Consider the following 71,608-nt stretch of genomic DNA (forward strand, 5'->3'; position numbering starts at 1 on the left):
AACCTCCTAGAAGATACAAAGTATAATCTATTCAATTTTACAGATACGGAAATGAAAAAGACTACACAACAATATAATTGGAATGACTCTCTAAAAGTATTTTAACCTCCTTGTCCGAAATAGCCGGAAGGATGTAGGTGGGACGAAGAAAGTTATGACAACATATATTATCTGTTTTTTATATGGTGTCGGATAAGTATTGTTAAATGTCGGTTTTATGAAAGCATCTCTGGTACCTCCTGGTCCACTCTTTCCTAACGTAATAATATAATAATGTATATAGCTGGGGTCTCATTTATAAAACAATGCGTAGGATCCACTCTATATGTTTGCCACACAAATATTCAGATTTATAAAACATTGCGTATGCCTGCCTCCGTACAATCTATTTTTATAAATCCCTAATAAACCTGTAAAAGGCGTTCAATTTAGGGAGGATTGGAGGATTGGGATTGGTCCTCTGTCTGCACAAGATTAGAAAAAGGTGGTGTGCACGTGTGTTCATGTGATGGCACGAGCCAGACTCCGCCCAAGTGTTTTGGTTCAGCTGTCACGTGGCATTATTTTTAGCAATAATAAGTCCTCATATTCATAACAAAACATCTATTTTGCTCGCGCTCTGTCTCATACATGAGTATGATTTATTACAATAGTATTTCGTCCCTACCTAAATTACCTATGAAACAGTGCATATTATTTTGAAAGTACAATGCGGAAATTGTTTTTTCAGTTGCCCTCCCACTCCAACAGAGTGTGACTGCAGCCGCGGCGGGGCACTCCTGCAGAGCATGAAGCCGTCTCCCTCCTCTACGGACGGCAATTAAAGATGGAATTGTCCGGTCAGGCAGTCGATGTCGAGCAGGATGCTCCACCGACCCTCGTGGATGTGGACACCGCGGTGCTGCTGCTGGGAGCGGGAGTAACCGCCTTCACGCATCCGCTGCTGTATGTGAAGCTGCTAATACAGGTAAGTTAGCTGCTGTTAGCTAGCTAACCGCAACTCTTATGACTGTGTTGTGTCAACGCGTCGACTGCTGTGTCGTTTATGGAGTCCTCCAAATGTCCCCCACGTCCCCATGCACATTTTTTTAATCAATGTATCGGCCAACGACAACCGGCTTGTTGCTCGTTATATCCACGGTCGTTAAACTGGCAGAAGAGTCCCGCTGCGTTGCGCTGTTCTTCCGGTAAGAGGAGATGCTGTACGGCAGATATGAAGGTATACTTGTGACTGTATTACGCAAACAAAAATAATGTTTTGAGAGTAAATATATCACACTGAAATCAAAAATCAAGTTTGTAAGTAAAAATATATAAACTGAGAATAAACTATTTGTTAGTTTTGCTTATGAAACTATCATTTTTGGCTGCAAATCAAAAACCTTTGCTGTCAAAACATGTTTTGTTAAAGACACAAATATACCTTCATAGCAGAGAACCGCCTCTCTGTGGAGCTCCAGTGGGGTTTGAAAGCCACAGTTTTGCCCTTATTTATAATTTGTCAGACATGAATGCACATTTTCTTCACATAAGTCTACATAATTGTTCTCATGTCAAATATTTCCTCAGTTTTGACTGAGAATCCCAATGTGTGCTCTGAACCCTCGTCCCGTTGGAAAAGAAGCTGCATTTAACCATGTTTGAATAAAAAAACAGTGTCACAGAGAAATAGTGCATGAGATACTACAACATGTCTAATTGTAATGGCTGGCTCCATAGCTGCTCCTTTTGCATGTGGATAGACTTTGACACAATGTAGCTAATGTATATGCCCACATCAGCCCAATGAGGACAGATGTGGGCCGTCGGGCACTACACCTGATCCTGTGTGGTGTGTCATAGTGGAAGACAACTGTTGCTGCATCGCAGCATCCTGATAAACACTAAGGTGCCAGAATTTCTCGCTGACCAATTGGAGCACAGAGCACTCTAGTGCAAGACCCTGCAGCTGTCAGTGGGAGCCGGCCCCCGAAAACCTCCCTGATCGTTTCTGTGCTTCACACAAGTTGTGAAAGACGGGCGAGCTATTGATTTGTCAGGGTCAAATGTATAGTCGGTCATGTCTCTCAGCCAATTCACAGCGAGATAGTATGAGCGTATGTTCATCCAATAGGAAGAGGACAACATGGTGTACTCTGGTACCGGCACACATCTTTTTTTTTTTTAGTTAGCAAACTTGTGAAATTGTCCCTCCTGGAGTCTGTTAACCATCATTTCCAAGCTGCTAGGCTGCCCTGATTAATATCATGACTTTATGATCACAACGTCATCTGACAGAAATCCTGCAGGCTGGTGTGATACCTGTGCTGTGTGATCAGCATCTAAAATGATTGATTAGAGGACAGACGGTTGTTGACAGGCAGGATACGGATTTGGGAAAACCCTGTTTTTGTTTGAGAAAAAGCCCGACCTCATCACAGATTAAGATAGAATATGATCATCCTTTATTAGTCCCACAGTGGGGACATTCTGCAGGAATACAGCAGCAACGTGGACAGTGCAACAAGAGACATCAGCCGGAAACGATACAACAAAAGTACAATACATAATCAAACAGTAAAGGTATAATAAATAAGTAAATCATAAAAAATAAAAAAAAGCTAAAATTACAATATTATCAGATACACATTATTGCACATATGAGGTAGGAAATATTGCTCATACATACATTATTGATACTGATATTGCACATGAATGAGTTTTTTTAACTTTTAAATAGAACCGGCTTAATGACGGGCCGTGGTGTTTTGGGTCAGCGTCACCCTTGTGGCTTGTGTTTAATCTCCGGCTCTGTTGTTTCAGGTGGGACATGAACCGCTCCCCTCAACGGTGGGCACCACTATGTTCGGACGAAGAGTCCTGTACCTGCCCGGCTTCTTCTCCTACGGTGAGCGAGTGATGCCGGAGTAGTCGATGTCGTATCGCTCGCCGTCAGACAAGTTGACAGCAGCTGACGGTAAATGTAAATTGTGCTTCCAGCGCAGCACATCGTGACGGTGGACGGAAAGAGAGGGCTCTTCCGCGGCCTGTCGCCTCGCATCGTGTCCAGCGCCATCTCCACTGTGGTCAGGAGCAAAGTTAAACAGGTACACTGTCTGACATGAAGGCTGCTGTGCTTTTGAAAAGATAAAATTCTGATTGGATTGTACTGTATCTATCTATATATCTATATATATCTATCTATAAAAAAAAAAAATAAACTTGCTCAGCAAAATATTTATGTTGAACAGTTTTTTTTCATGTGTACTTGACTCACACAGAACGCAAATATTACTCAAATGTCTGTGAGGTTCCACAACGGCACAGAGCAGCTGTCATCACACACAGCTGGATATCATGACCTCATCACCTTTAATCATCATCTGCATGATACAGTCTCTCCATCATTTGGTAAAACTATAGTTCAAATGTCTCCACAGTGCTTCTCAATACAATGAGAGGATAATCAGCACAGATCAGTTCATACAAACACAGTCCTGGTTCTAGCGTCTACACTCCGTATCTGAGTCTTCTTACTGTGAAGTTCCCCCTTTCTGTTAGCGTTCTTCCATCACAGGTCAAAAGCACCGCTGGAGAAAAAAGGAGGGAATGTTATAACAAAAAGGATTGTTATTTACTTTATTGAACAGTGTCATGTTACAGTTTTATTTCATATTTATTTAACGTCAGAACCATTCAGAATCAAGGTATTTGTTTCTGAAGTCAAACAACTCTCTCAAGACCGAATGGGCTCATATGAGTGGATCTTGAATTGGGTCCATTACGTCGGTCATAAGAGAGATGTCTTTGGGTAAAAAGGTTGTTTGAAAGCATTTAAAGATGTGGATATTGTCGAGTGATGTCACTTCTTTCTTCAGCAGGTGGAGATTCTTTCCAAGAGAGAGGACCTGCAGACTTCCCTCAGGAAAGTGGTCAAAGAGGTGAGAGGTCAGCTACTCCTGAGTAACATCCCGACTTATTTAAATCAGAGTCTAACTCAAGTGCCTCGTACTTTCTGTTGGAGATCTTGGTATGTCGCGGTAGTGTTTCCCAGCACCAGATTCTCTTTAAGAAAACTTGTTTTACTGCAGCAGGGTCTGCTCCTCTCAGTCCTGGTTCTGGTTCTCCCATGCCTCAGCTCAGCCTCCCTCCAGCCGTATTGCTGGAGGGAGGCTGAGCTGTTTCTGGTGAACCTGTGTGGCAAAAATCGCGTCGTCATATGTCGCGGTAAATCGTCAGACATTAAGAATAACTATGTAGATACAAGTGATGATCCTTGTTTACTCCTGCAGCTCATTGTTAAACAGGCTGTTTCATAGCCAGCTAACAGCTGCTTGCAGTGACTTTCACTGTTCCGTTATGAGATGCATCTATTTGAGGAGCTCTCCAACATGTAACGCATCACGGTTCAAGACAGACAGAGTCTGGAAAAGTGCAGCGGCAGAAGTTGACTTTAGTTGATCACGTGTTCTATTTTGTCATTCTTTGAGCCGACGGTTGGGGAAGCTGACATTAGACGGTCACAGCTTATTAATCTTTATTAACGTTCACAATTTAAGTTCTTTGGCTTCTGTTTTCAAATGAAAAATAGTTTTGTTGAAAACAATGTTTTTAATCAATGTACCAAAAAAACGTATATATTATTATATCACCGTCTCTTCAAACTGTCTCCTCTCTCCAGACCTCGCATGAGATGATCATCCAGTGCCTGTCCAGAGTAGCCACTCATCCTCTTCATGGTACGTCCTCATTAAGGCTGTCTGCAGCAAACACATCCACTTTAACAGTAACACATTGCAGAAGGTTCTGCTTCTTCTCTTTATCGTTCTGAAATGATTTGACCATCCGTCCATTTTAAGCGGCCTTCAGTAAATGCCATGTTGTCAGTCCCCTTACAGCTGATGTCGCATACTGGCTGAATGGAATGGAACCAAGTAGGAAATGGCTTGTTGGGCTCATCATCTGTTCTGCTTTCCTTTGGCAGTGATGTCAGTGCGGTGTATGGCCCAGTTTGTTGGCAGAGAGGTCAAGTACGGGTAAGACTTCATACAATGCTGCAGATATGCCTCAATGCTTTATTTTAATCAATTCTCATGACTAAGTAAGCAACCATGAGGTTATTCATGAAATATATGATCCTTGAATATTCAGTGACCTCGTAGAGTAACCTCTGATAAATACAAGTCCCTCCGTGTAATGTGCATTAACAGGAAGTAACCCAGCTCTGATATGCAGTGAGCGTGTCGTTACATCATAAACATGTGGCTTTAAACTGGATAAAAAGCAGCTTCTCTCAGACAAAACATGTAACCGTTTAAAAAAAAAAAGAGAGAGTTTTCAGAGCTTGTGAAACGTTGAACATGAGCTTCTTGCTTGTAGGAGTTTACACTGCAGACATTCTGTTAATGGACTTTGTGTCACATTTGCAGTGGGATGTTCAGTTGCATGGTCAAGATTTTTCAGGAGGAAGGAGTGGCTGGATTCTATGTGTGAGTCATAACGTCGCTGTTCATCACTAAAATGTGTTCTACACTTTGACCTGCACCGGGCTGAGCCGTGTTGTGTGTTGGCAGTGGTGTCGTTCCCCACGTGGTGGGAGAGCTGCTCTTCCTGTGGTGCTGTAACCTCCTGGCTCACTTCATCAACACCTACGCTGTGGACGAGAGTGTAAGTCCATCACCTTCTCTGATGCTGCAAGAAAACAAGCTGCTGCTATGTGTTTACTCTCTCATTCTTACTGATACAAATGAGTGTATAAAGAAGCTGATATAGTTTTTAACCTTTTACAACCATAGGGTTAGAAGATATGGGCTGAACCTCTGTGGTCCCAGTCAGCAGACGAGATGTACTCGTGTCCCATCCGACCCGTTTGCAGTTCATATATAACGCATATACAACTGTTGCTTTAACTTACTCCTCTTTCACCGCAGTGAAAATGTTGTAAAGTTGTTACTCAGCTCTACAACTATTATAGATGTATCTTTTTATTTCATGCATGCAAACTAAAGGAAGTGCTGTTTCACCTCTCTGCTTGTACTTCTGTTGCAGTTCAGTCAGGTCTCAGCCATAAGGAGCTACACTAAGTTTGTGATGGGCGTAAGTTCAACATTCAAACTGTTTGAAATGTTTCTCATATGCAACGTTTCTTCATGTTCATGGAGCGTGTTCTCCTCTAGATTGCAGTGAGTGTTCTAACATATCCGTTCATGCTGGTGGCTGATCTCATGGCAGTCAACAACTGTGGGTGAGTCATTCTTTCAAACATTGCATTCACACATTCATACTCGGGGACCAGATGGACCTTTCACTACGGAAGTCCTGAAAGCATCCCTGAGTCTGATCTGAGTGACTTTCTTCTCCTGTGTCTTAAGAACAGGTCAAATAAATGTTTTCTCAGGATCATCTATTTTTTAATTAAACGTGTTTCTAAGTGAATATTTCTCTGTCACGATCAACTGTTTGTTGTCATATTTATTGTGAAAGTAAGATTAGCGCTGATTAAAATACATTTTTAGCCAAAAGAAAGACATGACAGTAATGGTACATATGTTGTTAACACACAATATATAAATGTGTATAAACTCCCCTGTATGAAAGCCTTTAGTCCTATTTAGAACATGGGGTAGTGGTGCACTTTAGCCTCAACGCTTCATGCTGACAATAAAAAAAAATTAAAAAAACATCTGCAAAAACTTTTCTTTACCTGTTTCGCAGATTCATTTTTAACTTAAAAAGATTATCCTTGCAAAACCATATTTCACCTGTTCTTAAGTCATAAACAGGAGAGAAAACGAGTGCGATCAATTGGCCCTCAGGGCTTCCGTATCTTACTCTCCAGCATGCAGTCAGTTCATTTCGTCTGTTAGCTCATACCTGAGAAAAACAGGTGGAGTAGTGAAGTAAAGGCGGTTCATGTTCTGCAAATAAACAAGTTGATACAAGTATATTGAGAGTGAATCTCCTTCAGTTTGACCGCGTCTCAGGCTTTGTACTCGTACTGTATCTGTCTGACTGCTTGTGCTTTGTGTTGTCAGCCTGGTGGCAGGTCTTCCTCCTCGCTCCCCCATCTTCATGTCCTGGCTACACTGCTGGAATCACCTGAGCAACAAAGTACAGTCTAGCAAATGCAGTGACATCACAATGACACAAACAGATCCTCGTAGCTGTAGTTTATTTATCCCAAGGGAGGTGGTTGTGTACAGGAAGGAGTGCAAAGATTTCATATCAAATATCAATACGGTGCAAATCCCAAATATACTCCGTTAAGTTATGTATCTATTATGTGTTTTCATAATGAGTCATTGAAATGTAGCATTCACACACAGAGGTACATCTTTAAATCCTTTTAGATCCTGTTCGAATATGTTCAGTGTTTTTACAGTAAAGTTCAGGGCTGTGCTTCGTTTAAACATCTGAAACAAAAAGGTTTAGAATAGAGGTCGGCCGATTGGTAAAGGCCGATATAATATTGATAGTTTGGATCAGGAAACCACTGTCGTAAATAATAAATAGCTAAATAAATAGCCTATATGAATCTGGACCTGAACATTAAAATAACCATGAAAATAACAGTTATTTTTTAGAAGTGAATTTATCTCTGGGACGTCAGTCTGTTTATGACGTGAGGCTACTTTTGCATTCGGCATTTTTAATAATCCAGTTTTGTCACTCTGAATTTAAATCCTTCGTAAGAGAATCTCCTGAAGTGTGATTTGATTGGAATATGTTCTATTTATTTACAGCGGGCGATGCACTGGTCCAGTGGTGGCTGCCTAGGATTGTGTCCAACTCGTGTGATCCAAACATTTCCAATAACTCCAGAGCTTGTAAAGTCTAAAAGTCAAAATGTATTGAAAAAATATCGAGGTAATCATTTCCAAAATTCACACGTTCGAACAAAATCGATTACTTCAATCCATATTTGTTGGCGCCTAGCTCTTAAAAGCATTTTCAATGCGGTGAAAGAAAAGGTGTTTGCACTCCGGCTTGCTGCACACAAAGGTAGGAGTGAGTTAAAGTTACATGTGAAGGATTAGCTTTGTCTTGTATCGGGGACAAAAAGCTGATAGTGTTGCTTTATATATTCAAGAGACAACTTTTCTGGGGAGAATTAAGACTGAACAGCGGTCAGATATGACATGAATACTCCTGCCGAGGTCCTGTCTGCACCGGTTATTTGGCTAAATGGGTTGACCTCTAGCTCAGAACCTCTACATCCACACACAGCCTTTAGTCTGAGCAGGTCTTTTAAAGGCTGATACTCTTATTGTGTACTGAAGATGTCAGTAGTAGGTAATCCAAAGCATTTACAGCCGGTATGTGTCCCCTCCTGTCAGGGTCACCTCTTCAGAGGATCCAGCTTCTTCTTCCGCCGGGTTCCTGTGACCTCGCTGCCCGACATCGAGGACTGACGTCGTCATCGTCATCTGCTCACAAACATGTTCCTCCAGATGTAGCAGGAGCAGCAGAGATACAGTTCAAGGAGTGCCAATGAACTTTTCCAGTTAAAATGAAGCTTCTTAAAGCTACACCATCAGGAGTGTGAGGGGAGCAATATTTCTATCTGTTTCATCTCCAATGACAGATAACACGACATGAATGCTTTAATGGAGTCGAGTAGCTCTCTGTCCGTGTCCTCTTGAACTGAGCTTTTGGGCGCTCCTCTGAAATGGTTTGTAACACTTATCAGCTGAAACATTCAAATGGATTTATATATATTTACATACATATATAACTTACTTAAACGGTGCTCTGGTGGTTCTGTGCCGCTGGCAACAAATATAACCAATTGATTCCAGTGATGACACCAATGCTGTGACACAATATATTACATGTTTGTCTCTGTCTGGTATCAGAACTTCTGACGGTGATTCTGCTGCTTCCTCTTCATAAAGTAAAGCTATCAGAGCTTGTAGTCGGGCCTCCTAATGCAGACCAGTGGATTCTACATGTCGGCGGATGTTTTCACTGGGATCAAAGTTTGCTCTTTGCTTTAATATTCATACACTACTGCTTGTTGTGGAGGGAAAAGTGTTTGCAGATCAATAGAAGTTTACAGCAGTGATTCCCAAAGACTGGGTCGGGAACCATAGCTGGGTCGCAGGAGGCAGCTGGGTTATTTAGAGGAAAGATTGTGAGGAATCATCTCATGATTATGGAATGATGTTATTATGAGGGAAGATATGAGGAAAGATCTCGTTATTAAGAGGAAAGATCTGAGGAATGATGTTATTAAGAGGAAAGATGATGTCATGAGGAAAAGGACCTACAAAGTGCAACGCTGAAAGACAGTACAAACATATTCAATAACGTCATTGTCATGCAGTGTAGTGTGACCAAATCAATTCATATATCAACGGGGACAGAAATGGCTGTTTAGGTCCACGAACACAAGGTAAGACTCATTCATAAACCTTGTTTTCAACAATAATACAAAATAAAACCATGAACAGGAAACAAGAATCAATGAATACATAAATATCGAATAATAACTTATAACATATACATTGTAAGCTGACAATAGAACGTATGATGAAATTAAAATATGGAATCAGAATCAAAAAACTTACTCAATTTGATCACAGAAAAATCATGAGATCATACTGACAATCAGAGATTATAGAAAAGTGTTAATGTCAGTAATATGAAATACTGAAGTTACCCAGTGAGCACTAACCCGGATTTCAACGTTGATTTCTGGTTGAAAACACGTTGAAATGAGGTCTGAACGTCTTAGACCTATTTTCACCGTCTTTTCAACCGGCTAAATTACGGTTACAATATCAACTTGTCACAAAACACCAATTTCTTTTAAAATATTGATGGTTTGTTAAGTTGTAGGTTGAAAGAGACGCGAGTTTGATTACTTTAAACGTATTTCTCCAAAATCATATTACGCTGGCTGGTGATATGTGGTCTACATGACGCGATTTCAACGCATTTAATGTTTCATATAAAACGTAAATATGGAACTATAGACTGTGTGCTGCCAACAAGAAGCTCCCAGGACATCATGAGAGCGCTCTCATGATGTCCTGGGGGCGTGTTCCAGCAGTAAACAGAGACTCTTATTGTTTAGTGCTCACTGGTAGTGTGAAGATAACACTGATTTAATAAAAAAGGTTGTGGTACGCAGATAGCACAGTATTGATCTAGATCCAGGAGGTGGCAGCAATGCCACGTAATTGATGCCATAAAACCCCAAAGACGAAGAAGAAGAAGTGTTCTTGCTCCCCCTGAAGAAGACACGTGTGGAAACGTAAATAAATAGAGATTGATGAAGTGAACAGGTGTGTGTGTGTCTCCTTCAGCCACAGAAGAGTTCCAGCAGCAGCACAAGTTTGATGAGATTGAGTTGTTTCTTTGTTTGAAATTCATAAGGCTTCATAAAACTCTTCTTAAGGTTATAAAGAATAAAACATTGTGGAAATGTTTTATAAGTTCAGCGTTCATGACGCATGTCAAAGTGACAACGGTGTGTGTGTGTGTCTGTGTGTTTCTTTCCTTCTGCTTATCAATGCCTTGTCAACAAATTATGCATATAATGGTTTATGGGCAGATGGGAGTTTGTCAGTGTTGGGGAAGTTGTAGATGATTGTTTACAAGTTTTTGATGACGATAATCGCAATAATATTGTTAATATTCGTAGTAATAATGAGAACACATCAAAAAGAATAATATGAGTCCTGTGTTACACAGCACATTATAACTACCATAACTTTATTCAGTTATTCAGACACATAGAGAACTGCTCCAACGTGTCAGAACAGATTATCATTTCTGTTTCTGAAATGCAATAATGTGTTACAAACATCAATAACACCTTATAGCATAACTTTATGAGTTTTAAGTAAAGTGACAGCACTGTAAGTTATTAGCTATTGTATGAAAGCTACTATAACACTCTTATAAGAACTTATGAACAGTATTTGATGGCTGTGAGTGAAGTGTGAGACCAAATACAAATTCACAATGATGATCAGAGACATGTCAAGTCTTTATTTTCCAATAGTTGTAAATATGAATAAGCTGTGTATAAATTGATTCAACATTCATCTTTCTGGTGAAGTAAAGACACAGCTGATGGAATATTAACCATTTCAAATTGCAGAAACTCTGTTTTGGTCAGATTCATTATTAATGAAGGAATCCATGAGAAACTAGGTGTGATTTGAGACCTCATGTTTCAGGAGTTCTCAGCCAAAACAGGAAGTGTTTTATAAAAGTCCTCATGGTGGCGCTCTCCCATCAAAAAACATTTGTTCTCTTGTTAAACCTCCACCTACAGCCTCTGCCAGCAACCTGCACGTGCCGCCTCCGCCTGCAGATTCTGGTCGACAGCTGTGGTCAAACCTCCACCTCCAGCCTCTGCCAGCAACCTGCACGTATCGCCTCCGCCTTCAGATTCTGGTCGACAGCTGTGGTCAAACATCCACCTACAGCGGCAGAGGCGCCATGTGCAGGTTGCTGGCAGAGAATGAAGCTGGATGTTTGACCTAAGTTGTCGGCCGGAATCTGCAGGTCAAACCTCCACCTTCAGCTTCTGCCAGCAAACTGCACGTGCCGCCTCCGCCTGAAGATTCCGGCCGACAACTCCTGCTCTTCTCAAAGCTGAATAAAGTCCATCAATCTCTTCCGTCATCAGATCAGATCATTTGAGTCCACAACAATTAGCATCAAACTGATTCCTTCATATTTGAGATCTGTGATTTGTGGGATTTCTAACACAATTATGTCATCAGACACTTTTCTCATTTTAATTATTTGTTTTGCAGTTTGCCAGCAGCTTTCTGTTATTCTTAGTTTAAATGGGGAATGCTAAAGGTTTAACATTGATAAAGATCACAACTTGTTCAAACTTAGAAATATCAATTATCATCATTCAAAGTAAAACCTTCAGTTGTAGCAACAAACCAAGCCAGTCCTCATTCTTCACCGACAGCGAGCGTTCCTAATATAAAACGTCTCGTTTTGATTCAGTACAAAGTGAGAAATAATTCTTGATACTAAAGCTGAACTAAACCTTTGTAGGTTTAACTTCATATCACACATTTTTCTACATTAATCTTCCAAGTCACGCACTGTTGATATATATATCTTTAAAATATATAATATATATATATATACAAAATATAGAAAAGTCTAGTTTTTAGTCAGTACAAAGTGAGAACAATTATTTTTGCTTTGGAACCATTTCAGAAATCTGAACACTGAAAGGTTGTGAGCTTGTTATCATTCTTCCCAGCATGCTTTGCAGTTGAGCTAAAAAAAAAAAAGGTTCTAATTAGTTCAGAATTGGTTCAAAAGTGAAGGTTTTTTAGCCGACTATTTGTAGACGTTAATTAAACTTTCACGCTAAAACCAGATTTCAACGGGATTTGCAAAACTACAATTTTCCGACCTCTACATTGTGCTAATAATAATATATCATGATTTAGAGGCTTACTAAGAAACCACATCCACATTTATCAGTTGAAATCCAATATTGGAAATCACGTTGAAATCTGGTCTAAACGTGAACGTTGAATCGTCTTTGAACCACTTTTAACCGTGTTTTCAACGTCACCGTGTTTTAACCGTGTTTTCAACGTCACTGTGTTTTAACCGTGTTTTCAACGTCACCGTGTTTTAACTGTGTTTTCAACGTCACCGTGTTTTAACTGTTTTCAATGTCACCGTGTTTTAACTGTGTTTTCAACGTCACCGTGTTTTCAACGTCACCGTGTTTTCAACGTCACCGTGTTTTCAACGTCACCGTGTTGTAACTGTGTTTTCAACGTCACCGTGTTTTAACTGTGTTTTCAACGTCACTGTGTTTTAACTGTGTTTTCAACGTCACCGTGTTGTAACTGTGTTTTCAACGTCACCGTGTTTTAACTGTGTTTTCAACGTCACCGTGTTTTAACTGTGTTTTCAACGTCACCGTGTTTTAACTGTGTTTTCAATGTCACCGTGTTTTAACTGTTTTCAACGTCACCGTGTTTTAACTGTGTTTTCAATGTCACCGTGTTTTAACTGTGTTTTCAACATCACCGTGTTTTAACTGTTTTCAATGTCACCGTGTTTTAACTGTGTTTTCAACGTCACCGTATTTTAACTGTGTTTTCAATGTCACCGTGTTTTCAACGTCACCGTATTTTAACCGTGTTTTCAACGTCACCGTGTTTTAACTGTGTTTTCAACGTGGAAATGCTCTCAGATCAATATTTAGAGTCAAGATGTTTTCATTCCGTCTTCATAAATCAGAGTTACATGTGTGTTCCTGCTGAATGAAGTCTGTCACCATGCTGTCTCATGTGACTGATGAGTGAGTGATGCTCATATTTGGACTCCAGTGAAGGGTTTGTGTTCATGGAACTGTGTTGTGATTGGTCGTTCAGCACATTAATCCTGTGTTCATGTTCAAAATCCATATATAACGGGTTTCTAAATTGTTGATTTAAAAAAGATTATTTTTCAGCCCATTGAAAAGAACAAGGATGACACTTTGTTTCAGATCCTCCAATAGACTGTTTGACCCCTGAGATCTGTTTAATAACTAATTATCAATAATTACATTTCAGACTGTTGACTGTAAAAACTCTATAATAACGTATTCAGCTTTACTGTGCATATTACAATATACAACATTATAGAATAGTATTCTATATTGACCTGACACTTTATTACTGTAGAAATTTTTAATTAGACATTTACACAATTTCTCTATAACTTCCTTTGATGTTAGGAAGTGACGGTTTAGAAACTGTGACCCCACGTCTCTTTATTACAGACAACAGTTCTTCTCTTTATGGCTCATGTTACATACAGCACCAACAGTACTGGTCAGCACAACTTGTGAATTATTAAATCAATCCCGTGTCAGTAGGACTCCATAAGGATTTATTTAGAGGTTGTAGATCTGCTTTTCAAACCATCTATCTCTGGCCCAGGGGTTGACACCTTTGGCAGGTGTGCCAGTTTGATTCCTTTCTTTCCCCACCCCCACTATGCAAAGACCCGCCCTCTGCCTCTGATTGGCTAGTACTCATTACCTTAGTTTATTGCCGATGAACAGGATTGGTGGAAGGTTGGTAGGTAAATGATTTCAACTCAGACGTTTTCATAATAGCAGCCTTCTCATTAGTGCTCTCATATATATTCATTCATATTTATATTTGCCTCTATGAATGGAATAAAATGAGTTAAATATTGATGTGGCGTCATAACTAAACGTTAACTTTAATGTTGATCAGGCATACTGATGAACTCATTTCTTTTAAATGGCTCTTCATATATAAAAGGCTGCTGTTGAGACACTTCGTTATGATTAAATGCATTTCTGAGCAAATATGCGAAGCAGTCAACTCACACCAGTAAAGCTAATTATGTTGTTCAGGTCTATGAACCTCAACCCTTAAAAAGTCCTTTAAAAGATGACGCAATAGTGAGACGTGCACTTATTAAATATGTGTATACCTGACACGTTCTGTTTCATGTCAAAGGAATTTAACAGGCGGTCAAAACTTGAGACTTCCAAGTCCAGCTTTAGGGAGTCCAGCTCAAGTCCTCACTGTGACCCAGCAGGAACACACCGCCACGTGCTACACGCAGCTGTTCATCCAGATGTTGAGAAGGACGACGCGACACAGTAAGTGCAGAGTAATTCATTGTCAAATAGCAGAAAACAATATAACAGCCACGCTCTACAAAGAGAACAGTGGTTTAAATAATGTACACCCACCTTCCCAGAACAAACCCCGCCCCCGTGACTCGTCTCACATGCGATGACACGTCAGAGCACCACCGTAGAAAACAACAGACGCATCTCCAAGCAACCCACAATGCATTGTTTCTTTACCGAGCATCCTCACACACCGTCACTCACACACACCGAGTGGCATCATCAATAAAAGAAGTCATTCCATGTGCTCTATTGCTTTAAGCGGACCCATCTGCAGTTTGGTAAAAAACAAGAAGAATCCACGCAGCGCTCCAACAGATAAAACAGTGACCTGCCGTAGAACAGCTTCTCCAACACGTTACACTGTGCTGAGCTTCATCTACACTACGCTCTGCATCACTGAAGGCTGGCAGATGGAAAACATGACGCAATGATAAAGTCACATCTTTAGTTACTAACAAAACACAAGGTTTTAAAGTGATCTCTTAAAGTCCAAACTGTCTGATAGTATATCAGATTTTGACAATCTCAAAATATGGGTTTTGTCGTAATTTTGACAAGCAAAGAGAAAGCTTTGACATCAGCCAACTCCAAATGTATGTTACATTAGACCAGATGTCAATAATGTGACATCATACATACAGTTTGACTTCAATTGAAGTCAAAGTTATTCACCGAGTCATGATTATAATGAAATCCAATATTTTCAGATTGACTTCCATACAAACAGAAAAACCAAATAAGACAGACAGTTTTGACTGAATCTAAAATGTCAATATTATTAAAGTAAAAATTATGAAAGTCAATTTTATCTCTGCTCATAATTGTGGTTGAAACTTATGTTTCTGGGGAAATGGACTTCCATAACTCTACGTCATGTGCTCAGACACAAACATTAAAAAAAGAAAAACATTCACACAAACAGCATTTTGGAATTATTGTGGCAAAAAAAAACTACTTTTCTCTGTAAGACTTCATTTACATTCATTTTAAATGACAGCATGTTGGATATTGTGTTCACTGGAAGATGTTGAGGCCTCTATTTAAAAAGTAGTCCACTGAATGTGTTCACACTGTGGCTGCCTGGGTTCATTCACCACTCTCTCTGAACAGCTGCTCAACACTACGAGAGCTGCATCAGTTCTCATGATGATCCAGACTTCTCCTCCATGAGGACACTAAAAAAATAATCTGAGTTTGCATCGGGTTCATTAAAAATGTAAAATGGTGACTGGACACATCCAGTCCAATACAAACCAGCCCATCCCAAACACAGTGAGGAATGAGCTGGATGGAGCTGGCTCAAACGTCATATAAGGTGCACAACTTCAGGGGGTCATTGTGAAAAATGTAAAGAGACTCTTGTGTTTGCTCCACAAAATGCATCACTCATACGTTCTCTTTTTAAAAGGAGATTATGGACCTAAAAAAATACAATTCTAAGTTACAAGCAGTGACAGATCAAGCAGAAACACCACTCAGCTCACAGTCTTTGGTTACAGTCAGAAGCCAGCAGCAACTTCAGAGAAGACTCATAGTGAGAAACATTTGGACAGAATCCCTGATTCACTTCAAGTGACCATGTTTGAGGTGACGAGTCCACATGACAGAGGGCGAGTGGAGGTCCAGGTCCGACAGAGCGGTGCTGGGTTATGGAGAGGGAATGTGATGGTGCTGGTATCGGGATGTAAAGACGTGCCACTGCATCCACTGGTGGATAAAAAAGGCAAGTGGAGAGAGAATCCCAACCACTTCAATCCCAGTCCAGTCTTCATGTGTGAGCAGGAAGTAGAAAGGTACCCTTCGAAAGCATCAGAGGACAGTGAAGACCTGCAGAAATGAAGGCAGCAGTTGAAACTGAGCCCCTTTTATTATTCACCGAGCCCTGTATGAAGGAGGATCCTCAGAGAACACAGAGTTCTCCTCTCGGCTGAGGCTCTGAGGACAGCGGGGGTTCGGACGACTCTCTTCAGGTTTGGCGGTGTTGGTTAGAAGCCTGAGAGGAGGCGCTCATCTCTTCCCTGACTTCATGTAGGACGGTATAGCTCCTCGAGCGGTCAGGCCTTCGAAGCGTTTGTAGGTGTAGTTGATGAAGACCCAGTCCTTGTTCTTCAGGTCCACCTCGGTCTGGTTGGACACCGGGGCGGCTGGAGGAAGAGGAGAGTTTGTTATGTATTTTTTAAAGTACGTCACACATCAGAGGTAGAAACCGTGCCTCGTGTCACAGAGAAGCTAAGCGTACCCGTTGGAGTGAGGATATCTGAATCAGGGAATTCGTCGAAGTTTGAGGTGTCGTCGATGCTTTTGATCTCGATGGGAATGGCAGCGGGTCTTTCTCTGTGGGCGTGACAGTGAAGGGGAGGAAAGGTGAGATCTCATTTCACAACATGAGACGGACTGACTGGAACCTAGCCTGGTCTGTTGCTGTGGTAACATACGTCACTCTTGTATCGACTGGTTTTATGGATGAAGCTGCCCGGTACAAGCGGTCCGATCTGTCATCACTTGTATTTTAAATACACTCGACGTACTCACAGAGACACAAAACAGACGATCCAGTACGACGGGTTTAGAATGTCTGAGGCACAAAGCCAGAGAAGACGAAGGTCTAGAAGTGTGTAATGACATGAACATGAGGTGACGGCCCACACCTGATATGGTCGTAGTCCACCCCCTCAAAGAAAAGGTTGGACTTGATCTCCTCCACACCTGCGGCCCCGACCCTGTGCTCCTCCTCACAGCAGAACCTGCTCACAACACACACATTCATTATCCACTCAACACAAACCACTTAGGTGCAGCTGCTCTTAGGGAACTTTAGCACGTTCGAAATGAAATGTTAAGTTGAAAGTGATGAAAGAGAGAAAAGAGGTGTTCCTACCTGAGGATCAGGTCTTTGGCCTTCTCCGATATAGGCACTTCTGGGGGAAAGGTCAGCGTCTCTCGCCAGTTCATCACTTTCCTGTAGGTCTCCTGAGGCGTCTCTGAGCAGAACGGAGGGTAACCTGAGGACAGCAGAGAGACCAACCATCCTTTAAACCACATCAGGCCTAGTCTGGTCTGGTCTAAACCCCCCGGAGGTACAAAGGATGGATAGTGCTCATCATGGAGTCATTTACCAATCAGCATCTCGTACATGATGACACCCAGGCTCCACCAATCGCAGAGCTTGTTGTATCCGTTCTGCATGAAGACCTCTGGAGCGATGTAGTCGGGGGTTCCTACTGTGGAGAAAGCCTGAGGAGGAGGAGGAGGAGGAGGCAACAAAAAGCCAATTAGAAAGGCTTCTTATGTTGAGCAGTGAGCTATTACATGAACATTTTCTGGATATTTCACACGAGACGTCTCTGGACTGAGTTTCTCTCTGTGCTCTTTTTCACCGGAGTGATGTGGGCGGGACTCAGTTGGGAAAAGGTTATGTTGTGTGATTCTGTGCACCAATCGGGATTCAGCGACATTTGAATCTGAATTTAAAGACAGCTGTGCCTGGCTTCAGGAGAACTGGAACCCGAGTTCAAAGATGCTCACTGGATCAGGACCCAGAAACAGAGAAACTATCTGAGTCATTAACAGCTGTCGTGATCTCCCAACTTCATTTCTAGATGCATTCTTACTTTACATGATCGTTCTGCATCAAAGCATTCTGGGTTTGAATCAATGACATAAAGTGTAATAGTAGAGGTACTGCACTGGTTCTGCATGCTGAGCCAATACAATGTGTTGGATCTCAACGGACTTATTATTTATATTTATTAAAAGATTCAAAATGATTCACATTCAATAATCAGACATGACATTAGATTGAGATTAGTACCAACCCTTCTTAAAGACAGAGCTACTTTCACCGTTATCTACAAACACAATGAGACGATTCCACACTGTGGAAGTGTTGTGTTTATAAAGTGAATCATTTGTGGGGCTGGATATTTACAATAATACGATAAGCTTTGGTACAATACCAAACTATACGTTTTCCCTTTTAACAAAAGACGCTGACCTTCAGAAACGTTAAAGCTTATCCGAACACAATGAGCTGTACAAGAATCAAATACTGTAAACCTGGATTCCAGTCAGGTGATGCCATGCTTGTGCTACAGACCGGTGTTACACTGCCTAATAGTTAGCTGGGTTCTTGCTTAGTTTCTTTCGGGACACAACGTTTGGGCCTCTGGTGAGAGTAAAGCCTGCGACCATCTGATTTTAAACTGAGCTGTATTCATTCATCTCATCTGTTCAGACCTACCAGCTGCCTCCTGTTCCTCTTCCAGGTCTCTGCTTTCCTCTTGGAGTTCATGTTCTGGAAGGCTGATGGAGAAAAGAAGCTCAGTATTAAAAGCGAGCTGTGACCCTACTGATGCATTAACACCTACATCTCTAACACGGGCTGCATCTTACAGACAATAAACTCTTCAGTAATGTATGGATGCGTACAAATAACAGATCGGCATCATAAAACACAGACAAATGCAAGGTAAGATTTGGAAGAAATGAAAAGGGTTGCCTGACTTTGCTTACTGAGGTCACTGGGCAGGCTGTGGTTCAGGTTCTTGTAGAACTCGGTGCGGTGAGCCCTCTTCAGCCCCGTGCACAGACCAAAGTCAGACAGCTTCACGTGACCCTGGAACACACAAAACACACTCAAGTTCAGAGTTTAAGTGCTGGAAGCTTCGGTCTCCAGCTGGGCAGTGTGCATCAGTAAGAGCACATATGCAGACTGCAGAGGGGAAGAGGAGGAATCACAGGGGACGTTTTACCACACAGAGTATTCATCAAACTTTGTATTCATAACAGGGAGCACAGCGGGAGCTCCGTGTGGATAATGTGGGACATGACACAAGAATTCAAAATCATTTTCATCAAGTATCCCCAAAAGTCACCCTGGAGTCCAGCAGCAGGTTGTCTGGTTTGATGTCTCTGTGAATGAAGCCCAGCTGGTGGATGGAGTCGATGGCCAGCACCGTCTCAGCGATGTAGAACTGAGTGGCCTCCTCCGTCAGAGTGTCCTTCTTCATCAGCAGGGTCATCATGTCTCCTGCACCAACACAGCACAGACCACAGTCACACTCGAGAGGTTCTGCTCTCCACACAGTATTGTGTTGTACCTCCAGGCAGGAACTCCATGATGAGATAGAGGTTCATCTTATCCTGGAAGCTGTAGAACATTTTGACCACCCACAGGCTGTCGGCCTCTACCAGAATGTCCCGCTCTGCCCGAATATGACCAACCTAACACACACACACACACACACACACACACACACACACACACACACACACACACACACACACACACACACACACACACACACACACACACACACACGGGTTTAAAGATGTCCAACTGATGCGCCAGCAGGGTTCCTGTGTGTGTGAGCATGTCTCCGCCTCACCTGTTCCTTCTCCAGCATGTCAGCTTTGCGGAGGATCTTCATGGCATAGACGTGGCCAGTGTCTTTCTTCTGCACCAGACGAACCTGGAGGCAGACACAACAATGTCCATTTATCTCAACCATCGGGTAGAAACTGTGAGGCTGTTGTGACTTCATATTTACTGATTAGCTCAGAGTATTAATGGTGTCGGTATGCTCAGATATAGAACACTAACTCCGTAGAGACCGACAGTCACACTGATCTACTGGATACTCTGAAAACCATGAAGAACAACACTGACACTGTGGTGCTTACTTATTGTGAGAGCGCGTTCTGGGTAAGCCACACTTTCATATGTGGATATAGTATGTTCTCCTCTTTGTGACCCGTGAGTTTTTGATGGTGTGTATGTATGCAAAAGACTTTTACCTCTCCAAAAGCTCCTCGGCCAATCACCTTCAGGGACTCGAAGTCCTCCAGACCCAGTCGAGTCCGCTTCAGACGCAAGAACTCGGTCTCTTTCCTCGCATGCTGAGAACGGCGGATACGTTTCTGAAGAGCACAGACGTCACTTTTTAAATACAGCATTAAGTGGGATGCACACATGCTACTTAACATCTGGATATTTTTAAACAATAACGGAAACGCACAGTTATACAGCATAGAGAAATGCTTAATGTACACTCATAGTGTTTCAGGAGATCTAAAAATCATCCCAACACTAAGACAGGGACCGAGAACAACTTTGAGTGAATTCTCCCATACCACCGCAGAGCATGCTGGCAAAACACGGCACATGTGCGTCTGTAACTCACCTCTTCATCAGCCAAGCCCTCCTGATCCATCACCTTCTCCAGCTTCTGCTGCCTGAAGAGACAATCTGACCATTAACATTGTTTTCTAGCCACAGCGTAGTGTATGCACTGCACATCCCATCATATCCATTACGTTGGCAAGGAGGCACAAACAATATCAAGAAAAACTACAAAACTATGTTTACAACATACACTCAAAGATATCAGCTACATGTCCATCAAAATGAAAAATGTAAGTCCCGAGACTCACTATACTCAAAAAGGATCTGGAAAAATTTGATTGCATCCCAATGCATCTTTATCTGAGAACGTAGAACAGAAGCCGGTGTTAACAGCCGGGGGTTTGGACTTTGAATTTCTGCTGATTAGCCGCTCTTTAATGTTATCGTTTGTGCTCTCCTGACCCTCAAACCCACATATACTGAACAATGGATTTTGTTTACTATCTTTATCATAATGGGGCGATTAAAATCTGTATTTAAAAAAAAAATAATGAATAATAAAAGAATCGCCCAGCCTCCATACTAAACCAACCCAGACAGTGAGGAGTACACTCTGATGAAACTTATCACAACAGGAAGTGGTGTTGCTTCAACTAAATTCTGACATAAACCACATGCTCGGATGAAATACAAACAAAGAAATGATTTGTGTATAAACCACTGGCTGAATCATGTTTGCGTTTCACTGTGAATCAAATGGTCAGAATGGTTTAGCCTGGAATTACAAGATTGTGGCACCAAAACATCTGTGTGCATCGCAAAGTGTTTGCAAAAGATCATTGTGCAGTCCCCGAAAAATGACATGTGGACGTTACCTCATCTCTCTCTCCTCGTGCTGGGCGATGAGGTTACTGTAGAAGTTCTCCAGGGTCACTTTGGCCATAGTGACCCGCTCCTTGGTGTGGTTACTCATGGAGGAGCACGAGCTCGGGCCTGTCATCGCCATGCTTTACCTGGAAAGACACACAGGCGACGTAGAGGCACAATGCATCGTCAGTCCACGCTGCTAGAAACACACGCAGAATGGTGCCACATAGCCAACAAGACAAACACTGCACCACGGAGGAGTGAGAGGTGGGCTGGGATCATGGGAGGCTTAACGAAGCAGCGAGGCTAGATTATACGACGATGAGTTGAGCTCTAAAAAAAAAAAAAAAAACTCAGCTATGAAATGAGATGACTGTTGGCCCAGAAAAAGAGGAAGGAAAGCAGCTGGCTCTGCTGGCTGAGCAGAGCCGTGTTGATGACATTGTGCAGTTATGAAGAAATGATGAAGAAATCTGATTTGTGCAAGCAAACATGGTGGAGTCCCTCTGTGAGGCAGAGAGGGTTTTGAGGCAAGTTGGGCCCTAAAAAGACTTAATGCAGATTTAAACAACATAATCATAAAACAAAATACTTCAGATAAATGTATACTATCACTAATTTGTACAGTGTAAGTTTTGCAATGGTGGACTGACAATGGTCAAATAACAAGAAAATGCTGATTGCACACTAGGTGCATTCACACCTGCAGCATGTGCAGTTCATTTGACATGAATTATGGCGCCAACACAGTTGTAAATCAGTTACAGCTATTTGACCGACCAAGACTGCTGAAAATCTGTTTCTGTATGCAGTATGCATATCTAACCATGCTTATTCAGACATGACATGTGGAATAAGTACATGACAAGTTGAAACACATTTTTACTTGAGCATTATGTGGTGGTGTTATTGGCCAGCTAGCCTAAATTACAAATCATTAAATGAATTACACTTCAAGAGGCATATAAATTTCCAGGGCAATGTTGAACTCTCCTTACAAAATACTTCAGCCATAGTTAGCATTGACGTTAGCATGTGTTTGTATGATACAATAAGGCTCAAAGGAGCTCACAACCAGTTTGTATTGGTCTAAAACATTCTGGGAATGAAGGCAATATACACTGTAAAAGTTTCTGTTTTTATTAGAAATGCTGTCTAGTTATACGCCAAAAGAACTGAAGTTTTAGCTAACACTTAGGCGAAAATGTAGAACTGGAAAGTACGTACTTACTGATGAAAATATCAAATGTATTAAGCGTTAACGTTAGCTACGTGTAATGTCGCCGTACGTTACATTTGTAACGTCACAGACTTAAATCGAGTGCTCATCGTGTTGTCCAGCATCAAAAACGAACAAGACATAACATCACATAACCTTAGTTTTATTCCGCTCTTGACTAAAACAGACTGATCTGTCCAGTGTCAACAACGTGCAGCTAACGTTAGCTACCAAAGTTGTTAGTTTCGGTTGCAACGTAGCCATACGTGCATTTACAAAGCTACCTTAAGAGTAAACCATTATAAATAGAGAGCAATGCAATTCAAAACTTAACGTACTTTGACGTAACCCTGGTTCAATTATATTTGGCAATTTTAAAGTTCGCGTAGTTTCCTTTAACCGATAGCAAACAAATGCTTTAACCTGCTAACATTAGTTAGCTAGCTAGTTAGCTATTAAAGTTCCTTTCTCCGTCAAGTCACCCGGATAGTGCATTAATAACACCGGATATTTCCTTCAAAATAAAGCTCACGTTTATAGGATTTACTGTTTCACTCCATATTCGTTAGTCTGAGTATTATTTTGAAAGCTACAACTAGAAAATCTCTATTTCCATTAACACGAGCTTGACAACTTGAAGTTACCCAAAGCCAATGGCTAAGGGAAAGTTAGCTAGTAAACGTTAGCTACTTATCTACTAAAATAGATCGAGTCCTTTGTTTTCAAATGTAACATCGTAGCACATAGCACGTCCACAATCCATTTAGTAAGATAAATAACTAAAGAAAAAGTTCAACATACTGTCTTCTAGTCTTTTCATTTCGTATTTTGATAGTTGGTCTTTGTTCACTTACCTTGGTTGAAGGTGCGGTATCTGCCGTCCTCTCTTCCTCTCCTTCGCTGAGGGTTGCGTCACCAAATCAGTTTGAACTAGCATGACGCCTAGTGGCCAGGGTTCAATTTAGGAAGTACATCTACGAATTACAAACGGGACATATTAGGATCAGGAACTCTTTTTAAAGTAATTTGATTTTATTACCTATCCTTTCCATCTGTTGTCTTTTATTTTATTTTTCATTACATTACGTTATCTTATTCCTCTACGATGTTGAATGCATCATCCAACTGAGATCAGAGTCCTGCCTGTTATGTTATGCTTATTTAATAATGGCTAAACGTTTTCTGTTGTGTCTAAATGTTGATTTCTACAATAGAGAGGGGGAAAGACAGCTGTGTCCATAAGGTCTGAGAGGCGATGATGTCCTAATGAGACTGGGCCGGTTGGTATTTATGTTGCCGCAGGCGTTCAGAAGTCCTAAGCATTTTGTTAATCTATAAGTCGAAAAAAATGATAAATAAGTCATAGTGTAATGGGTTAAATAAAGTCCTAATATAGTATGTCAAAAAAGTCCTTAAAAATCATGGTAGTGTAGAAAAAAGGTCATAAAAAAATCCATAGTAGGCTATGGCTATGTCAAACAATAATAATATAGTATGTCAAGAAAAGCATAAAGTGGCCACCTAACTGTGGATTGGTTGTTTCTTGCAGCAATCTTCTCTGGGACTTGTAGTCGACTCCTCCGTGTGTGTATTTGACTTTTTTAGACAGGAAAGGGGAAGAGAACGTTCATCCAACTATTGTGTCGCTACAGACTCTTGTACAAGTCTGGTTTTCAGCTGCACTCTTGACTCAAAGTTCTCCTTGTTGCATACACCAGTTCCTTTCATTTCTGTAATTATTCCTGCTGTGATCCAGTGTTGATTCAATAAAAGTTGTAAAAAATAAATTGCGTCAAGTGCTGCATTTAGCAAGAATAAGACAGGGAGAAAGATTAATTTTATTACATATCTTATGGGCCAGGCCAGGGTGCAGTCAGCAGAGATGATTCTTCAGGCTGGGACGAAGAGTTTCCTGACGTCAAAGGTTATTACAGCAATAATAACAATTATGAATTTCATTTATATAGCACTTAACTAAAACCTATGATAGAATAAAATGCAGTCTGATCTCAATAGGAGCGTTCCAGTCTTCATACAGAACAAGAAGAGGTGAGTTCAGAAACATCTTGGGGAGAAGAGTACACCAGAAGAATTTAAAGTTCACAGCATAATACACAATGACTTTATTACATTATTTTATGGCACACTATGGTATGACATACTATAATTCATGACTATTTAGAGTGCTTACTGTATATAACAATCTTGAACATTTGTTTTGAAAAGAAAGCAATATTTTTTCTTTGCTATGTTGCAGTGTGCACAATAAGAATTGTTAATATTCAGTTTCATGCATTCCGATTTATTTTTTAATGTCATTTTTTATGGCATACTATCCTATGACGTGTTTATGTTTCATAGCATTATATACTCTGACATTGTTCAAAATGTTTTCATGACATACTATGACATGTTTTATTTATTTTTATGACATAACATGCTATCACATTGTTATGACGTTCTATAGAATAATATATTACGACACGATCAGACTTTTTTATGACATACTACATTATGACATTTCTATGACATACCTTACTATGCCTTGCATACTATTATTTTTTGGGGCTTACATTACTACGATATTTCTCTGGCATTTTAGGGCATACTAAGCTATGACATTTTTTACGATTCACTATATTACCTTTTTTTATGGCATACTATGTCATTTTAATGACACATCATACAATGGCATTTCTATTGGAATACCAAACAATGACATTTCTATAGAATGAATACTCAACTTATATGACATACTATACTACAACATATTTTATGACTTTATGATATACATGATATTTGTATGGCATACCATACCATGACTTTTAAGACATTTCTTTTAAGACATAATATATATTTTTACATACTATTCCTACTGAACATACTATATTATCATTTTGTCATAGCATACTATATTATGACATAATATAGTATGACATTTTTTTACAACTTCCTTTTATTACATACTATACTGACATTTGAATGTTTTATCTATTCATAATTTGCTATTTCTATGACAATTTTATGGCATTTTAATGACATACTATAGATTGACTTTTTATGACTACTACACCTAAAACAATTACTAACATTATTACAATAGCTACTATTACAACAACAACAACAACAACAACAACAACAAATGCTAGTAATACTAATAGTACAACAACAATAACTACAACAACAACTAATACTACTTGTAGGTTTGTTCCATGCACTCCCCTTCTCGTGTCCTCAGGCAAGTCTCTCTATTCATTCAGCCGCCTGGATGAACAGGAAACAGACATTTACAGCAACACTTATGAAACATATAAAGTCTTTGCTGCTCCTATAACAGACCCTGGTTCACCACTTTTAAAACAGACTTGTTGTACCAGCTTTCATGGAACATAGATAAAGCCTGGCTAAACACAAAACACAGGGAGGTATGTTGGGTCGCTTATTGATGATGTAATCATGACATCACAATGTGACATAGTGGAGGAATTGCCAAATAGTTAGATTAAATGTGCTTAGAAATGTGAATCTAAAAACAAACATTCAACCAAAGCATAATCTCAATCCCAGTTATGTTTCAATATGCATGTCCAGGTAGTCAAGTGGTTTCACAGACTATGTAATGGCCCTGGTTCTGTTATTCACCATCTACCAGCAATACAAAAGGCTCAAATGCTGGACAAATATAATACAAATAATCTTCAACTATAAATAAAAAAGTGAAAAGAGAATATTTTGCTTTTGTTTCCTTACTCTGAGTTCGTCCAGCATCAATCTCATCTCAGAGGAGGCTGAGCTGCTTCTGACGAGCCTCTCTGTGCTTCTCCAGCTGCTCCTCCAACGTTTTCAGAAGGACGAAGACACACAAAACATAAATCACATTACAATCATTCAAATATAATATATATATTTCCAGCTGTGTACAGACTGTAGTGTATTCCTCTCCTCACCCTGATGTCCTTCCAGTCTGCTGCTCCTCCAACACATCACATATTTTCTCTGAGAACCGACAAAGAAGACAAATGAGCTCCTAAATCATTTCAGCTTCAGGTATTCTGAAGTTGTGGACATCAGAGACGAGGATATTCTCAGGAAGTGTAAATCACACGGAACGACGTCTGGATGTCTATTACAGAACATATCCTATCATTTCATGAATCAGAAGCTCAGAAGAAGCTTAAAAGGTAACTGCATTTAAAAAGTTGAGTATGCTTTTAATATTGAACATTAAACACAACACAGCTGGTAATGAGAAAAAAAAACATCATACCTCAGATCTTCATACAGAGAAGACTCGCATCGGGGCCACAGATCTGTAAGTGTGGGACAAAGAATAACACCCGTTTCAACTCACAACACAACTGACAGTTAAAGTTAAAAACATAGCAATAACACTGTAGTATAACTTATAGTTACCGACACTAAAGTGTATTACAGACAAAAGCACTAGATCCGGTTCTACATAATTCGGTACAGTAGGTGGCGCTATGCAGCTAAAAGTTGGCTTTTCATTCTGCCACAAAACGCAAAGAAGAACACAACAGAGGGAAGTGGAGGACTGCAGGATGATCCTGAAGTCTCCTCCATAGTTCCCACAGACTGTAAGCATCAGTCCACCTGCACCCGTCTGTGCCATGGAACGAAAGAAGTTGAGTCGCGTGAGTTTCAAGTTGAACCATGTTGCACACATCCAAACAAACCTTGGTGCATAGAAAATAAAGTGTATATTTGCTCTGATGTGATCTTTTATTTCCATTCAAAAGATTTCCAAAATATTACTTTGACCTTTTGTGCTCCTCGTCTGTTGACCTGATCATTTATCTTCTTTGTCGTTGATTGTTTAATTATTAGATATATATACACTTAATATTCTCTTGATTTTCAGTGCACGATTGTGCTTTATTCTTTTTTAGTGCTAATCTCCGGTCTTGTTTTGTACATTTTCCTTGTGCCAAATAAAAAGCACATTTAAAACGGGCTGTTAAGGTTCTAGCTAATGAATCGCAATTTCCCAGTCATTGCCACAAATGGTGCCCGTTAACAGGATTCTGTAATGTTAAAAACCGACTTTATCCAGTTCACCTCAGTGAGACACATCCGTGTATCCGGTCCCATCCCCTCCTGGGGGGGGGGGGGGGGGCGTGTCAGCCGGCTGCTTTCGCAGCACACCTGGCTCTCCTCAGCCGGCCATCCCCAGGGTTTCATTCTGTGACAGTTTTAACCTCTTTAGGGAACGAAGACAGTAAGTGATGGCATCCATTTACAACTAGTTAAAGGCTTTTGCTAAGAAAACATTTCACATTCCCACTCAGGTGTTTTACTTCATCACGCGGCCAAAACACTCCACACACCTGACCAGTCCCACCACTACTCAAGTCCCCGGGTCCTTTGCGCCAGTCTAACCGGTTCCCCGTGCGTCTCTTCCGCTGCTCGTGTGGAGCCAGAAGCCGCTAGCAACCCAGTCAATTCACCAACTCCTTATCTTGCTATTTACAATGAGTTAACAAAATGTTTAGGACCTTTGGACGCCTCCTGCGACATAAATACTAGCCGGTCCAGTTGCAACACGGACAGTCTCGGACCACGTCTTATTTTCCCCAAAGGCGTTTCACCTTGTCTCGCGCTACTGTGCTGTGATTGGGTAGTACTACTGCTGTGAGTGGTCTATACCAACTATCATATAGCACTTATCCGACTGTTCGACTCACTTTGCCTAGCTGAAGTGTCCTTCAGGGCTTTCTGGCAGAAAAGCTTTATTTTAAGTCTCCCATGTGCACTCAATTTCTGTAACCAATGAAGCATGAAAATAAACCGCTCTATAAGTAAAATTAAACAACTCAGTGATTCATTATAGAAAAGCTCATTGACGCTGTCAGATAATCCTCCTATCACAGCACAGTAGTACTTGCCACTAGCCAATCACAGCTCAGTAGGGTGAGACTAGGCGGAACAGTGTGTTGTGCTTTTCCTAATTCAAATATGTTAAATACAGTATGCCAAAAAAAAAAAACAAGCATGCTTTTCTGTCTATTCTGACCCACAATCCTGTGCAACAAATATATGAGCAAGGGGGTCAAAGTTCAAGGTGCAATATTATATTTTAATATTAAGTAGTATGTCCCCAATTTAGTGCATGCTGCATGCAACAGTGCATATTTTGAGGTGCAGCTGCAGTATGTAGACTACTAAAAGTAAAATAGAAAAAGTATGCAATTTGGAACACAGTGCTCAGGCGTGTCTCATTTCCCAGTTTGTACATCCATTTTCTTTCCTCGCATCCTCTCTTTGCGTCCTTGTCCTACCCATAGGACATGCGAACAGAGAAGCGAGGAAGAGACAAGGAGAGGGGCCCGAGTGAAATAAAAAGAAGCCAGATACTCTTGGTGTCTAGAGGGTGGGGTGTGGGGGATAGCCAATTGTAGGTTGTATTAATTCAATCACAAAATACAGCAGTGGTCGCTGCAGACAGAGATTTGTCTTCTATTAAGTGCACCCATCTAGTTGTTCCTTTTTTAATGCCGCATCTCTGCATGTGTACATTGAGAGCAACAAAATAAACACTTACACACTTACTTGGCCGTTAAAGCTGATTCTGATCATCTAAGTGACAATATCCATAGAGGCAGAGGAGGCCGCTCCTCAAATTGTAGGATGAGTCTTGCAGCAGAGGACTTAGTTATTTGTTAGTAAGACACAAAAGATGTCTAGCCGTTGGGGCCTGGCTGCCTAAAGAAATCAGAGACTGGAGGTGTATGCTTAAAAAAACGAATCTTTATGTGAAATGATTTCCCTGCTCGTCAGGCCACAGGCTGACAACCAACACATTCTGCCAGTGTTTCACAGAGTAGCAGCAACATAGCCATACAGTAATTCACACATTGGTACACACTTGTTTAAAACCAAAACTAACACGGGACATCAAACACACAGTGCAACATTCACATGGTTTCCTATGAATCCCCTATATACACCCAGGGTCCTACGCTGAGAGCTAGTGTTTCTTTGTCTTTTTCTTCTTCTCCTTCTCCTTCTCTTGGTATTCAAGGATCTTTTTGTGAAATATTCCTGCAGGACAAAAGGACCAGAGCTTGAATCAGTGCACTGGAAAAGAAAAACCTTCAGTTGTTTTAACATGAGTTCAAGTGGAAAGACTCTGTAACAGGATAGTAAAACACTATATTGTTCCGAATGTGATAACTAGACTACATACAGCTAGCTAGCCGAGTGGATTAATTCAATGATCAGCTATTTTTAATGTAGGTGTACATTGTACAAGTTAGGATTTTCACAGTAATTGTTGAATGCTAACCAAGAGCAGTAACCTTTAGTAGCTTTGAAGTTACAATGCGTTTTGTCCAATTCTGCGACGGATACAAATTGCATTCAGCAAAGGTGAAGGAAAAAAAAAAAAAGTGACCACATAACTCTGACTTCGTACTGGTCTCAAAATGAAGAGTTGTTGATCTGAGATTGGAATCTCATAACGATGAGATCCGTGGTCCTAACCCATGTAGCTGTCGCAACTGATGATGCAAGTTGTTATGGTGGTTGGGTTAGTTAAGAAAGGGCACGCAAGTTTGGCTCAATGTTATAATAAGCATTAATATTTAGCTAAAATTGCTAAACATGGTTTGGTTTTGAGTTTAAAGGTGAGCAGCTCAAAACAGAGATACTATCTGCCCTCGAGTATTTTATGCTAGTGTATGCAATGTGCTTCTGGGTTCTCCAAATACATTCATAATCTCTTTACACAAGTAATCAGTCAAAAATTTGAATAACTACGGTAAAAAAAAACATCTGGTTCTCTGCTAAAAAGTCGAAGGTACAAGCCTGTGTACATTTCGGGCAAGTTAACTACGTCTCCCAAGATGCATTATGGATAGAAAACGTTCAAGATTAAAGTTCTATCACGTTAGTCGCCAACAGCAGGCAGAACACACAATATGAGGCCCATGTCTGTGGTGGTGCTCAGCCTTCCTTGGCCCTGGCCTGTAGATGCTCCTACAGGGTTAGAATAATGATGCGCCGAGTAGAGACATCAGCCAATATTAGCCCATCTACAGTGGGTACGGAAAGTATTCAGACCCCTTTAAATTTTTCACTCTTTATTTCATTGCAGCCATTTGCTAAAATCAAAAAAGTTCATTTTATTTCTCATTAATCAGCACCCCATCTTGACAGAAAAAAACAGAAATGTAGAAATTTTTGCAACTTTATTAAAAAAGAAAAACTGAAATATCACATGGTCATAAGTATTCAGACCCTTTGCTCAGTATTGAGTATAAGCACCCTTTTGAGCTAGTACAGCCATGAGTCTTCTTGGGAATGATGCAACAAGTTTTTCACACCTGGATTTGGGGATCCTCTGCCATTCTTCCTTGCAGATCCTCTCCAGTTCCGTCAGGTTGGATGGTGAACGAAGGTGAACCGTCGGCCCAGTCTGAGGTCCAGAGCACTCTGGAAGAGGTTTTCTTCCAGGATATCTCTGTACTTGGCCGCATTCATCTTTCCTTCAATTGCAACCAGTCGTCCTGTCCCTGCAGCTGAAAAACACCCCCATAGCATGATGCTGCCACCACCATGTTTCACTGTTGGGATTGTATTGGGCAGGACACATACCGCTTAGAATTAACGCCAAAAGTTCAATCTTGGTCTCATCAGACCAGAGAATCTTATTTCTCATAGTCTGGGAGTCCTTCATGTGTTTTTTGGCAAACTCTATGCGGGCTTTCATATGTCTTGCACTGAGGAGAGGCTTCCGTCGGGCCACTCTGCTGTAAAGCCCGACTGGTGGAGGGCTGCAGTGATAGTTGACTTTGTGGAACTTTCTGCCATCTCCCTACTGCATCTCTGGAGCTCAGCCACAGTGATCTTTGGGTTCTTCTTTACCTCTCTCACCAAGGCTCTTCTTCCACGATTGCTCAGTTTGGCTGGACGGCCAGGTCTAGGAAGAGTTCTGGTCGTCCCAAACTTCTTCCATTTAAGGATTATGGAGGCCACTGTGCTCTTAGGAACCTTGAGTGCTGCAGAAATTCTTTTGTAACCTTGGCCAGATCTGTGCCTTGCCACAATTCTGTCTCTGAGCTCCTTGGACAGTTCCTTCGACCTCATGATTCTCATTTGCTCTGACATGCACTGTGAGCTGTAAGGTCTTATATAGACAGGTGTGTGCCTTTCCTAATCAAGTCCAATCAGTTTAATTAAACACAGCTGGACTCCAATGAAGGAGTAGAACCATCTCAAGGAGGATCAGAAGAAATGGACAGCATGTGAGTTAAATATGAGTGTCACAGCAAAGGGTCTGAATACTTATGACCATGTGATATTTCAGTTTTTCTTTTTTAATAAATTTGCAAAAATTTCTACATTTCTGTTTTTTTCTGTCAAGATGGGGTGCTGAGTGTACATTAATGAGAAATAAAATGAACTTTTTTGATTTTAGCAAATGGCTGCAATGAAACAGAGTGAAAAATTTAAAGGGGTCTGAATACTTTCCGTACCCACTGTATAGTTATTGTCGTATGTCGAATGATGAGCGACAGGACATTGCCGTCAAAAGACACAGAATGTCCGAGGTCATTTAGAAACAGTGTCAGTGGTTGAATTTCACACAGTAAAATGTCCGGCTCATTACATATCTGGGATACAACATTTGAAAATATCCCCGCTGTGGGACTAATAAAGGATTATTATGATCTTATCTCATCAATTCTTTAATCACCATGTTATAGGATTCCTGTTTATTAATGTTGTGCATTGATGTGACAAATGAGTATAAGCTGATTTAACTTCATCAGGTTTTTAAAAATGGTCGTACATCAAGATCAGTAACGGAATCAAGCTGACAAGAAACACTTCCTACACCTGGAAAACATGGTGGATACTCTGCAAGCACTAGTGCTACAGACTCCACGCTAACTGTTTACACTGTGTACTGTGTACTGATATCTTTAGTATACTGTTTTAGCCAATATGAATGAACAAACATACAAAACTGTTTTATACCAACATGAAATGACACAAGCTGCAAATTTAGAACTAGCTAAGCCCCGCCTAACCCTGTTACTCAGTCTAGCTGTCAGGGTTACCATGGAGACCACACTGTCACTCACTAAACTCTCTGAAATATCTAATTCTTGGAGAGAGACACTCGTCAACAATTTGTTTTCCAGCTGTGAGCAGCTCCTCCGTTTCCTGTGTGCACTGCATTGTGGGACAATTGTGTCGACCACCAGCACACTCAAAATGAACATGATTTTGGTCTGCATCCTGACTGTTTTCAGTGAACTCCATTTTTGTGACTTTGAATACACTACTTTCTCAAAAGCTGATTAGAGCGAGGGTGGATTTAGGACACAGCTATTCCTCCTCCATCAGACCTTGCTGTTGCGCTGCCACTTCTCTAGTCAGTTTTAATCCTTGTTAATGAGGATTTGGAGAAGCGGTGAGTGTCGCAATGACCTAAATTTGATGATTAGTTAATGTTTTGAGAAGAGTGAGGCTGTGAGAAGCCAGTTTTTTTGAAAGTCAAGTCCCTGCAGAGAGATCTGACAGCAGGCCTATATTGAATCTGAACCTAATTTATATCTTTGAGTTAAATGATCTGTGGCCAGTCCTCACCTTGCTGCGGTCCAGGCTGCTGCTGCTGCTCCACCTCCTGGATAAACAGGTCAAACGTCTGCGTCTGGATGAACTTCTTGACAAAGTGTCGAGTGGTCTTGGAATCAATGGCCTTGTAGAAACTCCTCTTTTCAAACACCCCCGGCTGTCCGGCTCGGCTGTATTTCACGTACGAGCTGTAATGGCCGACTGTTTTCACAAAGAAATGCAGGAAGGCTTCCGACACGACCCGATTCATCTCCTCCACCGCTGAAACAAAGGACAGAAAACTACACTTCTGCTCCTTACTGATACAAGTGTGTTTGATTTGGGTTGCACTTGACTCACTTGATGTTTTTTTTCTGGTTCTTAGTGCCTCTAGTATTTCAGTCTGGAGCTTCGGGGGCAGAATTGAGCTTTCATCACCAACCTGGAAAACAATTTCAAACAAATGTTTTAATTGAATTTCAAAATTACAATTCATAACCAAAAGATTATTTACATTTTTGTTCATGCGACACTTACTGAAGCAATGAAGGTCTCCTTTTTATCCTCAGACAAGTCGACCACCAGAAGCTGTCACCGACAGAAGAAAGAAAGCTTTCACCAGTAATGCTGTTCTAATACACAAACACTGTCTCTGTAGAAATGAAGCAACGCTTTGGTTGCGTTCTCCATCACAACTCACGTCACTCTGGTCGGTGACCTGGTCCAGCAGGCATTTCTGGACTCCCAGCAGGTAAGGGGTGGGCGCACACACTACGTCGATCAGGATCTGCGGAACGATGGAGATCAAGGTGTGCTGCCAGATGAAGGGGTAAAGGAGGGCTGCTACAGCATGGATGACTTGGGATAATGTGCTGTGGGGAGACAAGGGAGCTGATATCAGAACTGATTCTAACTAACTGTCCAGGTTTGATGGGTCAGTCCGTTTCATCATGAACTCAAGTCACTTCAGTTATTCTCTGTATTTGAGCTGCAATGTAATTACAAGCACGGGTTCCTTTAATGACAATGCCAGGGCCACCAGATCAGCCAATCGGCTTCCAAAACAAATCATTTTCCAACCGAGTACACACCATCATACCATTTCTGAGAAAAGCCAGTATTTGAATAATGGCAAACTGTCAAATGATAGAGGCTAATAAAACATTGAAAGGGTTGGATAACTGTACTGTAATAAACTCAAATTCTATGTAATGTCCATTCAGTGAAACATCAGTCAGTCAGACAGACAGAAAGACACACATGCACAAACATGAACTCCACACAGGCCTTAATACAGAGAGATGTGAGGGGGAGTGAGGGGGCCCACAGATAGGCGCCCCACAGATAGGCGCCCAGAGCGGTTGGGGGTTCGATGCCTTGCTCAAGGGCAAGAGGAGGCAAACTGGCACCTCACCACTACCATTCCACACTTTGTAGTTGGTCCATACGGGGACTTGTGTACATTCAGTTTACCTTCAGTAGCTAGCATTGCATAGAGGTGTTAACACTAGTTAATGATGTGCTAATGTACTTCACAGGTTTTTAAGTAGAAACGTAGCGTTTTAGAAACATATCTCTCCTTCTAACCTCTCTGGGTAACGAGTATCACTATCACACAACGTTTAACCAGGACGAGCTCCAAACCCACTAAACCAGCCTGAACATCTGAAACTATTGATGAGAGTCTACGGAGCAGATCTGGAGACTTGTCTGACCCTGGTCAGAGCTGGCCGATGCTACACTATGATTGGCCAGTCTGTATTTACGAACTTAGCGAACAGTCAGTTAAACGTCACAAAGAGCTAAATGTCTTCCCAAAGATTTAACCGTTATTTTTGGTTTACAAGCCACACTGCAGTTTGTTTTCCAGCTGTGAGCAGCTCCTCCGTTTCCTTTGTGCATCGGTAGTTTCCACCACCAGCACACTGAAATGTTCTTTAGCCTGCATACTGACTAATCAAAGGGCAGGAGGAGGCAAACTGGCACTGTGTTTCAAAGAGAGCATAGATAAATATCACAGCTTCAGTTCCCCGTCTGAAAGGTCTGTCTGGTGGCAAGGTAAAGTGGTAAAAATACTATAAATATAGCGTACCCTTAAACTGATACAGATATTTTAGGTGTCTAAAATACGTCCACAGAAGTGCATTACTTTGCTTTTGTGCTGGAACTCCTGTTTGGTTTTTTTCAAACTCCATCTACTGTAGTAATACACTGACTATGGAGAAGAACTTAATACAACTCCACTTGAACAGATCCAAACTATCCCTTTAAAGCTTTACTCTACACAGTGATGAAGAACAGACTGCTTGAAGACGCTCCACATCTAAAATGCCTCCAGTGGATGTCTGATTTGTGATTGACTCCATCAGAATGAAATGCAGTCACCGGACGTCCCGGGTAAGTCACACCGTCCAGTTCAAAACATATTCTGCTCTTCACTTTGTGCAGGACGTTTGGTACTCGAGCGATGCATGAATGAGGTTGATGAGGTCTGTGTGAGTGTGTCATACCCCAGTTCATCAGCGATGAAGACGATCCGTCTCTCCAGGACGGTGGCGGCAAACACCAGCAACACCTCCTCGTCTGTCAGGCAGCCGAACAGTGTGTGGAAGTTCACGTGCTCCAGCCAGGAATCCAACGGCCGGGTCAGACTGATGATCTGGTGGAGAGTCACCACCGCTGTCACAAATATGTCATCACTCAACTGACAAGTCGCTCTGACGCCCGTCTGATTGTCAAGGCACTAAAGCTTAGCTCTAAAGGACGGGATGAGATGCATCCATTGGTTGGAGAACCATGTCTTTGTCCTCACTTCACCCCGGGGGCTGGCCACAGTAACTCCAGCACAAACAATGGCCAGCATCAGTAAAAACTTGTGATGGCTGCTGAAACATGGTATGTGGCCTGATGAGGGAAGTGTTTCTGTTTCAGCTCTCTGATGGCAGGTAAAGCGGTGAAAATATTCTATAGCATACCCTTAAACTCATGTTGTCCAAAATACGTTACCACTTCCCCGTCAACAGCAGTACATTACTTTGCTCCCATGCTGGTACTCCAAACTCCATCTACCGTAGTAAAATACTGACTGTGGAGAAGTGCCTCATATAACCCCGCTTCAAAACATCCAAACTATCCCTTTTATACATTATAAGGCCTTTTTAGGAGGAAAATGAATGAAATGCTTTTCAAGACCGGCAGATTTCCTGAGTACTGACCATCGGTTCTATCCCTTCTGAGATCTCAGAACTGGTGACATGGCAAAAAAAAAGAAAAAGAAACATGAGCAGTCAGACAATCAGACAGGTTGGAAACAAGCTGATCGTGTAGACAAATTATAGCTAAAGCAGTTTATTTGGAGAGTAGGTAGTGTACAGGAAAATGTTTAAAACAGACAGACAGTCTATGTGATCATTTGACTATTTTTCTGGTCTAACCTGGAGATTTGTTTCCTGTCTGATTATCTGACTGCTCGTGTTTCTTCTTCTTAAAGATGTAGCCTCATTTGGATATTTCAGCAAATAATATCAGAGAACTAATGGTCAGAGATGTGAAAATAAAACACTAGTTTTAATCAAACATCGGTTGTCTTTGAATCTCTTCATCTGACTGGGTGTGATGCCAAACACAAAAAGCGGGCCCCTTTAAATATCAATGGGCTGATTATGTAATTGTGTTGCGTACACCAGATTGGATGCATTTCGCTCTCTCCTCAACAAAACAGGGATATGCATCTTATCTCAGTGGCGGGCCGTGCATTTTATACCTGGGCCTTCACTGCTGTCCTGCAGCTGAAATACCACCTAATAACCACATTATGGCGCAACAGCTGTTATTCATTTTTAAGGCTGTAACTATGTACATCGTCGTATTAAACCATTCGGTACGAGTCGTCTGAATAATGCTCGAGCATTTAGAAAATGCAAAAGCCTAAATTTAGGAAAATATAATGTTCTCAGCTGGTCTGGCTGTGGGATCCACCATCATTCCTTAATGACAAGCCGCGACCCAAAGAGATTATCACAGGATTTTACTTTCACAACTTGAGCGTTGAATGTACTGCTCTGCAATGTCTTTCCTCGGCTCAGGTTCCTCTATCATGGTGCATCTCACTCAATCAGAATGCATTTTGATTGGCTGAGCTGTGTCACGTGATGTGATTCACTACCCATCAGCCTCTGCTGGCTGTTAAGTTTCACAGCACACTCTGTACCTCGCGGGAAAGCTACACACGGACACTGGCGGCATGTAATGCTGACGTCATTATAGGCCGGCGCGCAGGCTCTGATAGTCAAAGAATACGCCCAACATGTCAAACTAAAGTTCTGATTGGTTGAACACTATGACAATCAACAATATCGTCCCCATTTACTTTAATCTGCACTGGCTGCAGGTGAGACTCTGCAGGCCTGGGTCTCTGTTCTTACCTAGAGACACAGAGGTGAAATCTGATTGGATAAAAGCTCTACTTAAAACAAGCTGCACTGGAAGCAGAGCAACTGAGGAAGACAGTAGCTGTGCAATGAGAAAATAAGATAATGGGAAAAATATTTTTATAAATTATAATACATGTAGTGTATTATAAAAATTATTAAATTCACCATTTTTTTTTTTTTTTTTTTTTTTTAAATATATATAGCTTTGTGATTTTGTTTAGGCCAGCAGAGAAGGCCTTGCAGGCCCGCCACTGTCTTATCTAATAATTCTGTTGCACCAGAACTAGTTTTAAACTTCGGTAAACCTGAGCTACTGTGAATCTTTCAAGTTAAACTTGAAAAGAGCAAACAGTCTGTTGATCATCTATGAGTATAAGGAGGGGTGTTGGTCTGACCTCAGTGCCCGACTCAGGAATGAAGCTCTTAATCTCCACAGTGTGTCCGGGAGCTGGGAATGGAGCCTCCCTCAGCTTCTGCATGAATGGGTAGATCATGGCCATGGAGATCTGCCGCCGCTTCTCCACCTCGTCAAATATCTGCACACACAGTCATGATATGGTACTGATTAATACCAATATATCCAAACTTCTTTAACTCTCATGCTTTACAAATAAAGTCTCATTAGAGTTTTTTTTTTAACAAGACTAGGTGACTGGTTGTTTACTGCTATATTAATGCTCTGAATATCATATAGAGGAACTTGAGTCTGATGCGGATTTTTCCAGATATATAAGTATAAAGGTTAAGTAAATGTAAATATGCAGTCACTGAATGTCTTACTGCAGTGAGCTGAGTGCTAATGGTGCATGAATGCATATGATAAATGGGATCAGCTTTACATTTCATAAAACACAAACACAGTTCTGTTAGTCTTTGTTTTCTATTGTCACTACCAAATCGTTGATTCATTCAAAAAAATCTGTGCAAACGTTGAAAATGAAGCCACCACATGCCGAACCACTCTTTGTTTTCCTGCTATTGTTCTCCCAATTTGTACTGCACTGCAGTTTCTGACAGTATCACAATAAATTAGAGATGCGCCAATTGCAATTTTGGTGGCCAAATCAAATTTCTGTTTTGTTTTCTTGTTCTGACCTGCTGGTTCTGATTTTTAAAACATTGATTACCATATTTCCACACAAAGTACAAGTCTAAGACATCAGCACAAAACCAGGAAGTAATTCAATGTTTTAGTTTGGTTTCCTCTAGCAAAAAATGCCATTTTGTGTGCTAGAAAAGAAAAGCCAGCATTGTGTTGTTTCTATTGACATTTTGCTGTCAGAAATGAATGTCTCCATAACATTCCAAAATGGAAGGCAAGGCGCTAGCATACATTTTTCCTTGTTCTCAATCAACCTAGCCCAAATTATATTTGGTGAACTTATCTAAGTCACAAGTTATAAGTAAAAGACATTTTAGGAAGAAATACCCGAAACCAGAACTTTTTTTACTTCCTCCATTCATGTGAATGAGAAGGAGGCTGGACCGAGGGCTGGGAGGCGGGGCTAAAGGAAGCTTGCTCTATGGGCTCATGGATGCTGAATATCACCGGAAGATTCAGGTCATTTTATCAGACTTCTGTACTTGTAATTCAAACTTTTTTTGCTTCATGTGCCACTTAGCAACTTTCATAGGAAAGAGCTGGGCGCCGCCTCCAACGCTGTATCCAGTTCTCTTCATACACCCATGAAGCAGACCCCACCCACCTAGTTTGGCAAGATGCCATTTCCCTAACTCTCACTAGCCAACGATCGATCGTGATCAAGGGCTCTCCATTCTGGAAACGCATTCCTCAGAATGACTGAACCGGGTGATAAACAAAGCATGATCTTGGAGCTTAAGGTAAGGCCACTGACACAATACACCTACTTGGTTACACATTCACATTTTTCAAGTTTCCTATAGTTTTTAAGTGACTGGTTGCTAATTTGGAAATTCACGATGTTCGGAAAGAAGTACGGCCGAGTTTAGTCACAGTGAGAAACAAGCTGAAAGATTTAGAAAAGTTCAATTGAACTCACCTTGGAGAAGAGGCCGAAACAAGCCACCGAGCTGATGATACAATAAGCCTCCGGAGGTCGAGCTCCTTTCCCTCCAGGCTGCAGATCGGAGAAAGAAAGGAGAGGTTTATAAAGTGAACACTGGAGAATGAGATCCAAATGGTGACACAGTGAAGACAACTTCAGTCTGCACACTGACCAGTAACCTCCTGCAGTATCCGTTTCTTCTGCTACCATCAACCTCAGTCAGAACGAAGGAGAAAGTCTCACTGGAAAACATAAAGGGAAAGGACATAAACACTGAACTGAACCATGGACACAGGAATCAAAGTTATCAAAGCGACGAAGCAGCTGGCAGAGGAGCAGTTGTACCTGTGGTATTCTGTTAAAGGAGCCCAGTTGATGCCCTCTGGGAAACAAAAGAGAGTGATCGCCTTTAGCGTCTTCTCCTCCTCCTCCTTCTGAAACTTCGCCATCCCATCTCTCTGAAAGCACACGTCTGTTCTTTAAAAAACGTTCAGGTTTTCTCAGACGCACACTACAGAATATGAACATCTCTTGATTTTTTTCTCCACGCAAAGTTCCCCAACAAACCTCAGTTCAAGTGGCTGTGTCTGATTTTACACTCATCGCTAAGATGATGATTTAGTTCTTTTTGGACGAGGCTACGACACAGGTAACAAACAGATGATGGAGGTACCTTTTAAATTCTGTGTCCTGTAATGTTTACATCAGCTTGCAGTCTTCTTCTCCTCTATAATTTGTTGTGCTGCTGCATTTCATGGATACCTTTTTGTGAGCAGTTTCGTGGAGGAACTATTTTCTCTCTTCCCAACTACACCAGCCAACCATATCAACGCGCAGAAGGAAGCGTTCATCTACTCATGGACGAGAGGCTCGTGACAGCGCGAGAAGTACACATTAATGCCGAGAGAAGGCAGACATCTCTAGTTCTGAGAAACAATCCGATTTTTATCCTAATTTGTTTGTTGAAGTTTAAACCACCTCTCGTGGCCATAAATTGAAATGACCCTCCAGGGAATATATAGATAACAGAGCGCACAGCTTTGCCTTCTCCAACTGGACAGTGTATAACTGTAACCCGTCTCACTCCTAAAAACACTCCAGGTTTGCTTTGTTAGGCTCACCTACTGGACATTCCACCATCAAACTGACCTTGGGAAACTGGTAGGTAATCTGAGGTTCGTAGCTGCTGCCATCTTTGGTCTTCTTGAGGCTGACCACCACCAGATACTCAAAGAAGTACTGACCACTGACGTAGCGGTGCTGCCTGGATGTGTTGTCTGCCACCACGGGGCCCAGCGGCTCTGTCGGCTCAGGGTCTTTGACTCCTACACAGAAATGTGGAAATACATCCAGGGTTACCACTGTGATGCAGATGGAAAGGTTTAGAGGCCCCTTGGATCGGCACCTGATCGGATAGTGATCAGACACATTTAGGGGTCAAAGGAGCGGCTGTAAAACGGTGGATAAACACATTTTGCTTCCTTTAAATTCTACGTTACTTTTGCTGCTTTCTCCTCCTCCCTGCAGTATCAGTAGACTGTTTTTTATTGGATAGCATGTCAAAGCAAATTCTGCACAATAAAAGTCCCCTATTATTTTTGATTTAAAAGCTTTTATTTTGAAGCAGCCGGGTCAGTAAATGTTGGGTTTTCATCAGCGGTAACTTAACAGGACTCGGTCGGTCTCAGCTATGCTCCAGCCCCGGCTTTTGTCCTCTCCTCCCTTTGCTCTCCTCGGGAGAAAAGACCACAGTCTAAATTATTATAAACATATCCTCAAAGAAGGGACACAATGATACTTCTCCACTTGCTCACTTTCTTTCTTTTTCTTTTCAAGTAGTAGTTCATTCCAATTCCAATTCTGGACACGATCCCCCCTGAAAGGTGTACTTCCCATAAGGTTGAACTATTCCTTTAAATGATTTCTTCCTACTCAAGTACAAAAATTCCACTACTCCATCTAGCTGTCAGAGCTACCATTGAGCACACAATGTCACAAACTGCACTCCCTGAAGAAATATTCAGGGATATATATTCATAAACTAAACGGGGATTCCAGATAGAAGCAGACAGGAGTGTCTTCAATATTTGTCTAAAGGATGTATCCAGGATGTCAAACTGATTCAGCAGTTAAAAAAGGTTGAAAAGATAAAGATAGAAGCTAAAGCTACAGATAACAGTGTAAAAGTGAACCACCACCTCACCTGGAGACAGAAGACAATGAAATCATTAAAAAGCCAAAGCAGCATGTGTATACATTCAGGATACCTTCAGTAGCTAGCTTAGCATAGAAGTGCTAACGCTAGTTAATGATGTGCTAGCGTACTCTGCTATTGTTAGCTCCGCAGGTTTTTAACTGAGAAACCTAACATTTTAGAGACTCATAACTTCTTACCACCTCTCAGTGTAACAAGTATCACTATGACACGTTTAACCAGGACTAGATCCAAATCCACGAAACCAGCCTGAAAATGAAGAACATCTGAAACAGTTGCATGGAGCAGAGACAGATTGATGTCGGACCCCTTGTCAGAGCTGGCCGATGCTACGCTGTGATTGGCCATTTAGAAGGGCAGGACACAGCGAAGGTCAGTTATCACCATATTGCATGTAGTCATTCAGTGTCTCCTCATCTTACGAGTCATCAAAGACTGCACTCACTCAGAAAACCTCACTGACAATGTGGATCCCACTATCATGACAGGTTCATAGGGTGTTCATAAGGTGCTTTGATATTTATGAATTTGACATTGTGACTCACTCTATGTTGTTGGCCCCAGCACAGTTTGTAGGTGTACGACACTGTGGTTTGTCCAATGAGGTCATTCTTGCAGTGAAGGTAATATATTGGCTGAGATCACTCTGCACAGCTTTCTGTCTGTAGCTGCTCCTGAACTGAGCACAGCGGCGCTCATCTCTGTCTTTGTAGTTCATCTGGAGATATCATTTAGATTTATTTTTCCCCATCGACTAATCGGTGGCGGAGCACCAAAAATTTAAGTTGACGAAGATTTTCTTTGGTTGGCTGCAGCCCAAGAGGAGTCAGAGGCTGGATGTCTAAACATCCACTATGCCAACTGTTGGATATAACTATATTTATCCTCTCTTTGGATAGAATTTCTCATTCTTCTGATTCTACTCCATAATTTATTCCCAGTGTCTGCAACAACTGCTATGGCAACGGTGACGCATGCACATGCTGCGCATGGTAGCTCCCATGAATTTTGCTACATTTTTGTCTATTTGTTGTTTTTTACATGTTCATCACTCATAGCAGATGACAGAAGACATTCATCACAAAAGGAAGCGTGGGGATTAAGAGCAGCGGACTTTGAGACGATCACTGCTCCACGGCCGACCAACCAGCCAGACCTGCCGGACCAAACGCCACCAAACAGGGAGGGAGGAGAGCCAAGATGGAAGCTAAGCTAACCCAGCTAGGACCTGAGGCTACTCCACTAGTTCAGTCGCAGAAAAATAAGATGGATGAAAGCACTGGGAGCTTGTGACTGTTGAACCCACATCTTCACAGAGACCTGGATCCATCGTGGACCAGGATCAAGCTGAACTTGAGAGGAGGACTCTGTGTTCACATCATGATGCTTGGTGCTCAAACACAGTCACAGTTGATGGACAATGTCTTTTTCCTCATGTAGAGTTTTTAATGTGAAGATGTCAGCCATATTATCTGACCAGAGAATAGTTTCTGTTGCTGCTCTTTACATTCCTTATGATGCAAATGAAAAGAATGCACTACAGGAAAGTACTACAGTTTTAGTTTAGTTTGTCATGTGTTTGTTGTGTTGAAAATGTGCTACAGCTGACTTTGGTTGTGTATCCCTGTGTTGCATAATGACAATAAATATCCTTTGAATCCTTGAACAAATGTTTGCTTACAGATGTTGGCCCAGACAACTCTACTGATTCCGGCTCTGCTCAGAGACCAGTATCCAGCCTATTCCAACAGCCCAGCTTCATCCTGTCTTCTCCACTGGCTGCCAGGCTGTTCACGTGTTCTCTGCTGCATTCCTCCCTTTTTGTCGAAAATAAAAGAGCCCCAGCAAGGGGCTTTTTTTCTCAGGCTGGCAGCCTTGTGTCTGTGTGTTTTTAGGCCTGCTGAAGCATCTCCTACCACACTTGCACATGCACAAATACTCCCAAATTTGGCCTATGTATAGTTTTATGATCAGTAGGCTGATCTGCCTTACAAAATGTTTGGGGTGTGCAGTGATGATAAGTTCCAGAAAAATCTGTTCCTTTGAAGTGAGGCTGTCGGGCTGGTAGCTTATCACGAGTGCAGTTTTAGTAAAATAGCAATAGCAGTTTATAAATCTTTTTAGGTAGTTTGCTTGGTGGGGAATAACAACAACGTAGTTTGTTTTGTTTTCATTTCCCTCAGTATCAAACCTAAACCACAGAGATTCTCTCAGGGAAATGAGGAGCCTGATGGAAATCCCCTGGTGTCTGCAGCAGAACTCTGATCACAACAGCTCAACACTGTTCGTCATGTCTGTTCACTGTGTGTTCAGAATGGCTACTCTACTCTACTCTACCCTACCCTACTCTACCCTACTCTACTCTACTCTACCCTACCCTACCCTACCCTACTCTACTCTACTCTACTCTACACCCTCACTAGAAAACATCACACGGTGTTTAACCCCCAACCACAGTGTGATCCAACGGCCAGCACCATCTCCTCCACTCTCTGGTCTGACACTCAGGGCACCGAGGTAACAGTGAACAAGAAATTGGAAGTACTTGCAATGCAAAAAAAAAAGGAAAAAAAGTGAATTGTTTTTCTCTGATGTGTCAATGTAATGTAATGTAATACTCACTATCTCTTTTGCCCTTGCGGAAGGAGGACCACATGGCACTGAACCTATTGAGGGCCCCTTGTCGTCCACCTTCATCTTCACCTGATGGGAGGGTTGCTGCAGAAAACAGAAGCAGAAGCTGCTCAGTACTGAGAGCCTTCACACAACAGCATTCACTCCCGCTGATAGTTTAAAGCCAAGCAACTAAAGGGTTTGAGTGGCCTGGCTGATTGCTCAGGTTGGACTCAAGTGACACTATAAATACATAATAAATACCCCGATATCAGTATTGCAACTAGTGTAGGGTTGACTATTGGTGCTTTCACAGAATATTTATAATGGCTAAGTGGTAAAGGCAGATAACAGAGCAGCTAGAAAAGTCTGGCGAGTTCAAAGAATTACATTCCTTTACTGTAATGCAGCTTTTAAAAGAAGAAACAATACTTAAGCCCTATTACGATATCAAGTTTCATTTCACAATATCTATATATTGCACAGCCATAACTAGTGCCTGTTAATGTTTTTTTCTTGTCACTAGAATCTATTGTAACAGCTGCTCTCCTCTTCAAGCCTACGGGCAGTAAATACTCCAAAGCAGGGCAATATGATGACATAAATAGGCAACACAATATAAATATGTCTACTGTATATCATTTTTTATATTTCTTTATAATATAGATGGCAATATAGGCTTGGTCTATATATATTCATTTTTTTTTTACTTATAATTTCACTTGAAACTGTTAATTTGCACTAAAGTTCTAAATAAAAAGAGAAAATACCTAGTGCTTCTCATTTGTCGAGTATTTAATTCACACAGGAGTAAATAAAAATAGGCTTTACCATGTGCTTGTTTCATACAGAATTATTAAATGATCAGAAAACATGCTCTATCCTGATATATATCGTGATTGAGAAATGACATGACCTATATCGAGATAGGAGATTTTGGCCACATCGCTCCACCCAACTCCAAAGACAGAGTTTTTGTGGACTATTTGCGCTCCACTCTTTACTATCATATCATACTAACTGTTATATTAATGAACATTACACTAGTCACAAGTGCACACTGCCTAAGAACCACTAAACAGATTGTCCTTCTTCTAAGCACAATGACAATAAAGATCTATTCTAGTTCTTGAAGAGTGATTGGACCTAAAACCTTTCACTAGACTATGCAGGGTAAATGGATTTAAGAAACTCTTATCTGTACAGTCAAAAGAAACGTGTCTCCAGCTACTGTACTCACCGTGTTTCCCAGCCACATCAGAGATGAGGTCATCTTTGGGCTGCTCACCTGGACAACAGACAAGAGAAACTGTCAGGAAGACTTTGAGAAGCCAAAGAAAACTGACCCTGGATGTGTTAGTTTCATAAGGAACACGAGGTCGGACTAAGTCCAGTCTGGTTCCAGCGCTGCTCATTCCTGACTGAGATGTGAGTTTCCTTTCTAATCACAAAGAGGCTGAATCCCCAAGCATGACATCGAACAACTTTCACGTATGAAAAATGAGCCCAGCCAGATTTATGGGTATTACACAGGAACTTATTTTACCATTTCATTTGTACAAGTGACGACGTCGCCATGGAAATGCTGTTCAATTACCTTCTTAATAAAAGTATTTCTGGGTGTCTGTCTCATTTCTTTTATTTGATTTAGTTCACATTGAGATTTTTGGAAAATGTACTCATTTGTTTTAATCTAAGTAGTGAAATAAATCAAATGTTTGCAGTGCTTGAAGTTTAGAAGCACGTTATGTAGCTTTGAGCACTGTGCAGGTACTTGAAATGTGGGCTTTCAATGAGCAGTGACTGATACAATACGCAGCGCTAAGTGTCTCATGTGCTGATGGACTACTGAGGTTGACTCTCTGTACCCAGCATTGGAACAGAAAATATTCTTCAGTTCAACAATTTGAACCTCACTTGGGAAACTCCATCAACACACTCGGACTTCCCACTGCAAAGAGGGAAATACCTCAAGTGTGTGAAATGAAATCATGACAAACAAAGAGCAAATCTCTCAACTGGTCTCATCTGAAAGAGAGAACGGAGAGAAAGAGAACGATACCTCGCTAGAAATTGGCCCACATAAAAGTCGATAAGGCATCTCATGTTATGTGAACTCATCAAAATTAAGACGTGCATTTTTAGTCCACATTGAAGAGAGAAATGATTCTTTATGAAGCCACATTGTCTGGAGATGCATTACTGTTGTTTGCCACATGAAACCATCTACAGAGTAGACCTGTATTTTTTAAATTAATTTTATAGCAAGGAATGTCATACCGAAATTGTACCGATTGTTAAATTTACTTTCATATGATGAAGTATAAATGAATGTAGTCAAAGACACTGACCAATTGAGTAAAGACACAAATATACTTGTATCAGTAAATTCTTACACACCCGGAATTTCACAGGTGGATATCTCCTAACCAATCTATAAATAGGATCATTTGTGTGCAAAGAAACCAAAGCCCATTTATAATTGTGTCGACACGAGACAATGCAGTTCAACCAGTATTCTATAAAAAGGAACCACACAGTTCAGCCCAGTGAGGGCAAATATGGGTTGGACATGTGCCCTTCTTAGGAAAAAGAAGTTGTTAGATCCTGCTTAACGTGTTGAACTGTGCTGGTAACGAGAAGACCGCCACACACTAACAGAAGCTCTGATCCCAAGTGGATCACCCGATGACAAAACCGGTAACACTGGACCACAAACTGCATTCTTGTTGGTGTGCGGTTGTGTCACTGCAATGTCTGGTTTGCCGTTGAACATGGCCTCGTGTTTATCACTGACTTGGACATACCCGTATGTGTTCGGTTACAAGGCTGAATGAGTACAGTACATGATGAATGAGTACAGCTGAACGTGCCCGAGACGAGTTTATCCTGGACGAGATTAAATAAAGACATTGTCCAGGTTTCACTTTCAATCTGGGTCCTGACAACAACAACCTTTAATCTAAGCCTAAAGTCCGCCTTACTCAACCTCAGTCTGTTTGCACTGTGTCAATAGCAACGCCAGTGTTTCCCCACCAACGCCTTGCAGTTGAACAGGTTTGCACTCAATCAGCGACAAAGAAGCATACTAACTATAGAGCTAAATCTATATTAGATTACTCTTGACATCGATAATGACATCAGAGCAAACCTGTCTTCAGCTACATGCTACTGCTAGATTTGCTGCTGCTGTTCAGCTATTATGAGGGTGTAGACAAAAGTGGTTCAACAGCCTGCCGCCCTCAGGCTCCTGAACATGTTCCAACCAATTCTATAGGAAAAGGAATGGAGCCGTCACTAGTGCACGACACAAAAACTTCCTGAATCCTGTTCAAATTCTATTTCTCCTTCAGAAAACCTGCAACCTGTAGATTTCATATACAATCTGTCCACTTATTTATCAGTCCAGTCCTAACAAAAAGTCCCAAATTCAGACAGTAGCTCCCAAAATGCTGTTTCATCACCAGTGGGGATCCCTTTTCAGTGTCAACAGCCACATTCCTGGCTTAATATGTAGCCAGCCATAAAGAGCCTCACACAGGCTATGCTGCGGGAGTAGGTGTTGGACTACAGATGTGAACGGTGGCTTGGTATCCTTCTGAATACACCAGCGATTCACACGGACTGCAACAAAAGAGACATGTGTGACTGCCATGTCAGCTCCCTGGGCTTCAAAGTGACCCACATTATCAGATTGAATCCATTAAATAACTAAGAGCTAGTGGAATAAAACGTCAAGATTCAAGGCATCGAGTTAGGCACCACGCTGAAGTAACTTTATAGGCCCAATCTCCACACTCACGGACTTGGTGGCGCATGGCTGCAAAGTAGGTGAGGGTCTAGTTCTGTCCCACTTTCAAATGGTCGAGTGTTGGAGGGCTCTCTCACAGACATTTTGAGCCCTTTATGAACCCTTTCCGTAAGTCCACATTTCTCAGGGAATTACCCACAATTCATAGCAATGTGAGGTTAAACACGCAGGTTACCAGTGGGAAGTGTGGAAGCCTGAGATGTTAAAAAAAAAAAGGTAAACAAAGAGGAGGGCACATGGGTGCTCAGCTTTAGACAAAAACATTAAAGACTAAAGATGGTACATAAACACGTGAACGCAGAGACTATAGTACACAGACATTCATCAAACATTTCATTGTGTCATTGAAGTAGTTATGAAAAAAATGATTTAACAAAAACCTCTCCTCTCGTGAGGCGAAAGCCTGGAAGACGTTCAAATCAGGGAGTACAAAGTATTAAATAGATAAACAATGTTGTCGTGGGAACTTGATATGGTGCAGCAAAGTGCTGTCGTATTCGTATTTACACCATTTCAAGCCCTCACAGTCTCTCACATTCAACCATTTAACAGATGACGTCAGTAAGTCCCTGAGGGTTCAGGGTTTAAGGCTTTAGGGGACATTGGGATTGTGCCCTAGTGTGCATTTGTCATGGCCAGAAGTCTGGTTTTGGATTGACACAGTGAACGACTAAAGCGTTGTTTTACGGAAAATAAAACGTCTATTTAACTTCCAATATCAGACAGCTGCCAAATACCAAACTGCGTTTAGAAAGAGGCGGATTTAACGTTCTGACGTTTGAGGTGCTAAACTCGCTGCGCTACATTGGAGTCCATAACTCATTCGGCGTGTTTATGCATTATTTCAGCATGTTTTATGCACTTTATTTTATTATATTTGTCCACCGTATTTACCTACTAAAGTGGTTGACAACTTAACACACGGATATAATGTATTTTATTATATTTGTCCACCGTATTTACCTACTAAAGTGGTTGACAACTTAACACACGGATATAATGTTACAACTTGCGCGAGACATGTCAACATCGCACGCTCCAACAGGTTGACGTGTTAACGTTAGTCGGTGAACAAAACACCGTTTAACAGCAAGGTAGGTCATCATTTTGTAAACTTCTCCAGGGGTTTTGTTTTTGTCCTATCTACGTAGACTATGTCAGTCACAGAATTCATAGTGGATAGTGTGCAGTAGGCTACTCACTCCATCTGTTCCTGATGTTCGTCAGTCGACCCCCCTTTCTTCTCTTTACTACCGCTTCACTCATATCTGCTTCACACCGCAGTCCTCTCGGCTGTTTTTGTCCGCAAACTCAGTAGTACAGCAGAGGCACTCTACCGTCTCCATTCCCGCACATACGCCGTATCCCCGGCTCGCGCTCACCGCCCCTATCCGCGTGCTTCACAGGCTGAAACAGCTTCTACTGCTTGGAGCGTGCCCAAGCGCTGGTGTCCTCTGTTGTGTTGCGTTCAAGTCAGGTCCGCAAAAACGCCCCTTAATTCCCTAATGTTGAATGTTGAATGTTGCTACTACAGCAGTTATTGTTCTTACTCTGTCTGTATGGGAAATCGCGACGTGTAAACTAATTCAAGTTAGTTACACGTCAAGTTACAATAACTACAAGGTGTCGTTGAAGCTCGACAGGCCGACAGAAACAAAAAGGTGCGTGTTGTTCTTTAAGTCCCTCCAGCTGTAACCGTGAAGCAACAACCAGCAGACAGTGACTCAAACCCCTTGAGTAAGAGCAGGTCAGAATAACTTTTAACTTCATACGAACCCAGTAAATGTTAGGGAGCTGAATCACACGTACTTTCATGACTTTTCTTCCACTTTGACAAGACTGTAAAGACCCTTGAAAATGCTGTTTACTATACGTTCAGGTTGTAAATAGAGAAATACCCACAGCAGTACAATATAGTTTACATCCGTGAAGTAGCCTTCAAATACCTGATCACATCAGTTTCCAAAGGGCTAATAGCTTGCACATTTTCCAACTAACCTTCGGATGTTCTCCATAGTACTGGGAGGAAACGATATGGTCTGGACTCCAGGGTATACAAATGCACTCTAACAGAATTGGGGGACTTGCGAAGGCAGATCTGAAAATATGGTCATAACACTTCCTACTCAGTATACAATGTATACTATAACAGACTTTAGGAAGCTAAGCTTCATCTGACTAGTAAAAAGACCATGACATGTCAAATTATGAATGCCCCTTTAATAGTCCATCATTTGTAATACTACTTTGTATGAAGCCTTTATTGGATTTATGTGATTAATCTCGGACATCTGCAAAGATGTGAGTTCACGAATTCATACCTTTAATCTCAAAAATGTTGATATTTTTAATGTATTATTCTCTCCAACCCCTTTTCAAATGAATCAGTATGTCATTCCATGTTGAAAATGTCGCAGGCGCTTTGCCAATTTTTATTCTATTACCTTAAAAAATGGTCCTTTCTGAAACCCTGACCATCTTTGAACAAATGCTTTCAACTGCTTATGACAAATTGCTTTTATCTTCTGCAAGCGGAGACAAATTAAATACTTTTTACTGAATGCTTTGATAGACAGTGGGAAAGTCCTGACCCAATCCCCCAGCTCAACAGGGGCCCACGCCTCTCAACCACCCATACCAGCCCCCCCCTTCACCATCACAGTGTGAAATAAAATTTAACTGACAAAGTTAAACGCCGATATGGAAAAACTGTTATCTAGTGGCAGGACGCCATCATCTCGCGGGTCACAAAATCAACATGCATTGTGGGAGATGTGGTACATGGTCACTGTACACTGTAAAGCAGCATAGACTTTAATTTTAAGACAATCATATGCCTTTTATATGGAAGCCCATTTCCGGCAGCAAAAAAAATACAAAATAAGATAAAAATATCCCCATGGCACTTTTGGTGCATCCATCTGTAACCATAACACTGACCAGATGTTTCCAGTTGCTGTTCAATGAAGGTTGCCACATCGGTTTTATTATTTCTATGCCAGAGCTGCTTCTTGCTTGAAATCCTTTCAAGGTTGCGTTTGCTGAGTACAATCCCACAATTGAAGTATTTCATCTGTTGTAAAGCCACGTTTTAAATATACTCACAATCCATTTATATGTCAAATATAGGATAACCTATGAAGAGCTGCTTCTATGACTGTTGTGTTAAAGTATCTCATAATTTGGACTTTCTATCTCACAATTGTGATATTAAAAATCATAGTTATGACTTTTTATCTCATAATTATGACTTTCTATCTCACAATTTCGACTTTCTATCTCATAATTTCGAACATGGGGATATTTTCGCCATGTTCGCAAATATGAAAAGTCTAACTTTTCATATTTTTATTTTTTATTTTTTATTTATTTTTTTGCTGGCAGATTCACGGGCCACATAAAATGACGTGGCGGGCCTTGAGTTTGACACGTGTTTTAGAATGTCTTGGCTGGTACAAATGAGTAGTATGTAAATTTGATTTTTAAGAAAGCAACACAATACAGAAGGGTAAGGGGCATTTGCTCTTTGAGGGAACTCGAAGCGGCAACAAGGATTCTGCCGGTGAACTAGTCCCCCTAACAAGTGCATGAACATTAACTCTTAGTTTAATTAGCAGCGCCAAACTCTGAGCACTTAAGAAGGAGGGTGGGATGGTGAGCTGACAGCATGCTGTCATGCTGTGTCTAAAATTCATTTTGCATTAACTCAAGCAGCTGGTGAATGAGCCAGTGATTGTAAAGCCTGAATGAAACAGTTGATGCCCATTAGCTAAGGCTCCATTTAGCATTCCACACTTTGCCATGTCCACTCAATGCTCACATTGTCCCTTCGTACATACCTGTCCGCTTCACCTGGTCCTGGGTACGGTTTAGCTGCGAGGCACCATCTTCATCTGGGACTGACTCTAGGATTAGAAATGAAAAAGAACCCACAAGGTTTGGCCAGTCTGTGTTCTTCATAAGGAAACTGATCTGTCACGTTTTTGTCTGTGATCATTTTTTAGACAGACTGTAGGGGAACTACGAAAGAGCATCAGTTACCCTGTCTCGATGTCTCCCGTACTGATGAAAATGACAGCAACCCTCTCCGCCGTGTAAATGCCTCGTCATCAGAACTGTTGCTCCTTTCTGCGGAGGTTCACATCGACACAATGAAGAGTCATCAATGAGTAAATGGCTAATAGAGATGCAAGTGTTGTCTGTATAATATGCATTTTATGATCCGCTGTCTTACTTTTAACACGGAAGGATGAGAAGCTGAAACTCTTTCTGGTGTTCGGCGACAGTTGCTGCTCCAAATTCTGAGAGAAAGGAGAATAAAGATAGATTTAAATTAAATATTAATTAAGAGGCAAAGCATAAAGTCAATTAGTGGTCTAGTTTTCCACCTTCCTCGTAAAAGAAATACGCCTGTTACATGTCTATCTGTATCCCAACAGCAACTGTTCCTAATGATTTTGGTGACCTCTTGACCTTTCATCTAGTGCTGTTGTCGGGTCACAATCTTCACTCTTGATCCAACGTGTCTTAACTAATGGACGGGTTTCAGAGACATTTTCAATAGGAGTCTTTTGGTCCCCTGAGGATGAACACCTCCTTGCACGGCAACTGGATTCTCGTGAGGTCACGAGATCACGCGATAAATCCACCTCATCAGGCTGCTGCTCCTCAGAGTGATTTGGTCATTAGATGATTGATCAAGTACTGTAGATAGGGGCCAGGTTGCCAAGATCTTTGCCGTGGATAATCATGATCCGAAGAGGACGAACCATGTTGGATTTTGGTGATTCTGTAGTGTCAACATGTTTTGTCCCCCTCAGGCGGCAACCTCCGGTTCTGCCGAGTGAAGCCAAGTGACAAGAAGTCAGATTTTGTGGAAGTCTATGAGAAAATGACTCTACTTCTCTCTTGATTTATTCCCTCAGTAAACATTGTAAACATGAGTTTATGGTATCAATCTCTAGTTTCAAGTCTTCTTCAATACAGCATGATGTTCATTTAGTAAATGATGGTCCATTTAGAGTCACATAGACCATAAAGCAGAGTATGCTTTAGGGCGGGGCTACTGTGATTGACAGGTCGCTGCCGTTACCAGAGCCGTATACAGCATCTCTACGTCACTCCTCCGCAATCCAAATATGCTAATTTCTGTTCATTGGTTGCAAAAAAAACAACATGGCGTCGGCCATAATCCAAGATGGCGACAGGGAAATTGCTGAACTCAAGGCTTCAAAATGTCAGTCCACAAACCAATGGGGGAAGTCATGATGACTACGTCCACTTCTCATATACAGTCTGTGGCTAAACAAGTAGCAAAAATAATAAGTGAAGCTTTAAACTTGTGTAAAGTGTTTTAATTGCAATACTGTATATTCCCACATATTTTTGTATGACTTAGAAAGTGAGGGCATTTCATGTAAACAGTTGGTGGTCAGGCTCATGCTGTCTAGTTTTAACGTGGCTTAGTCAGCGTGGTCACTGACACTGATACCACTATACAGACACCATTCCTTTACTGCCACTGAGCCTCTGTTGTTGCTTGGTTTGAATAGTCAACTGCATGAACTTTATATGAGCATTATCAGTTCTGCATGGGAAGACACGGCCGCTATTTATAGCCGACCAAAATGACAGGACATGATGGTGCCCTATGGGAAAACTCCCCGGCAATATAAACCACCAGTGTACAAGTGGAATGCATGGATGCAGGGTTAGTGGAGCGTGTTATTAAGTAAAGTATTTGTAATATCAGTTTGTTATAGTTGTAAAACATTGTCAGTTTTCTGCTCTTGTCACTAGCGAAATTTGCAGTTTCTGCAAGCTTTAACATTTGCTTTTCAGTCAGTTATTGATCTTTTCCTGTGGTAACAAACCCGTGGTACAGGAAGTGAGTTTTATGTTTCATGTTTGTTTTGAATAAACTGGGTATAGTGAACATGGCCCTGAAAGTATTTAGCACTTTCATTAAGTATCATCTCCCGAGCAGTGCTCAAATTAAGTTCCAGGAATTGTCCAGTATCCATCCACCCAGCACTTCAGTCAGGCTGTTCTTTGACAAGAAATAGTTCCAGCACATAGCTCCCCTTCAACCACAAACTGTAGGTTTTTTTCCATGCTTATGTAAAGATCAAATAACATGCTACAGATGCTTTAAATGTGTGGACTGAACTTTGGACAGAGCCAGGCTAGCTTTTCCCCTTTCCACCAGTGTTTATGCTAAACTAGGCCAAGCATTGCCTGACTCCAGATCTGTACTCAACCCTCAGACTTAACATCGATATTGATCTTCATCTTCAATTTACTCTCAAAAAGGAAGCAAATAAGTATATTTCTCCTTTAAAGTCTCCACGCGTAGAGTTAGACACAAGTCATTTTGGGGCCTTCGAGTGGTATAAAACAAATGAAGACTCACTGAACATGAAGCCCTGAAAAAGCACATCAGACCACCAAAATGCAAATGCTATTTGAGGCCTCTGGCTAGTGGCCGTTGCAGTGCTTTCAGACCTGTGCACACTTGCCCTTCCTCTGGCTTATCTTTCACTTCAAAGAACAGATGGCCTCAGTCGCCATAGTGACCACGCCTGTAACTACACAATACGGGAGGTGATTTCTACACTGACTCCATCACGAACACACTCTTTTATGACAGAATTGCAGTGTTTTTCCTCGGCTTATCGCTTCCAGTTCAATAAAGCGGATAACTTGCCAGTGATGTAATAAATATCAATAAACACTCACACAGTCCATTTTTCTGCAGAATGAGTACTTTTACTTTTACTTACTTAAAGGTACTACAAGGAATTTTAATTTGCGTTGATTTTGGCGGTCCCTGTGGACAAAAGTGGTAGAGTTTCCGAGTCGCTTTATAAAACCTCTAACTTTACCGCAGCAGTGTGTGGGAGTCTATCCCGCTCAGACCTGGTTCTGGTTCTGCCGTGCCGCCGTTAGAGGGTTCAGCAATATGGCCTGGGCCTCCAGCAATGTGAAGTCGGTGTTGGCTCCCAGCGGGGACCGGCGGATCAATCGAGGAGAAGCTTTGTTCCTGGAGGAGGAGACGCTGCTGCTGGGAGCTGAGCTCTCCTCTTCTGGTGAGCCTGATGGATTCGTTTGATTTTGTCTTATTTTGGACCAGGTGGCACCGACCAGAATTAAGAATAACTATATAGAAATAGACAATCTTCTCATTTACTTATCTAGGTCATAAAGAGGTATCAGTATTAAATCGAGACTGTTTCCTAACCAGTTAAAAGTTCCTCCAAGTGACTTTAAAATTATAATTGCGCTTTTACTTCAGTAAATTTTGAATGCAGGACATTTATTTGAGTATAAATACATTGGTGTGTTGGTACTTTTCAAATTTAAAAGTAAATAATCTGAGTAGCGGTGTGCTGTGCCCACGCTTTGCTAAGCCATTGTAAATAATGGGTTTCAGAGTGCAGTGGTGCCCTTAACAGTCCGCCTCACTCCCCGCCGCTCCACAGGACTAGCTACGAGGTAACTAGCCAGCCATCCGTCTTCTTAGCTGCGTCCGCTCTCTTCCTGGCAGGGCTGCAGCAACACTTTACAGCCCTGCTGACGTGTGTTGTCATCATCACAACTAACAACAATCACCATTTTTCTTTCATACCTGTCAACTGACCACGAAAATGTTGGTTGTACTATTTCTACGATATTAACCAAAACCTATTCTTATTTAATTACGTTGACTCCTTGTACATGCTGGATCAGACTTGAAGATCCTGCACCGTACTACTTTTCACCTCTAGTCACTCCTCATGCCTGCTCGGGCTTTACGATTTTAAACTGCCAACTATTCCAAAAACAAAAGGTGGTACCGAGCCCCGCTTCTCAGGAATCGTCTTCCTACTCAAGTTTGAGAGTCTGCCTCAGTCGACTACTTCAAAAGTAAACTCAAAACACATCAGCCTTCAACCTCACTTAGTCTGCCCTAAAATACTCAATTACAGTTATCAGCTTTCCCTTTTGTATATTGCATGTAGTGTGTGTGTCCAATTATTACGTTTGCAATGCGCTATATCTCACTTCTATACATTTTAGTGTGTTTTGCTCATGTTACTCATTGCTGTTTGTATCATAAGTACAGCCCTTTGACGCATGCTTTGTGATATCATATGAACTTTGACTTTATCGGACTAGTTTGCTTGATCAAGTTATCACAAAGTACTGACTGACTGCTAACTAATGTTTGGACGATAGAGGAAGTGGGAGAAGTACCTAAGGGTTGATCAGCACTTCTGTCTGCGCCTGCTCTGATGCTGAAACTCCATTGTTGAGACATAAACACCCTGATGGAACACATGCTTTTGTTCAGCTTATAGTAATGGAGTAGCCCCCAGGATACCATTTAGAATCATCCTACAATAAATACCATATAAAGTAGATCATTTGTCAATGGAAGCCAGCAAAGCCTGGACAGAATAGGAAATACTTTGCTAGCTGAGACAGGTGTGCAGGAAGTTGCAGTCGCTGATAGTCGAGCGATATGTTTGCGGGTACATTTCATGTCTTTACACATGACATTACCTCAAGTCAAGAAATGCGCACACACACCCCTCCCCTCGACTCAATACTAAAGTGGTGTGCACTTGTCATATAATTCTTACCACAGGAAGTAAAAGTGAAGTTGCTAACATCAAAGTTCTCCATTCCTCCTGTCATGTGACATTCACAGGAAATATCTCAGATGTTTTAACATCTTTACATTTCCCCGTGCTGTTTCTTTTTTCTTCTGGTTTCCTAATTGCTACCTTCATTTATGACATTGTTCAGATACTGATTTCAATACATATGTAAAGTCAGCATACGAATGTCAAGTTAATCACAGCTGAGCCTGAAATAAGTGAAGCAGCCTTGAAGTGAAAACACAGAGAGCATGGTTTATGGAAGGAGCTCACTCACCTCCTGCGCTGGCTGTGACGTCTTGTCCATTTGTCTTGGTTGAGCAGAAGAAACTGAATCGGGTTCTAATGTTCTGACTTTGTCATAACTTTGATTTTTTTATTCCTTCAACGGATAAATAACAGCGTTAAATGTTCTCCTGCTCAGCATATACGGGCAGTGTAAACAACTGCTGTCAAGTGCACTGTATGAGGAAGTGCACCAGTTGAAGTGTGCGGTCGATGGACTTCAGTCTCAGGCTGGGATTTCCTCTTTCAATGTCAAACCAAAGTACAATGACGTTGCAACACAACGTGGGTATGGGTGTGTGTGTGTGTGTGTGTGTGTGTGTGTGTGTGTGTGTGAGGGTATTGTGCAGTGAAACCTGTTCATCGGCTTTTGGAACCAGTTAGTGCACTGGATAACGACTATTATTGTATATGCACTCTACAAACCTGCAGTCTGCTTGTGTTGGCAGACACAAAAGAGTTACAAGGAAGAATAATTAGTGGGATAAAGAAAAAGGATGACATCTGTGGTTCCACTGCTATCTATTTTAATTATGTCTTTTAAAACTGACCATCATGAGACCAACAGTCTTAAAGCTATGTAATGCTAAATCAGTGGCGTACTCTTTTAAGTCCTGGTCCCCCCGGCAGAGTTCAAAGTCATCCACGAGTATTCACTAAATCAATATAGGGCCTGCTCACAGGGCTAGTTTAAAGCACCTTGAAGCAACTTTGTGATATTGGGCAACCGACTTGACTAGAAGTTGTCACAAGGACTCTCTTGTCTTTGTTGGGTTGCCTGGTCTGGCTCCCTGTCTTTGTCTCCACCTCCAGCTCACTTCCCCCAGGCCATGTCCTCAGATGCCCTCAGACTCCAGTCCTGTTCACCTGACACCAACAAATTGATTTAACACCAAGAAGTGGCCCTTAGAAATGGGTTCTCATGGCCCTCACATTGTCTCCTCCTACCTATGTAAATGGTATTAGTTGATAGGACATGACTGGGGTAGACTTTTCAGTCATGTCGGTGTTCATGATTCACTTCAGGCCATTGTTACTTTCAGGCATCCCGTGCTCTGGACTGCTTAGGTCCACAACTTCACCATATGAAGAGGAATTTACCCCCAAAGCCATCTCTGAGTACATGGGCGGACGTCTCATCGTTGCTCTCCTGCATGAAGTGGATTCAACACAACAGCAAACATTGATAAGAGTACATGACAACTTGTTGACAGTTCCCTCTGTGCAGTAAGGGTGTGTGCTGGCAGCTCAACCACTTCTACTGTACATGTAGATGACAGTGTCAATGTAAGGTCACGGTCAGTGCGAGTGTTTTGACATTATGTTCTTAAAGCGGATCTGATAGCAGAACAGATGAAAATGATACAAATCAGCAGCTGTCTTGCAAACTGTGACCTGTGTGTGTGTGGGCAGGTGTATAATAGGTGCAATTATCTTATCTGAGCAGTAGGGTTGAACTTGAACAAAACACCAACCTCGCTCCAGATCATAAAGCAGTGTACTCTGACCGGATCTGAAGTACTGTGTGGAGGTACAGGGCACCCTACAGTCAGTATGCACGGTACAAAGAAAAGAGCCATGAGGGGAGTAAACGACGTTTGATGTCGGGAACACACTCGCAGGGTGATTTTAAAGTCACATGCACTGAAATTTAGGAATCTGGTGGAATGTGAGATGCCACAAACAAACTGTACTGTATAAAGAAAACAATTGTTGACTTCCTGGCAACTTACAAAAAAAGAGAGAGGAGAGTTATAACTTAAGAGGAAAATGTACACAAATGGTGATAGTTTTTTTTTTTTAACTAGTCTCACATTCTTGATTGTGATGCATTGTGTGTTGAGTAGTGATGGATTAGTATCTTTATAGGACTACAGAAGCATGTTGCATTAAATGTGAATTAATTTTGCTTATTGACAATCTGTTGTATATGTTCTCTGTTCTGTTATTTATCATTTTGTTTTTTACAAACATTTTTCTTCTCTTTTTTTAAACGTTCAAAATAAAACATATTTAAAATCAACCAATGGGATGCTTCTAGGGGCCCTGGCCATCAGGTCCCACTCAAGATGAACACAAACATACGTGCATAGATGATTTGTTGGTTCAGATCTACAAGTGCAGTGGGGCTGGGTCTGCCGTGCAGCATCAGGCACAAAGACACATTCACACACACTACAGAGCAGGATGTTTCTATAGAAGTGATTTCATTCAGAATATGGTGGAACATTGAAAAAACGTTATGAAGTAGACAAAGTTGAGTTTGCCTTTATTGTGTCTGAAGTAGAGAAAAGCCTTTAACTTCTTCTGTATAACAGCGTCCTCTGGTGGGGCCGGGCCCCACGGGCCCCTCATGTAAAAACGCTGATGCAGGTAAGAAGAAAAATATGTTTTTCTTTTAGAGGTGAACTATCTCTTTTCTTCACAGAAAAATCAGTCCATACGCAACCAAGTGTTTAAGTTACATTACAATCAGTTCACACATTGGCAATGCAAAGCAATTAATATATGTGAAATTGTTACATACAGTAGCAGCTGATACCTTTACGTACATTGAGCTTTTGTTCTTTCTTCTCAGTAAACTTTGAATGCAGGACTTTTACCCGTAACAGAGTATTTGTGCACTGCTGTAGTAGTACTGGACAGCATGGTGGTGCAGTGGTTAGCACTGTCTCCTGACAGCACGGGGTTCCATGAACATGTCTCCAGGTCCTCTGGCTTCCTCCCACGGACCAAACACATGCAGCTTAGTTAATTGTTCACCCTAACTTACTTGTAGGGGTGAATGTGAGCGTCAATGCTTGTCTGGGTGTGATTGACCGGCAACGACAGGAGAAGTTAGTCTTTCAAAATAAAACAGGAAACACTATGCACAGAGAAACAGGGATGTTACACTTATGACTCTTCTGTACCTGTACTACTGTCACACTAAGTGTTAGCGTGTCACTGATAAATATTAAGATGGTTTCTATCACTGAAGTAAAACAAGAAGTAAACACATATCATATTGTTGTCTGATAGTAAAGGTTGCCGGTAGCCAGCATTAGGCTATCTTATCTCCAGGCCCTGTGTTGTACAGGAGCCCAGTTTAAACACCTTTATTATTTTAACTGAGACAGAATTATTCTTGTATGGCATGTAGTTGAAAATGAAGTTACAAATATCACTCTGATTGATACAGGCAAACCTGGTACTTTTCTTTTGAGATTTAACATTTGTTGTACACACACAAAAAGAGATCCACGTTGATGTACTTCTCATCAATAAACCGAAACCAAACAGATTCACAGCCAACATTGTACACATCTTTGAAAGTTGACAGATGATATGAACACACCATATCCTCTCTGATAAGCCTCACAAACCAATGTAGGTCACACCAGCCATATAATCTTTAACTATGTTACATGATGGCCAGCCTGATATCCCCTCGCTGTCTGATACTAATTATTTGTCTTTCGCGAGGATACGGATAGACCTTCAATATGATAGCAAAGCTGCCAGTGGATTCCAGCCAAGTTATTCCAATTGATTAATGTTAGAGTTTTATAGTAACATTTATATCGGGATACTTCTGACATAATGTTAAAGTGAATGCTACTGTAAAAAGAGCAAAGGAAGATGCAGTAATCAAACTCAGGACAGGTCTTAGTGGTGGTGATATGCTCACATTATCTACTGGGGAGGTGCATCCATTCACTACCGTCTGTTAAACTCCTGAAGTTCGCAGACGACACAACGGTCATCGGCCTCATCAGGGACGGTGATGAGTCTGCGTACAGATGGGAGGTTGAACAGCTGGTCCTCTGGTGCGGTCAGAACAACCTGGAGCTAAACAAGCTCAAAACTGTGGAGATGACAGTGGACTTCAGGAGGAGCCCCCCAACACTACCCCCCCCCCCCATACTCAACAACACTGTGTCTGCTGTGGAGACCTTCAAGTTTCTGGGATCCACAATCTCCCAGGACCTGAAGTGGGCTCCCAACATCAACACCATCAGGAAAAAGGCCCAGCAGAGGTTGTACTTCTTGCGCCAGCTCAGGAAGTTCAACCTGTCTCAGGAGCTGCTGATCCTGTTTTTCTCCACCATCATCCAGTCTGTTCTCTGCTCCTCTATCACTGTGTGGTTCGGATCGGCAACCAAACAGGACAGACACAGACTACAACGGATTGTCAGGTCTGCAGAGAGCATCATTGGTTCCAGCCTGCCCTCCATCCTGGACTTGTTCACCTCCAGATTCAGGAGATGGGCTGGAAAGATCACTGTAGACCCTTCACACCCTGGACACGAGCTGTTCAACTCCTCCCCTCTGGTAGGCGCTACAGAGCTCTGTACACCAAAACCACCAGACACAGGAACAGCTTCTTTCTGCTGGCCGTCACTCTGATGAACAATAAATAAGTAACATTGCACTACTACCTCTGTTTGCACTATTGTATCATATATATATATATATATATATATATATATATATATATATATATATACTTTTTGTTTGGGATATATTTATACTTACATTGTATAGCTGTTAAATGTCCTTGTTTTTCTTATATTTCTCTTGTTTATTGTATATATTTCATATGTGTGTATGTACGATGAGAGTAATGTGTAACCGGAGTCAAATTCCATGTATGCGCACGCATACATGGCCAATAAAGCTGATTCTGATTCTGATTCTGATTATTGTACATGACATAATATACTGCCTTGTCTGTACAGTTCTTTTTGATATGCCGTGTGTGCATTCAAAGAGTTATTGGTCAATGTAGTAACTCCTCAATGTATCCCTTTCCTTTATATGCAGATACGTCACTCCATTGAAACAAAACTATCATCCTCAAACTCCCCTCTTGCACCCCCCGACACCGCTCTGAGCATTTATGTCTGAGTCACATCTCTTCAGACTGCTGTGTTCCTGCTGTCACTCCTCCTGTGCTGTCAAAGGCGATAGTGGACGGACTAGATGAGGACGTCACTCAGAGCCACACAGTCTGGACACGTTAGAGAAACGAGTCACAGACAAGGACTAATCACAAAGTCCTTGTCCCACATATGAGATCTATCACATAGTGCTTGTCCAAATTCAAACATCAGATCCCATCAGACGGCACGGCTACACTTAAAAACAGCTCCTGCATGAGAAGAGATTTTGTTCCTTTCCTGCTTTTATTTTCTATTTGTTGCGTTATCTCGACTTGATACCTGTGTAGAGTCCTTCAAATGAAAAATTGAAATTCAATTAAATGACAAAAATACATTGTCACTGCCCTTCAGAACGATCAATGTTTTGTGATCAGCAGCACAACATCACTTGTCTTTCTTATGTTACAAAATGAATCTCTCACAACGGTTAAGGTTTGGATAGGTTCAGGCACACAAAAAAAAACTTGGTTAGTGTTCAAATGACTGCTAAGGTCAGAGGAGCTTTGTCGTCATGGCACCAACAATGACCATGTGGTTCCGGTCATGGTTAAAAGAAGCTGGAACCAGGAAGTGAGGAGGGGTCGACCCATCCATCAACCCCGACCATGGATGTGTGAAGAGAGCTGGATACAGCGCCACCATGGAGGTTTATATGATCAGTTTTATGTGTGTGATGTCATCCTAATAGTATGTTGGCCAAGCGGGAACGAGTGGCCAGCTGGAGAAACACCAATGCACATGACGTATAGGACGTATAGGTCAACAGAACATCGGACCTTAATATGGGAGACGACTAGGTGCATGTGGTTGTATTTGTAACCATGACAAAACGTTTACGGACTTCATGAATCTTCTGTACCTGTACTACTATCACACTGAGTGTGAGCATGTCACTGTTAAATATTCCGATGGTCTCATCACTGAAGTGAAACAAGAAGTGTTTACTTCTTGAATAAACGTAAAAAGAATTGACTGCAAACTTTGAAGGTGTTTGAAATGAACATTAACTATTTTATCTGAAGCCTCTTGAACAAAGCGAACCAGGTCGTGTTGGTGCCTAAAAGTAAGCCAACCTTAACACAGTGTTGCACATTGTAGTGCATGAAGGCACAGACAGATGAAGTGGTCCTGCTGATAGCGCAGATCACTAAGCAATTTGTTCTGAAGGCAGTTATAGACGACGTAGATAGATTACTTTCTGTGCATCACAGTCCATCAGAACATCTTCCTGACCGTGTAACATCCCCGTGATGGAACGTATTCTCTCATGTCAGCCCTGATCGTCTCCCTTTTCAGTGTACCCAAACACTTATCACAATCTACTTGTCTCTCATTGTCCTATTCACACTGTGCAGCACAACTAAAGGAGATCAGGAGACAATGAACAGCTTGATAAGTAAAGTGAAGAACTCATACATGCTGTGCAAGTCTAAGAACTATACTGACACCTGCATGTCTCCTGCAGCTCCAGGCCACAGAGGGTTTACTGAAGTCACACATTTAGACACCGCGACACCAGGCTTGGGTTGGATTACTTTGAAATGTAGTCAGTCACTGAACACAAATTATATGGCAATTTTCAAAATTAGTTATGTTATTGGATTTAAAAAAAAAATCGAATCTGAATACTTTTGGATAATTAAGGATTAGAGATTGAAATTTTTTATTTTTTTTTGAATGGACAGCCACAAGAGATTGAGTTCCACAAATAGTCAAATTTCACTTTAAACATCTCAAAAACATTTCCAATGCAAATAAATGCATTTAGTGTAATATCATTTTCCTTTGGATGTTGGATTATTGAGGAAAATAAACTCTGTGGCAAAGAAACCTTTCTGATACTTACATGTTTTGTTCAGCTAGATGGCACTTACTGAGCACACACCTACCCAGAATGGATAATATGAAAATTTGAGATTACTCCATGTGTCATGAGCTTATTAAATTGCTTCTACAGTATGAAAGCAACAATTCCCAAACTAAACAACATAAGCTCACCATTGCCAACCAATATGAACACAGCTAAACTTATTTTGAAACAGCATAGTCTTTACATTAATTTTCTCTGTAGACTTATTCAAAAATTCTGATGCTTTAAGAATAAAGTCTGTTTTGATTATCACAGTATAACATGTAATACCCAGTGGCCAACATTATTACACAGAACATCATATAACTTGACCGAGATGTTATTTAAAGTATAAAAATTGGACGTCATTAGTCTTTTTTTTTTAGGATAATTTTTTTGAGCATTTTGACTTTCATTGGAGCTGAAAGAGAAGAGGTCGACTGGAAACAGAGGGACATTGAGTTATACTACCAAGGAGCTCTGTCAATAATCTATTAATCTATAGAATAAGAAGTCATGTATAACTTCTCTTCAAATTATCTTAAGTATAACTATGACATTCTTTTGAATTCTCTACCTAATTCAGTACATTTCTAATCTCTCACTCTCCTCTTTATCAGAAAATTTGATTTTCCTTGTCTGCAATTATATTGTAATTGTTTTCTGTGATAGTAAACATCATTCACTGATCATGATGTCATTTTGATTATGGTCGTATTGACATCCATGCAATCCTAACTACGCCTGTAATATGTTCTCACCAGGCAATGCATAGCAAGTGAAACAATAAAATGATATTAGAAACTTTGTTATTGCCATACCACAGTGTTGATGGTGATGTTTTGGTACAGCAAATAGCTCAGAGCTAAGAGAGAGAGAAAAGAAACGCCATAAACCAGAGGTCTTCAACAGGGGGTCCACGACCCCTTAGGGGTCCGCGGAGGTACTGCCGGGGGTCCGCGAAATTTTTGCTTGATTAGAAATTTGGTTGGTAGATTTAAAAAAAAAAAAAAAAAATAGAATTTTCTTTTTCCAGACATGAATCTGTCCATTATTTTAATAGTTCAGTATTGTATGCAAGATAACAGGTATGTTTATGCATGGCAGTGGCACTAATAGGCCATCACTCATTTTGGTTTCCACATTTATGTTTAAAATGAAAACGTCTATTTGAATAGCTTGTATGCATGATTATCATGCAATTGACAGATAATGTTGATATTGGCATTGGTATCAGCTCACAAGGTATGTTTATAAATGGCAGTGGCACGGCGTCCCTACTCACTGTGTCTTGCACATGTTTAAAATAAAAACATGGATATATGAACCTGTGTATTATTTGAATAGCTTAGTATTGAATGCACAAAAACAAGTTATGTTTAAACATGGCGCTAGGCCCAGTTTAATATAAAACACAATTTTATACAATATATCTCGTCGGGGGTCCCTGCTCCATCTCTCTATCAGTTTGGGGGTCCTTGGCCTGACAACGTTGAAGATCCCTGCCATAAACCATCACAACAAAGCACACAAAAGGGAAACATCAATGTGAACATATGTATGGAGAAAATATATGATACGTACAGTTCAGTTCCCCAGAATATCTACAGGAAAAAAGCACAATGATTGATGTACCAGTACAAACAAGTCCAGTTTGAGATCAGTCCAGTGCCTGCAGAGCAATACGGGAGCTTGTGGCAAGGGGGACTAGCAACGGGAGGTAAGTGGTGTGACTGCTGTATGAACGAAACACCGCATGATAAAAGCCTACAAGCTAAACAAGAGATATAGAAAACAATAATGAAAGAGTTAAATTAGGGAATAGTTCATGGACAGTTCAGGGTACTCTGCATGACCAGTTTGATGGCAATGCATGATGTATCATTGGTCCGTGTTGAGGGCTGTAATCATGGCCGCTCGTCTTTGTGTTTGCAGCTGCTCTGCTGCAGATACCAGCCTGTTGATAGGATGGCAGGAAAAAGATAGCATCCAGATCCTCCAGCAGCCTTGACAGAGACTCAGTGAACTCCTGCAGTTAGTCACAGGTGGGCCTGTTGACAGTCTATTCACCCAACAGGCCCTGTACACAAAACAATCCATCTGGCCTTTTGTGCCAATTTTGTGCACGCAGAGCAGAAATGTCTGTGAGAGCGTCAAGTCAAACCTGTGTCAGTACATCTGTAGCTATAGTTTCATTGTCATAAATCGGTTTGTCAGAGGTGTGCGCTCTATGGAGGGACAAATAGGTGTCACTAAATTAATACCACTTTACATCACAAAATGTTACATACATCTGCTGCACTGAACCAGACAGACATGACTTAAACTGTGAGGAATGAGCCAGGCTAAACTTCACTGGGTCCTTTATTAAAATGGCCCTTTTCCATCACAACTGCTTTTATATTATGAAAATGGAGGAATCAAAGTTAGTGACTAAGTTGAATATGTTATTTAAACATGAAACTATGGTAGTTTTTGGACAAAAAGGCTTGTTTGTCTTATTGACAGTGAACGTTGGTTTGTTTTAATCATGATTGGGATCCATAACCTTAACCACGTATTTTTTGGTAATCCAACAACACCTTAATCCAGTGTTTGTAGATAACAAAAATCAGAAGCATGCATCATTTATAGTCATCCCCCCAGTTTGGAAACCAGTGCCTTAACCATATAACCATAAAGGCAAAGCTAGCCAGGTAACAGGCTAAATAGTTAGCTCGGTTCAAAACACGTTGCCATTTGGAAGCATAAATATGCTGCCCCCTTGACCCTGTTAACCACCTTCAACAATATTGGAGAATGTAGTTATAAAACAAGCCAAGTTCAATATTATTTATACAATATTATTACACATTAAATGCAATAGGGGTCCCCTAAAGCAGGGGTCTCAAACTCATTTTCACTCTGGGCCACATCAGCATCACGGTCGCCCTCAAAGGGCCGGTTGTAAATGTAAGACGGTGTAAATGTAACTACTCCTAACATATTGGTAAATAACTGTTATTTATTCAAGTGTAAAAATATTGTACATACAGTTATATAAATGTAAAAATATATTTAAGCACATTTCTGTTATTATAACTTAAATCCTTTTACTTTATGGTTAAGAAATCCACATTACTCTATCAAAGATCAAACTATTAAAGAAAATAACAAAGACAAATATCAAACACAAGTTATTACAATAACTTTGTTCAAAGCTTAAAATCCTTTCAAGGGTGCGTTTGCACAATCCCACATGAAGTATTTCATGTGTTTTAAAGTCACATTTAAAGTATCTTCAATGTACTCACAATACATTTCCATGTCAAATGTACAGTAACCAGCCAAAGAGCTGCTTCTATGACTGTGTTTAAGTATCTCATCATTTTGACTTTCTATCATAGTTATGACTTTCTATCATAGTTATGACTTTCTGTCTCATAACTTCGACTTTCTATCTCATAATTTCGACTATGGGGATATTTTTATTATCAAGTCTAACCTGATTATTTATTTATTTATTTAATTTTTTTAAACTTTTTTTGCTGGCGGATTCGCGGGCCACATAAAATGACATGGCGGGCCGGATTCGGCCAGCGGGCCTTGAGTTTGAGACCCCTGCCCTAAAGGATTATCCCACAGCCACAGGCATTGTTTTTATGAAACACCTTGAATTCATGCATATATCATACAGTATATGGTAACAGACTCACCCATTGGTCACAATGCATGACAGATGGAATGTTGTGTCACGAAGTCTGCATTAAAGGTATATTTGTAATTTTTTATGAGACCTGCTGGAAAAAGAATTGGAACAGAACACCAAAAAGGGCAACAATATTCCTTCATCAAAGATCTGTTAAGATTGTAAACAAATGTAATCTGAACCAAAATGTTGCCAGTCCAACATTTCCCCATTTGGGCTGACAACAATAGCCTGGCCATGAGAATCCGATGTGAGGGGGGGGCTTTATTAGAATAGCTCTGCATGGGAAGAGATGGGAGTAAATGTCACTATCTGGCTGTGACGCAGGAGAATGCTCTCCCCTCCTGCCTTATCCAGCCCACGGTCAACAGCTGTTACTATGTTGTGGAGACAAAAGAAGCACCTTCTTGCCTGAGAAATCTTTTCAAACTTTGAACCAGATTATAGAGGTGTAGGTGAGATTCAATGAGGATTGCAATCTGTGATTTAATGTAATCCTGCAATACAATCTACCTATTTAACACATTTGTAAACACATTTTATATAAATGTTTGAAAAGCTGCATTCTTTTCTGAATTATCAATGCACTTACTCTTCTGAATGTCACATTACTTAGTAACTCGTTACCAGTGGCGGGCCGTGCATTTTATACCTGGGCCTTCACTGCTGTCCTGCAGCTGAAACACAGCTACGGTTATTATTTGTTTAGTGTAAAAATTAAGCCCTCACCTATAAATAGACTAACACTGCAGAGAATACGCCGAGAGTGCGTCTCCTCTCTGCTCTGACTGCAGCTGAGACTGCTGCGTGAGGCTGCTGTGAGAGTACCCGCCTGTGTGTGCTTTGGGACGGCGGAGGGGCTCACGGCAGCTCCCGCTGCTCGTTCACCACAGTGCAGAACGTACGTGCTTTAACGAGTCAAAACACCACAAAAGTCTCCAATAACACCAGAACAAGTCGCTAGATTTGTCGCTAGTAGCTTTTGACAAAAAAGTCACCATGAGGGTTTGGAAAGTCGCCAGATTTAGCGAGCAACTTGCCAACACTGGCACTGGCTAAATATGTCCCCAGAGCAACATTGGACGTAACAATGGTTCCTATCACATATTAAACCAAACAAAAATCCATCTTCATAAAAACAAGTTGTACAAATAATAATATATAAACAAGCATATTAAAGCTACTGCAATGTACAAATAAAAGCATTTAACTTACCAGAGCTGCTGTTCACTATTTAAAGACAAAGTGCATCCTCCTTTCTTTGTTAACAAAGAGTTTAATCCCACGGTTGTTCAGTACATCCGTGTGTTTTAGTTCCAGTAAGAAGTCCTTCTCGATTCATGGATGCCAGTGAAGACAGTCGAGCCTCCCCAGCTGTATTTCTTGAATACGTTTTAATGCGTTCGAGGGCTGAAAATGTCCGCTCCACAGAGGCAGCAGATATTGGGATTGTCACCGCCCAACATGTCAGGCTAGCCCACTGACCAATCACGTATGGCTAGGCCAGCTAGAAGGCTCTGACATGTCAAAGAATACGCCCAACATGTCAAACTAAAGATCTGATTGGTTGAACACTATGACAATCAACAATATCGTCCCCATTCACTTAAAGTGCACATGGATTCACTTGTGAGTCTGCAGGCCTCAGGCCTCTCTTCTTACCTAGAGACACAGAGGTGAGATCTGATTGGATGAAAGCTCTACTTAAAACAAGCTGCACTGGAAGCAGAGCAACTGAGGAAGACAGTAGCTGTGCAATGAGAAAATAAGATAATGGGAAAACTATTTTTATAAATTATAATACATGTAGTGTATTTACGAAAAATTCTTAAATTATAAAATAGCTCTAACTTTGTGATTCTGTTTAGGCCAACAGAGAAGGCCTTGCAGGCCCTGACGGCCCACCACTGCTCGTTACAGAAACTAGCCGGCTCGGGTTTTCTCCGGGTCCTCCAGCTTCAACCTTCCTGATTTCATGATACATTTCAGTGTAGCCTGTTGCATTTCATATTTATACTGCACTGTGGATTTGGAGCTAGCTGTGTAAGTGATACTCGTTACCAGGAGAGGTTGGAAGGAGAGATATGTTTCCAAAACGTAACATTTCCACATAAAAACCTGTGGCGCTAACATTAGCGGAGTACGTTACAACTTGATCAGCTGGCGGTAGCACTTCTATGCTATGCTAGTTACTGAAGGTATACTGAATGTAAACACATGCTGCTTTTGCTTTTTAATGATTGTAACAGTGAACAAAGACCTACCCGGCTTTACAGAAACACTGTTGTTCCTTCATTGTATCGTCTTCTGTCTTGATCTCCAGGTGATGTGCTGGTTTTAACTGTAAAGGTACAAAAGCAGAAATGTTCTCCAGTGCAACAGGGACTTGCAGCCTCCCAGCAGAGCTACGAGTGTGAGAACAAGTGAGACGTGTGTTGACCCATAATCTAGTAAAACTTTTCATTTTAAAGTAAATTTGATGTGCGTGAGAGAGAGATAGAGCAAGACCTGCTGCCTTGTAACTAAGTTTGAAGAATAAAACTTTTCCACTACATTTGTCTGAGTGCGTGTGTGGGAAATATAGAGGAAGATCTTAAGTACTGAGCATGACCTTTCATTATCAAAGAGTACAATTATAATGTATTTTCTGTAACCAATTTACTTCCCATTCATGTACAAAATGAGCAGCTATAGTGACTGGCGGTGTGCTTGTTTTTTTATCATAAACGTCACCCGCTCTGCAATCTGTTTTATGAAAAAGCAGGTATGTGGAAGTCCTCACTATCTGTGGCCTTTTATGGTACAGCCTGAAGAACTAGCTGTGCCGTTACTGCCCAACAGTCCAAAATCCAAGCAATATCCTGTCCTAAATCACAGTTTAGCCAGCTGGTTGGCAGTGTTGTCACACTCCAGCTTGGAATGGGAGTTAAGTGCTCACATACTGAGAGAAATGAAGTTACGCTTGGTATTCCCTTAGAACACTGTGTTTTACCTTTCACATGCATTTTAGTCACTGGGCTGTGTTGTATCAGTGAAGACGTGCAGATAATGCACCTGGTCCCAGATAAAAGTCACTACTTCCTCTAGTGCTCATACTCCTTTACCCTCAATGGAAACTGATAGTCTTTGAATTTATTGACTCATATCAGGAGTATGTTTATTGAAGGAAGAGTTCCCACCAAAATCAAAAACACTTATTTTTCCTCTTACCTGTAGTGCTTTTAAAGAGATGTCTGCCCTCTCTCAAATATAATGGGACCATATGATACTCAACTTGTGGTGCTCAAAGCACCAAATAAATTTGAAAAACTCAACAGCAATGTCTCTTTCCAGAAATCCTGACCTGGTTACTCAAGATAACCCAGAGACTTTGTTGTGAGCAGTTTAATGGAGGGACTAATTTCTCTCAGTCCAACTACATCCATCGACCATATAACCGTGCAGGAGGAAGCATCTACTCATGGACGACAGACACAGCACAAGATGTAAACATCAACGGCCAACGTCAGCTCAGAGCTGGCAGTATCGAGTAGAGATGCACGCTTCCTTCTGCGTGGTGATACGGTGGGTGGGTGTAGTTGGACATATAGAAAATAGTACCAACATGACCCCCTGAACTTCAGTCATGTCAAAGTAAAATGAGTCAGCTGTCTATGGTCGCAGTGCTGCTCAACGCCAAAAA

The 71,608-nt window shown here is 41.2% G+C and overlaps 3 protein-coding genes across 14 annotated transcripts; 1 reads left to right on the forward strand and 2 right to left on the reverse strand.

Moving 5' to 3' along the window:
• Positions 1–741: 741 nt before the first annotated feature.
• On the forward strand, positions 742–10,265 carry LOC116399657 (mitochondrial carrier homolog 1). 5 transcript variants are annotated; one of them, XM_031876967.1, is made up of 13 exons: positions 742–967; positions 2,803–2,887; positions 2,980–3,086; positions 3,858–3,920; positions 4,661–4,718; positions 4,964–5,015; positions 5,409–5,468; positions 5,553–5,646; positions 6,028–6,075; positions 6,156–6,223; positions 7,014–7,089; positions 7,722–7,845; positions 8,316–10,265. In XM_031876967.1, exons 1-13 carry the CDS (start codon positions 827–829, stop codon positions 8,471–8,473), a joined length of 1,134 nt encoding a protein of 377 aa, XP_031732827.1. In that variant the 5' UTR covers positions 742–826; the 3' UTR covers positions 8,474–10,265. The 5 variants fall into 5 exon arrangements, with proteins under 5 accessions (XP_031732827.1, XP_031732829.1, XP_031732823.1 ...); XM_031876969.1 differs by lacking the exon at positions 7,722–7,845 and having other exon boundaries at positions 8,316–8,484; XM_031876963.1 differs by having other exon boundaries at positions 7,722–8,407.
• Positions 10,266–15,600: 5,335 nt separating this feature from the next.
• Positions 15,601–23,785, reverse strand: LOC116399658 (serine/threonine-protein kinase 38). Of its 4 annotated transcripts, none has more exons than XM_031876970.1 (14): positions 23,709–23,785; positions 21,644–21,781; positions 20,827–20,878; positions 20,441–20,563; positions 20,032–20,115; positions 19,744–19,867; positions 19,519–19,673; positions 19,148–19,259; positions 18,885–18,946; positions 17,761–17,878; positions 17,523–17,646; positions 17,293–17,388; positions 16,884–16,978; positions 15,601–16,788 (listed from the first exon to the last, which is right to left on the reverse strand). In XM_031876970.1, the coding sequence occupies exons 2-14, from the start codon at positions 21,772–21,774 to the stop codon at positions 16,652–16,654; spliced, it is 1,413 nt and encodes a 470-aa protein (XP_031732830.1). In that variant the 5' UTR covers positions 21,775–21,781; positions 23,709–23,785; the 3' UTR covers positions 15,601–16,651. The 4 variants fall into 4 exon arrangements, with proteins under 4 accessions (XP_031732830.1, XP_031732832.1, XP_031732831.1 ...); XM_031876972.1 differs by lacking the exon at positions 23,709–23,785 and adding an exon at positions 23,193–23,699; XM_031876971.1 differs by lacking the exon at positions 23,709–23,785 and adding an exon at positions 21,887–23,699.
• Positions 23,786–24,477: 692 nt separating this feature from the next.
• dennd2da (DENN/MADD domain containing 2Da) lies at positions 24,478–57,678 on the reverse strand. Of its 5 annotated transcripts, XR_004213852.1 has the most exons (20): positions 57,457–57,678; positions 52,772–52,838; positions 52,579–52,665; positions 52,377–52,442; positions 45,967–46,014; positions 44,736–44,831; positions 41,048–41,223; positions 40,244–40,356; positions 40,071–40,140; positions 39,893–39,970; positions 38,267–38,407; positions 35,949–36,097; positions 34,139–34,310; positions 33,976–34,026; positions 33,799–33,880; positions 33,472–33,720; positions 27,122–27,164; positions 26,802–26,850; positions 26,605–26,680; positions 24,486–26,118 (listed from the first exon to the last, which is right to left on the reverse strand). XR_004213852.1 is itself a non-coding variant. In XM_031876941.1 (19 exons), exons 1-18 carry the CDS (start codon positions 57,484–57,486, stop codon positions 26,838–26,840), a joined length of 1,731 nt encoding a protein of 576 aa, XP_031732801.1. In that variant the 5' UTR covers positions 57,487–57,678; the 3' UTR covers positions 24,478–26,680; positions 26,802–26,837. The 5 variants fall into 5 exon arrangements, 4 of the variants coding, with proteins under 4 accessions (XP_031732801.1, XP_031732800.1, XP_031732803.1 ...); XM_031876941.1 differs by having other exon boundaries at positions 24,478–26,680; XM_031876940.1 differs by lacking the exons at positions 24,486–26,118; positions 26,605–26,680; positions 26,802–26,850; positions 27,122–27,164 and adding an exon at positions 29,608–29,916.
• Between the last annotated feature and the right edge of the window lie 13,930 nt (positions 57,679–71,608).

This window comes from Anarrhichthys ocellatus, unplaced genomic scaffold (assembly GCF_004355925.1).
Source record: "Anarrhichthys ocellatus isolate YVR2014 unplaced genomic scaffold, GSC_Weel_1.0 scaffold120, whole genome shotgun sequence".
In the NCBI taxonomy this organism is placed as follows: domain Eukaryota; kingdom Metazoa; phylum Chordata; class Actinopteri; order Perciformes; family Anarhichadidae; genus Anarrhichthys; species Anarrhichthys ocellatus.

What these genes read in the sequence shown, in the direction of transcription:
- LOC116399657 (XM_031876963.1), top strand. Translation starts at nt 827, where the DNA reads ATGGAATTGTCCGGTCAGGCAGTCGATGTCGAGCAGGATGCTCCACCG. An exon ending in TCAGGAAAGTGGTCAAAGAG is followed by an intron (nt 3,921 to 4,660) that starts GTGAGAGGTCAG and finishes TCCTCTCTCCAG; the next exon opens with ACCTCGCATGAGATGATCAT. An exon ending in GGAGTGGCTGGATTCTATGT is followed by an intron (nt 5,469 to 5,552) that starts GTGAGTCATAAC and finishes GTGTGTTGGCAG; the next exon opens with TGGTGTCGTTCCCCACGTGG.
- LOC116399658 (XM_031876970.1), bottom strand. Translation starts at nt 21,774, where the DNA reads ATGGCGATGACAGGCCCGAGCTCGTGCTCCTCCATGAGTAACCACACC. An exon ending in GCCGAGGAGCTTTTGGAGAG is followed by an intron (nt 20,116 to 20,440) that starts GTAAAAGTCTTT and finishes GTCTGCCTCCAG; the next exon opens with GTTCGTCTGGTGCAGAAGAA. An exon ending in CATGGAGTTCCTGCCTGGAG is followed by an intron (nt 19,674 to 19,743) that starts GTACAACACAAT and finishes GTGTTGGTGCAG; the next exon opens with GAGACATGATGACCCTGCTG.
- dennd2da (XM_031876940.1), bottom strand. Translation starts at nt 57,486, where the DNA reads ATGGACAAGACGTCACAGCCAGCGCAGGAG. An exon ending in CCGCAAGGGCAAAAGAGATA is followed by an intron (nt 41,224 to 44,735) that starts GTGAGTATTACA and finishes ATTTCTGTGTAG; the next exon opens with GAGTCAAAGACCCTGAGCCG. An exon ending in AACCAGAAAAAAAACATCAA is followed by an intron (nt 33,721 to 33,798) that starts GTGAGTCAAGTG and finishes CCTTTGTTTCAG; the next exon opens with CGGTGGAGGAGATGAATCGG.